This window comes from Strongylocentrotus purpuratus, unplaced genomic scaffold (genome assembly GCF_000002235.5).
Source record: "Strongylocentrotus purpuratus isolate Spur 01 unplaced genomic scaffold, Spur_5.0 spur5_scaffold_3, whole genome shotgun sequence".
Taxonomy (NCBI): domain Eukaryota; kingdom Metazoa; phylum Echinodermata; class Echinoidea; order Camarodonta; family Strongylocentrotidae; genus Strongylocentrotus; species Strongylocentrotus purpuratus.
Window position 1 is genome coordinate 12,308,601 of NW_022145609.1, and position 72,089 is coordinate 12,380,689.

General features: G+C 36.0%; 4 protein-coding genes across 4 annotated transcripts in view; all 4 read right to left on the bottom strand.

Moving 5' to 3' along the window:
* LOC115928489 (U1 small nuclear ribonucleoprotein C-like) overlaps positions 1-5,850 on the bottom strand; it is a 15,666-nt gene extending 9,816 nt beyond the window's left edge. The window contains exon 1 of the mRNA XM_030995726.1: positions 5,645-5,850. Within this exon, the coding sequence (XP_030851586.1) occupies positions 5,645-5,850 (206 nt within the window). The remainder of the gene's footprint in view (positions 1-5,644) is intronic.
* A 15,575-nt stretch (positions 5,851-21,425) lies between these two features.
* On the bottom strand, positions 21,426-46,210 carry LOC105437511 (adhesion G-protein coupled receptor G6-like). Its single transcript, XM_030996569.1, has 15 exons — positions 45,683-46,210; positions 44,886-45,020; positions 43,969-44,223; positions 43,359-43,468; positions 42,681-42,897; positions 41,654-41,770; positions 41,244-41,362; positions 40,044-40,190; positions 33,795-33,977; positions 31,146-31,535; positions 30,503-30,643; positions 27,696-27,820; positions 26,830-27,113; positions 26,275-26,341; positions 21,426-23,852 (listed from the first exon to the last, which is right to left on the bottom strand). The coding sequence occupies exons 1-15, from the start codon at positions 45,969-45,971 to the stop codon at positions 23,264-23,266; spliced, it is 3,168 nt and encodes a 1,055-aa protein (XP_030852429.1). The 5' UTR covers positions 45,972-46,210; the 3' UTR covers positions 21,426-23,263.
* A 349-nt stretch (positions 46,211-46,559) lies between these two features.
* LOC115928490 (E-selectin-like) lies at positions 46,560-48,497 on the bottom strand. Its single transcript, XM_030995727.1, has 2 exons — positions 48,320-48,497; positions 46,560-46,795 (listed from the first exon to the last, which is right to left on the bottom strand). Exons 1-2 carry the CDS (start codon positions 48,378-48,380, stop codon positions 46,560-46,562), a joined length of 297 nt encoding a protein of 98 aa, XP_030851587.1. The 5' UTR covers positions 48,381-48,497.
* A 12,142-nt stretch (positions 48,498-60,639) lies between these two features.
* On the bottom strand, positions 60,640-63,739 carry LOC115928491 (hyalin-like). The gene is made up of 4 exons (XM_030995728.1): positions 63,706-63,739; positions 61,998-62,237; positions 61,433-61,672; positions 60,640-60,908 (listed from the first exon to the last, which is right to left on the bottom strand). Exons 1-4 carry the CDS (start codon positions 63,737-63,739, stop codon positions 60,640-60,642), a joined length of 783 nt encoding a protein of 260 aa, XP_030851588.1.
* Positions 63,740-72,089: the final 8,350 nt, after the last annotated feature.

Consider the following 72,089-nt stretch of genomic DNA (forward strand, 5'->3'; position numbering starts at 1 on the left):
CCCCGTTTGCGTTCCAAAGAAAAATAATATCTCACTCACTCTCACACACACACCTTTAAAATGTCCTCGCTCGATCGCAAATGAATATACAGACATCATGCACACCCAACTGCAAAGTACAATGCTTAAGCAATATAATGTATGATGAATAAAGAGAAACAAATATTGAAATCATCCCTGATAATGAAATCAAGTATATACTAATGTCTAAAAAATTGTTTATTTTCGCTTTGAGATTTTCCATCGTAGGTGCCTTTTTTTTCCAGAAAGTGCCCTTTTTTGTTGGTGCACCCCAACTTTCGAAGTCGCTCGGCCGCCCCTGTTTTGCGAGGGAAAGTTAATTTCCTTCATCTGATGTCAGGTGAAAGGGTTTCACATTCCTTTTGAAGCATGTCCTGTGAGTTGTTGGCATCAAGCCAGTCCCATAATTTCGTTTATGGAGATATACTCGTTCGTGCAGGTTTTCATTTAAATGATAGAAAGTTAGAATGTATACATAGCCTCACGTTTCATTTAATTGTATTTTTTATTAATAAGCTCTTGAAAACTTATCAACATCTCTTCGTAGTCGATAATACCAATGGTTAACCTTTAATGTACAAACAAAAAATGATTACCAGCTAAAGCCATATAGTACTACCTTCAGGCTCTAACGCCATCTCAGGTCAGCTGTATCAGTATGGTCCCGTAACTCGATGGGTTGTTGGTTCCACCGTACTAGTGTAGAGTTCAGTGGGTTACGTACTGTTGGCCAGTTGACTTTGCGATGGCGCCGTGCACTAAACACTACGATAGGGCAGAACGTTCATCAGTTCAGTATCATCTTAAATTAGATTCTAAAGAACTAACTCAACTGAATTAAAATTCCCTTAAAAATCATTACAGAAAATCTGGTTTAGTGAAAAGACTATATATAAGTACGACATGAGCATGATGAGCCAGCTTTACTACTCATTTATGGCAATGTCCCCTGACCAATGACACCAAACAAAGTGGTACACTGTAGTTGATATAAACCAAGCTCCCACCCCCTCTCCTCGTTCACTGCCATTCCATCAATTGATTTTTGTTTTCATATCTGGCGGTCAACTGATTTTCATAAATTTATTGGTACTTACTAATATCTATTTATTTAAATACCCACGAACAGAGAAGCTCACAATTCCACTTTAAGCTTTCTTAGCAGTCAGGCACTGGCGTACCTATGGGGGGGGGAGGGGGGGCAGAGTGCCCCCCTGACGGGCTCCAGGGCAAAAAATGAAAAAGGGGAAAGAAAAGAAAAGAAAGGAAAGGAAAGAAAAAGAAAAAAGGAAAGAAAGAGAAAAAGGGAAAAAAGGAAAAGGAAAGAAAAAAGGAAGAAGAAGAGAAAAGGAAGAAAAAGGAAAAAGAAAAGGAAAGGAAAAAAAAATGGGGAAATTAAAAAAAAAAGACCATGGCCGTACGCACTAGGGGGGGGGGGGCAGTTGACCCCAGCTATTTTGAAACGTACAGTTTTTTCCTGAAAATGTAGTCTAGGCCTACACCAAATCCTTCAGTTCTACTTTTGAAAATGCAAAAAAACCCTCATGACCAGTTCGGTCGCTCGAAACTCTTCGCTGGCGCGAACTGCTTGCTAGCCTATTTTGTATAAATTGTTTTCACTTGCTCGTCCCCCTGAAAAAAAAAAGGATTAGCATTGCCTAGAATACAATTGTGCCTGCCCCGACGGACCCTGACCTGCAACCATGGCAACAATAACACACAATGTATGTACCAAATGTTACTAAAAGAGACTAATTCATTTTTTTCGCTCGCTACACTCCCTCGCGAATAAAATGAATAGACATTGCTTTGGAAACAATTGTGCCCACCCTTGACCTGCAAATATATCATTATAAATGGAAGAGTTTTTTCGCCCTCTCGCCAAAAAGGAATTGAATCGCGTTAAACGCGATTGCGTCCATCCTGACCTGCACCAATAAAAACAAGTGTATTTATTAATTTCTATTCAAAGAGAATTTATTTTTTTTGCTTGCTCGGTATGCTCGCTCGCCAAAATGGAATTGACACCGCTAACGTGCCCGCCCCAACCTGCAACAACCAGTTAATAATTATGTACCGAGCGTTATTCAAAGAAGTTTCGATGTGCTCGTGCTCGCCAAACGGAATTAACGGAATCACCTTTGACATGATTGTGTAAGCCCTGCTCTACAACAACAAAATCTGAAATTTTTAAATCAATTATCATTACAAAAATTTTGCTCGCTCGCTACGCTCGCTCGCCAAAATAGAAATAACTCCGCTTTTAATAATCACGTCCCTGACATGGAACAATGAACCCAAGTTTATGTACCATATTTTCCCTATAAAAGAGAAGTAATTTTTTTTGCTCGTTGCCAAAATAGAAATAACACCGCTTTTAATAATCACGTCCCTGACATAAAACAATGAACCCAAGTTGTATGTACCATATTTTCTCTATAAAAGAGAAGTGATTTTTTTTTCTCGCTCGCTAGCTCGTGGAATTATGTGCCCACCACTAACCTGTTACATTATCATTAAAAAGAGAAATGTAAGGGGTTGCCTGCCCGCCAAATTGGGATTGACATTGCCTAAAACACGATTGTACCCACTCTCGAACTGCAACAATGAAACAAATTTATATAGCAATTCATAGAGAGAAAGATGTATTTTCGCTCGCTAGCTAAATGGGTATAAAATCACCCTAAACACAATATTGTTCCCGCGCCCTGCATGGGACAATTGAACCAAGTTTAAGAGGCAATTATTAAAAAAGAAGTGATTTTTTTCTTGCTCGCTACGCTCGTTTGCAACAAGTTAATGTTCCCACCCCAACTAGCAACAATACCAGTTTATATACCAAACGTTACTTAAAGATTTTTTTTTGCTCGCTCGCTCGCTCGCCAGAACTGAAAATTAGCATCGCCTTTTTTTGTTTGTTTCGGTCGCTTGCCCCCCCCCCCCCCTGACGGAGTACCACAGGTATGCCACTGCAGTCAGGTAAAACAAAATAACCACCACTTTGTACTTCTACCTCCCTCGTAGTGAGGGAATACAGATTTTAAACAAATCAAACATCTCAGTTTTTAAAATTGTTTGCATTGACACCGAGAAGTGTAAATACGTTTAGACCTTTGAACTAAAAAAGTATCATTTATGTCAGAAGGTTTAAAGCCCCACTGTCCTACTTGTACCTACTTGCTTCCTCTATATAGAAAACTTCCCCAATCAGTGCCTGTTGGTCATTCATGATCCTCTATTTCTTATGTTATTTGAGAGCTGAGTTGATGAGATAGCCACCTGTCAGTGACCTCGCTGTGTGGTCTAATCCCTCCTAGCCACACTCGTGTTGATAAGCATTAAGACATATTTGGCCTGCAAAACAGGCCCCTGTTTAATAACAAAGTTCATACCTCTGATTATATTTTATCTATTTATTTAAATACCCACGAACAGAGAAGTTCCCAATTCCACTTTAAGCTTTTTTAGCAGTCAGGTAAAATAAAATAACCACCACTATGTTCTACTACCTCCCTCCTAGTGAGGAAATACAGATTTTAAACAAATCAAACATCTCAGTTTTAAAACTTGTTTGCATTGACACCGAGAAGTGTTAATACGTTTAGACCTTTGAACTGAAAAAGTATCATTTATAATAATTACATATTATGTCAGAAGCTTTGAGACATGTTTGGCCTGCAAAACAGGCCCCCGTTTAATAACAAAGTTCATACCTCTGATTATATTTTTAATTCATAAATTGACATTCATCAAATCAGGCTTGTAATTGCTACATAGTGAACGTATTTAACTTTGAATTCAAATCAATCAAAATTTCTTTCCTTCAAAAAAACACATGTAAATATCATGAAATACATATTCACAATTATATGTAGAAATGGGGCAAAATTCCCTAAAAACATCAGGCTTGTGTTGGGGTTCCCCATAACAAAACAGACATCATTTTTTTTTTCTCTCTTTGCCTCTTAGAGGTGTTTATTCAATATTCAAACAATAACATCATTTTGCTTACAATTCAGCAAATCAATGGAACATCAAAAATACACAAGTTATTTATTCAAATATAACTAAGCAAATTCGCAGGAAATTTCATATTTTGTACTTTCAAATGTTCGTTTATTTCTATTCTGTTAGTCATTGCTCTCTTAAATAAGTAAATCGAACTCAAATCTCTATTATCATACCCATACTTATTACGAAAAATAATCATTTTATAAATCGACCAAAAAGCAATAGTCATTATCAAATCGATTTCGGTTTGCGAATTCATTTTGAGTAATAAAACAATATCTATCTCTATTCTAAGATTGAAAGCACGTGAAAATAAGTCCTTTAAATATGCAAAGAAGGTTTCATTTGCCTTACATGAAATGAAAGCATGAAGCACATCTTCAGTCTTTTTGCATTTTAAACAAAGGTCATCGTATGAGAGACCCCACTTGAACAGATTGTTACGAACTGGTAACATATTATATAAAAGCTTGAAATTAAATTCACGTAGACGAAAATCGTTTATCCCAATCAAATTCCTATTAAAAACAGAGGACCATTTAACGTCCTTCTGCAAGACATCTTCCCAATACAAACAACATTTATTTATTTTAATTTGTTCAAAACTAATCATATTATACCACTGTTTACTACTCAAAAGACTAACAGGCTTAACTGATTTTCCAAATACAAAATGGGGGATAGAGAAATTATGGTCTTTGAAAACCAAAGGTACCCTATGCTTATCATTTATCCAAATTTTTGGAATTGATTTTTGTAACTTTGTATAGTCAAAAATCAAAAATTGTTTACTTCTCCTAGATTTAAGGCGGATAAATAATTCATTTACTGAAACAAAAGTACCATTTTTAAAGATATCATTTAAGTATATAATACCACTTTTATACCAGTCTTCATAAAATAACATTTTCTTTTCAAAAACAATATCTTGATTATACCATAAAATATTTTCGTCGACATGTTTCTGTGTCTGACATTCAGCTGATGTGTATTTGTTTATGAGGTACCATGCATGTAATAATTCTATATAAAATATGGGACATTTATAAGTTTTAAGAGAGTTAAAGTATAATCAGTATAATTGCAATTGAGCAGTAGATGCAGCCCTCCCAAACAGTCAAACCAATGTTTACACATGTCTTTCCAATTTCCTGTTGTATTATCTAAAAAAAACAGACATTATGATACATACAAATTACATAATAATCATTATCTAAACTTTGTGATTGAATTGTGAATCCGTATACTTAAGCAGTCAATAATAGTGACTTGCTGTGGTTAAAAAGTTTTAAGCTGTACAAGTAACGCATATGCAGATAGGGTTACCGGTATCTGGTTAAAATATAAAATTGCTACAACTAGAAAGAAAAAAAGCGTATTATTCCGATTGTAGCCTACTATAGGGGATTTTCTAAAAGAGGAAATTACACAGACCCGCCCACACACACGCACATATTCTAGGCCTGTACAGTTTCATAAGATTACGTTTTATTATGATATTATTACATTCCTTCCTTCTATTTGTTTCGTTTTTGCTTGTTTCTTTCTTTCTCTTTTTTCATTTTAAGAAGGGTTGTTGCTTGTGCTGGTTGCTGGATTATCTATCACGAACGAATATTCTGGAGGGGGTATTTCGGCAGGGGCTGCTTGCCCACCTTGTATCGGACCCTTCTCGGGAAGGGGACCGGCAGGTGGGGTCCATCCAACAGCTCCCATCACGGTTGGTCCTCCCTGAACTTGGGCACCAGAACCCTCATAGTTAACTGTGGGTAGCGTGTAGGTTCCAGGAACAACCGCCGGGGCTGTGGTCTGGGTCATAGGTGGGACAGTTCTTCGAGAGTTCTTATACCTAGAATATATACAATGTTTATAATATTAACATAACATCAGTTGCCATGTTGCTATTCACTTCTAAAAATGTTTAAACTGCCCCCCTTTTTCCTCTTTACAATGAAATGTCTTGGGACTAACAAAAGCTTATCGTGATTTTTGTTTGATGCCTTTAAACTTTTTTTCTTCTTCATCTTTTTAAAGTTATAACTTAGAGTACGAAAAGGATGCATTTGTCCTTAATGAAGGGCGGATCTTTAAATTAGAATTACCATCGAAGATGTATCTAGTTTTTATCTTCATGAATGGATGAAGAAAAAAAGAGATCTAATAAATAATTAATTCATAATTAATCAATCAATCAATAAATGACTAAGTAACATAGTTAATGAATGAATGAATAAACATATAGCTTATTAAACATATACGACGAATGAATTAATAAATAAATATCAAATAAATAAATAGATAAGTAAAACAAAACTAATTCAGTCCTTTATTATCTGTATCAGATGAACGTATTTATTCTAAATATAAGAATAGTAAATTTGATAAACAACTCACGTCCTAAAACACACTGCTCCAAATAAAACGATGGCGATAATGACACCGCAAGAAACGCCAATCACAGCGCCCTGAGATAGTCCTATGAATATAGAATGGCATTAATGTAAACAAAATTTTAAAAAGATAACATTACGTATGATTTCATTCTTTTTCTAACATCTTATATACTAGTCTGTCATTTACTACTTTTTTGTCAACTAATTTATTTCTTTGTCTACTATTTGTGCATGGGGAGGTTTCCAAGATATGCCTATTCAACATGTACTGAACTAAACTGACATTTTAGCGGAATGCGGAGCATAGCACGAGCTATTAACGTGAGCTTTATAACTAACTGATATATAAGTATAAAACTCAAGTTAGAAGCTCGTGCCATGCGACTGTGGTTTCATAAACAGTTTAAATAAAAAACAAATTTAAATACCCCTGAATTGCAAAAATCATAGAATTTCAGTATAATTAAAAATATGAACTGAACTGAAATTTTAGCGGAATGCGGAGCACGGCACGACCTGTTAACGTGAGCTTTTTTTTAACTAACTGATATATAAGTATAAAACTCTAATATGAAGCTCGTGCCCTGCGACTGTGGTGCCATCAACAGTCTAAATATTATTCTTTTAAATAACCCTGACTTGCATTTTCCTCGAATTAAATTTGTAAACGCTGTTTGAAATGTTTGAAGTAGTTTGAAGTTTGAAGTTTATTTGTTCCACTTTAACATCTAAAGTTTCAAAGTATATAGATATGACAGGCATTGTCAAACACTACCTACAACTAGTACGATGATTTCAAAATATGCACATTCATGACAAGTTGAGAGAATTCTGAAACATGCAAACAAGTCTGCAATCACAAACAGATTTCACTTTTACAAGGTGTAATATATAGAGAGCATATCTTCGTTACTATTAGCTTTAGGAAGAGATGATAAGAGAGGGAGAAAGGCGGCGGTGAGAGGGGTTCGGGAGGGAGATTTAGTCTCAGTCAATCCCGGGTTTATTTTCCGAGCTAGTTTATGATGAGCGTATCGGTCTGGTATAGACGCAATTTCGAGCTTCGGGAAAATATCCCGAGTCTGAAAATGGTTATTTGGCAAACGAGCTGATGAGGTCAGGCCTTATTCTGCAGTTCATGTGGCAATCAGCAAGGTTAGGGCAATTTCCCGCTATTTTGATGATCTCCAACCATGTGCCAATTTTATGGACTTCATAATCAACTTTTCAAAATAGCTTCCAATTCAATACTGTTTAGTTCACAATGACATCACAAGACCTGAAATAAACTATATATTTAACAAGTTTATCGCGGGTTAAATCTTATTTGGGGGGGGGGGGGTAGCAGTGTGGTGTAATCATAGATTTATATTACCTTGATTAGGAGGGGTGGTACAGTCGATTGATGATGTTGTATACCAAGTGCCAGTGTATCCATTGCACACATATGTTATTCTATCATAGCCATTATCACAAACCTCATCCAGAGTTTCGTCGTTATAGTAAATGGAGCTGGGGTTCTCGAAATGGGTTTCGGAACTCGCAGCATCAGGTAGAGTACACGTTATAACTGTAATAGCAAAAAAGGCAGATGATAACAATAACCATTTGCAGAACATAACCCCCCCTCTCTCTCTCTCTCTCTCTCTCTCTCTATATATATATATATATACACACACACATACGTTTAATACGACCAAAGCTGTTGTACATGTTATTTCCTTACACAATATAATTAAATGTATATAAAGTGTAGTGTGCATGTTGTGGTGGGTAGGTGCGTGTATGTGTGTGTCTTTAGGCGTGGATGTGGGTTTTTTCCTGTCGATATGCTTCATAATTTATATAAATATTTTTGCCAATGATTTACTCTACGTTGTCAAACAACCTTGGAACATTTCTTTTATCATTAGTTTAAAAAGCAAGCGAAAACGAGCTGCTATTTGACAGTGGAATGAATGTTGTATAACCCTTTGGAATAAAAAGTGGAATAACTGTGATGTTATCACTCAAATTATTTATCTTTTGTATTTAATTACAATGTCTGTATGTTGAACGTGTTACCAATGTTAAGGAATTATTAGGGAATACCCATGAGCGGTTCTACAAGTACAAAAGTGTGTGTGTGTGTGTGTGTGTGTGTGTGGGGGGGGGGGGTTCTTGCACCCATTTTGTACACATAATCTCCCTTGAGCTCTTTCCCCCCACCCCAAAAATATGCAATATACATGTACGTGTCGGTACATAAATTATATACTATTAAACTTAATAAAGTTACTCAAATCATAAATTATCAATGAAAACCTTATTCACATCGGCAATACCGACACCAGACCGACAACAGTTGAAACAAAAAATACACTTGATACTCCTAATGGCACAGAATCAGTCGGCCTGGAGTCGGCGAGGTGTCGGTTGGGCGGCGGTGGGATTGTATTCGATTATCAGTAAAGAAAGATTATGTAACAAGAGAGACTTATAGATTATTTTGCACTTTAAATGTTAATCTTTATAATTATCAACCCGCTGACTTCGAGTCAGTGGATTTATAAAATACCTTACCATCAATGCACGCTGACCCCGTATATCCAGGTAGACAGATGCATGACGGAGTCTGGTATGCGATTAGTTCACATGTACTGTGACCTTGGCACTCGCTGGGATTAGGGCAGGTAAGATCTAGAATAATAATATCATATGGGAAATGTTAATCGCCTTGTTGCAATCACTATAAACCAGGGGGTGTTTCACAAAGATCCTATGTTGAACTTATCTCTAGGTTGGACAATTGTGGAAAGCGTTAGCATCTATGAATTTTGTTGTTAAAAAAGTTACTTAAAAGGCATAAAATGTTGATACAATTCATTCATATTTTCTATTATAAAGGAGATTTCATGCTCTTGATGTGGAACTTATTTATAAAAGTATAAAATATTTTATTTTTCACTTTTTAATATATTTTATTTTAAGGCTACAACTGGCACTCCATAATATTTAAGTCCAACTTAGAGTTAAGTTCGACTTGGAATCTTTGTGTAACACCCCCAGGAGTTTTGCCTGCATGCTACGATCGCGAACTTAACGAGTGTTACAGATTCTTTCAAAATGTAATGCGCCGAAATCACTGAATCTAAATTGACATAAAACTAATTTTTTGCAAAGTGCGAATCAAAGCGTTTTTGCCCTGGAAAATGGCCGCCCTAGGCTATTCGTGAAACATTCAGGGTTTTTGCAGTTGCCAGGTCTAATATACGCATACTGTGAACTGTCAGATTGTTGTCCCCCACACTTTTGGTTTTTTAATATCTCGGATCACAAAATCTATTATCCTTTATGAAAATTAAATTGGTTTTATATTTTTGATATCTTAGATTTTTAATAGTCGTCTACTTTTCATTTTACATTTCTATACTTGTCAAATTTTAGGTCGGAACTATTTTGTTCACAACCCTGTAAAATTAAAGAATAATTAATACAATCGAATTGTTTTTAATCTTGTTGTTGCATTTATAGCATGCAACGACTTGCAGAGTCGAGTTAATTATTGACCAACTTCAAGACCATAAATTTTACATCAAAGGTAATGATTGATCATATCCTGACATGCTAAACGCTTTTATGTGAAATGACTTTTTTCCCACTGATTCTTTTTTACGGATTAGAACCTTGGTATATTTCACACATTATATCTCAATTTTAGAGCAAGTAATAAAACTTTCTGATCTTTGTAACACATATAAAACATATCGTTAAATTAATTGATGATATTTGTAATATGAGTAAACATTATAAACTTATCAGCGAACTCTGAACCGAATCTGAAACTCATCGTCCAATATAACAGATCATGGTCCAATTAGACATGAAGTATGAACATACGATAATAACTGTTTGTATGTTTTTCTTTATAATAGTTTCAAATATTTGTTTGCAGATTTATAAACTTCTAGAATCTGTGTAATACAGCAGGTTTGCGCTCATTTTATTCCCTGAGTAAAGTTCTGAAATGGTTTTCAGCTGCTCTTTTTTCAACACACATGCAGCAGAAAGAAAGAAAATAGGTTTGAAAAATATATTGATTACTCATCTCTAACATATTATGACCTGGGCTGAGCAAAAATTCAACAAACATAAACACGAAATCAAGGAACTGAAAGAGAAAATGTTTTAGGGTTCGTGAAAATATCTGCTGCCCATCAGTACAATTTCGATGTATAATTTTCAACAACAAAAGTTTAGACAATAGACATCTAATTCTAAATAACATCAATGAGTGCTCACGAATGTCAATATTTATAAGACTATCATTATCATCATCATCATCAGCCGAGATAAGGTTCACTTTTCGAAACCACTCGCTCTTTTCCACCATGACCTTTGGAACGTCTTTTAACTCATTTAGATTATAAACAAACTTTTCCTTTATATCGATAACATATCAGAAACTAGAACATATCGATAAAATAGTAACCTTTGGCGAAATTGAAAGACACGGGTCAAAGGTTGTTTTATTAAATCGAGGAAAAAATGAATGTATTAAAAACAAATGATACTGCAACTTGATTCAATCTCCTGAAAAACTTTATACATGTACACTGTCGCTCATATAGTTAGAACATGTTTGTTTTACCCCATTTTATGGAATTATTTTAAAAATAATTTAAAAATAATAGATTTAGAGGGCACTAATATTGCAAATCGACACGGTTTTGATCCTGGGGCCTCACAATTACGAGGCCATTGCTTTGTCACTGAACCATAACTGTACGCAGCGGGGGCTAGGGTAGAGGGCAGTTTCCATAAATAAAAATAAAAAACACAGAAAATGCAATAAATTTTCAATAATTTATTGCATTTTACCCCGGTCCCCAACATAAACAAATCCTCTGGACGACCATGCATTATAGCTCAAGGCATGGGCACACAGAGGATTTTGTTTATGTTGGACCCGGGGTAAAATGCAAAAGATTATTGAAAATTTATTAAATTATTTTAAAAATAATGTCATAAATTGGGGTAAAACAAAAATATTCCAAATTTATGAGCGACAGTGTAAAGCAATGTGACGACCTTTTAAGGCACTGGCAGTGACGTGACATTGCCTTAAAAGGGCGGTCCACGTTCTCGTGCAGAATCTAAAAGGCCCTACTTTCAACGGAGAAGGACTAATTAGGCACCTAAGAGAAAATACGTACCGGCATAGATTTTGACATGAACGGGAAGCGCATGGACGCTTACGGTGCGTATATCTTCTTCGCCAAGGTCAGCTTCGTATAAGTTAGCGGTCGCGAAGTCTGTAAAGTATATGGAGTCGAAGTAGAGAGATATTCCAAAGACAAATATATCTCCGGTTTCTGCGTATACATGCACCTGACGGTCAGAGTATGTGCCCAGGTCAATCGATTCGATGATGTCATAGTAGCCTTCAGTCCAGTAGAGGCGTTGTTCTGTAATAAAGTTAAACAGTTTAGTCATAAAATAATTATTGTGATAATGGTAATATTAACAAAAACAACAGCAATACAAATAATAGTAGTAATATTATAATGATAAATATAACAGTAATCATGATATTTTTTCCTTCCACGTGTGTATTGTATTTACAAACAAGTCGATCATAAATATTGTACAAAATAATAACAAGTATTGTCAAACACTATATGTATATAATTGCTAAAACAATTATCATAACCATCAAGGCCCAAAACTTATGGAAATTAGATATGCACAGTAAAATATTGATCATTTTGCCAACACTTTCTTAACATTTTCTAAAACGAAACCATGTCTTTATTAATAGCTAACATTTTCTTCATTCCATAGTACCAATTTGCAGCTGATAAAATCTTGTCAAAGGAACGTAGTTGATAAAATCTTGTCAAATGAACGTATTTTTTTGTGTGGTTATTAAGCAGACAATATTACTCGTCTTACAACCATCATAAAACAGTTGTGTGCATTATTATCATTGCGACCAAAGTCCAATCAATTTATTTTGATTTGTAAGTATAATCCTTTCCCCTGTATTACGAAATACCCAGTACTCAAACTTTACCCACATTTCATTTGACTAGTAGCAAACGCAAGGAACGCGTATGATATTTTCTTCATTGCCTTACAAAAAGTTCATTTAAGTTATTACACAAAATCTATACAAATTATCTTTCACATAAAGTATGCTAAATAAGATCTTGTCGATTTTGGTATATAGTGAAACATTAACAAAAACACACAAAATGGCGCAGGTAAGGTCACGCATGAGCAATTAAGGAGAACTAGGAGTTCAGTGACCTTGATGGAATGCTACAGACTATGCCTACGAAGTTTGAAAAGAACCGGGATAGACGAAGGGACTTAGATAGGGCCTACAAGCTCTGCGTGCAAAAATAAATGGGATTTGGGTGACAGTGGAACATGTCATAACGCGTGCTGTGGCCAAAAGGTTCTTCCGTTTACTGGAAAATGAAAAGTCTTTACTTAGATGGAGATTTAAACAGATAGACCAAAGATGATGAAATATTTATATGACTAACCATCGGTCTTCGAAGAATATCCCGTTTCCCAATGTTAACAGATTATTATTTCACAAAGGCCAAGCTATATTTAGTATTTTATAAAGGTTGGATGGAAATCGCTTTTTAGCTTTCATCCTTTATGGTATTTTGTTTACGCCCTAACTAATACCTCTCTGAAGGTTATCCGAAAATAAAACGAAACCAGAACACAAAATCTGAAAGATACCACCTACATTTTTGGAAGGAAAACATGCATCCTGCCCTAAACCAGTATTGTAATATTCGAAATTATTTGTTTTCAGATATCATATCGGACGTTAGTTTCCCAGGAAATACAGTAAGATTCGTTAATCTATCAATTAGTCATTCATGAGAAACTTACCCTCCCTGTCCAATGCTAAGCCGTTAGGTTGCTTCAGCTCAGTAGAGACGATTTCACGACGATTTAAACCATATTTGCTTGCCATTTCAATTTTGGAGCTAGTATATGTCCCATCCCCGTGCTCAGTCCAATACAGCATCCTATTAAAGTGACATATAGAAAGCAAAGACTTCACACATTAACATGATTTTGTGATGGTTCATGATATAAATATGTTTTCTTTTAATTATATGACAATATGCTGCGCGGTAATATCTTACTTTATGCTGCCCGGTAGCATTTTCATATTCATTTTGGGAAATTTTCACTTCGTGCTGAGTATTAGCAATATTCATGAAAGAGGAAGACGAAGCAAACCAATCGGAACAAGGAATGCAACGATAATCAAAGACTTGAAGTTTACAGATAATATGGTATGGTACAGTATTAATTTTCTAAACTATCACAATGGAAAAACAATACAAAATGAAATATATATTTAGAAAGGAAGAAGGAGGCGAAATTCCCTGACAGCATGAGGCTCGTGGCAGGGTCACCATAACAATACAAAAATACATTTATTTATCCAAAAAATGATAACAATCATCGGCTATATTAAACATCTAAAGAAGAAAGAAAAATATAAGGCATAAGTAAATATCAAACAAACCGCATTGAAAAGAAGGGGAAAACATCTTTATGTGCTTCGAGGTCTAGTTTACACGATTTTTTTTTTTTTTTTTTATAGTTTACATCACAAGTAAATGTAGGGGGTGAAGGGCATGGGCATCGAACCTGTAAAACTGACATTGTATTGGGATGAGCTTACTTTCTTTTCTGAGACAGAGTGATACTCCATGGTAGATAGAGACCAGTGTTGATGAGATTTCTCCTGTCTGACCCATCGAGATTAGCGCTTTCAATCGTTTCCAGAAGGGTATCTGTCCAAATCATCCGATCTTCCTCCAAATCCAAGACTATCCCTTCAGGATCTAGAAAATTTCATACATTTTTGTCACATACATTTTGTCATCTGCCCACAAGAAGGGCAATGCATAATATTTTCTCTTACGGCCATCTTGCGGCCAACTGGCGATTTGAACCACAAATGACAACATTTTGAAAATTACACAGGGAGCTGTGTATCTGTTGTTTTCTTCCTTCTTTACCACATTTTCAGATCATTGTCTTTTGAATGGTGATTTAGGAATGAAAGACAATTCTTGCCAATTTGAAGACGAGAAGAAGACAAATCAGATCACCTCACCTCATTAATTTAAATGGAACACGAGCGAACAGACTATCAAAACTAAATACGGGTGCAATTTCATTACCCCTAATAAAGCCCAAAGGAAACGTTCTGATTATGTCATATGTCATTGCTATGTTTCAATATTTTAATTGGTGACGCAAGAGGCTAATGATTTCGTATAAGTTTGTTATTAACCCTTAATGACTACGAATTGATAAATTGATGACTTACATCCCACTCCTTGAAAATCGTCAACCACTGTTTCCTGCAATGAACCATCAAGTTTAGCCCTACTGATGGTCCTTTTACCCTCATCAGTCCAGTAGACCATGTCATTCCTGTAATCGTAATCCACTCCGACAGGGTCATCGACTCCAGTCACAGGCAGCTGACTAAAAGACGACGAGAAGAAGCCCGGACCGCTATTGTCCCCCACAAAAATGGCGCTGTCTTCAATATCCGTGAGAAAGATCTTATCCGCTAAAAAGAAGATGAGACGGATGCTAAAAGTTATACCCTAATGCCCGACGCAAGGGATTCGTCATTTTTATTGTGTCTTCCCTACGCTATTGAAGTTAACTGGCGCATGTGTCCGTTAAATGACACACTGTGCTCTTTGTTCAGATTGCATTCACTTTTTCTACAACATTACTCAATAAGTCATTGACGCATACGTACGTCAGCAAAATGACGCATTGTGTGTAACGGGTGTCATACCTTAAATAGGGACTTTTAGATTTACACTTCGAGAACGTGGACCTCTACGTGTGGCATCCTTTAAATGTAGTGTGACGTCCTTTTAAAGCACTGGCAGTACCAGGCAGTGCCTTAAAAGGATGTCACACGTAGAGGTCCCCGTTCTCGTCGTCTAAAAGCTAAAAGTCCCTAATAAAAAAAATCAGGGCGTTGACATGGCTGGCTTCGTTGGAACCCCAGTGAAATCATTACCCATTCAGTCAATGAGTTGGTTAGTCGAGACTACAATATCACCTTAGATTCCATAGTGCTATTGATAAGGAGACCGTTGCCAACTGCTTTGTCGGGCAAGCACAAAATAACAGGATGTCGGCCATGTTGTGACCAACTGGAATCAAGTTAGCCACACCTTGTTTATAGATGGCTCTAGAAAAACCCTAACAGTCTTTTGGACGGTTCAGTGTTGTTCTTTATCTTGTCTATGTAATATTCTATATAGAAATAAATATATATTTAAACCTCAATCGTGTAGGCCTTCTGAGTGAATATGGCAACAGTTATCTCGAACATTATTTGATACAGTCACACAGAGGTGTGATAATCTAACTTCGATGTTTGTGACAGCCGCTGGATAAATATTCTTTAATTTCCTTCAATATATCATTTCATTAATTATCATTGATCTCTTCTACGTGTTCTAGTCGAATTCCATAAATCATTGGGCTATTCCATACAAGTACAGTACTCGAATCATCTCCTTGGAACACGATCAAAAAGACTTTCAAAAATTCAACTCAAAGCAATTTCAATAGCCTTGTCTAACGATCAAAAACATTAACAGCGAAGTATTTCGTAGTCCGGGCGTGATTTTTTTCTTCCTCTCTATGATATATAAAGGGGATTGCCCTTGAGTTGACTTTTCGAAAGTAGTTGCAATCGCATTTATATTTTCCAGAATACAATGTAAATTATTGAACTATCCCATGCAATTACAATACTTGGGCACTGGCAGTGCCAGGCAGTGCCTTAAAAGGATGTCACACGTAGAGGTCCACGTTCTCGTCGTCTAAATATAAAAGTCCCTAATAACAAATTAGGGCACTGACATGGCTGGCTTCGTTGCAACCCTAGTGAAATCATTACCCATTCAGTCAATGAGTTGGTTTGTCGAGACTGGAATATCACCTTAGATTCCACAGTGCTATTGATAAGGAGACCGTTGCCAACTGCTTTGCCGGGCAAGCACAAAATAACAGAATTTCCGCCATGTTGTGACCAACTGGAATCAAGTTAGCCACACCTTGTTTATAGATGGCTCTAGAAAAACCCTAACAATCTTTTGGACGGTTTAGTGTTGTTCTTCATCTTGTCTATGTAATATTCTATATTTAAACCTCAATCGTGTAGGCCTTCTGAGTAAATATGGCAACAGTTATCTCGAATATTATTTGATACAGTCACACAGAGGTGTGATAATCTAACTTCGATCTTTGTGACAGCCGCTGGATAAATATTCTTTAATTTCCTTCAATATATAATTTCATTAATTATCATTGATCTCTTCTACGTGTTCTAGTCGAATTCCATAAATCATTGGGCTATCCCATACAAGTACAGTACTCGAATCATCTCCTTGGAACACGATCAAAAAGACTTTCAAAAATTAAACTCAAAGCAATTTCAATAGCCTTGTCTAACGATCAAAAACATTAACAGCGAAGTATTACGTAGTCCGGGCGTGATTTTTTTCTTCCTCTCTATGATATATAAAGGGGATTGCCCTTGAGTTGACTTTTCGAAAGTAGTTGCAATCGCATTTATATTTTCCAGAATACAATGTAAATTATTGAACTATCCCATGCAATTACAATACTTGGATCAGATAGACGATTCGTATACGTCCTTTAAAATAAAAAATATATATGCCTACACATACTTACAAATAGCATAAACTCATCTCAAATCAAATCAAGCCATTTATTTAATTGGCAACGAAAGACTTACCGCGTGCCGTCATCAAACTGAACAGTATAATAAGAAGATTCTTTGTCGCTGACCCAACCATCCTGAATCTTGTGCAAATCCAGTAGGATCTTGAAGATAAATGAAGACAAACCTATTGCTTGGAAAGAAACCATTTTTAATTTTTTTTTTTGAAGAACCTGTTGCTTTATTTCATCTGGTATCGATTTTTTGTAAGACTGTTTTTGTTTTTATTTCTGTTGGTTATCAAGACCCACTTGGTACTGTAGTTGTAACAACGTGCCTGGTATGAATCGAATTCAAGATTTACAAATATCGTTTTTCTATGAAGGAAAAGAGATGGTGTCACTGTTACACAATAACAATTCACTTCGTCCTCTACCTGCTACCTGTTCATGTATTGGAAAATACATGGCCATAAACACTGCTCTCTGTCAAAGTTAATTCCTTAATTCAATCTGGTCTCAATAAACTTTACACTGACCATAACCCTTTACTTAACCTTGAACCACAAAGCAGGCCTTTCAGCAAACGTGGAATATACATGTATGAATTTCTTTATTGTCATTTAACTCATCAAACATGCAGCTAAGTGCTTACAATTTACAAATTACAAATACATTAGTAAGAAATTGTATAAACTCTAAGGATGTGTATGTTCATAAGGGCATACCATTAATGTCTAGTGTAATACTGCATGCCAAAGGATGGAACATGAATGCCATAGATAACATTTTTGACAAAATAGATGACCCATGAGTTTTCATTACAAAAAAGATTTCGATGAGTGAAAGAAATTATAATTTTAATCTATAAATCCTTCCAAAATTGATTGCTGCGTATACCTTACCTGTTAAGAATCACTAATGTTGTCGTCGAAAGCAAGTTGTAAGAATATTACAATCGAACCACAAACATTATTTATTACATAAAACCAAAATATTTTTCATTTTTCCCCGTTCCCTTTTTATTGAATTACAGTCATTTAAAACATTATTTATTCACCAAAACTTGGTGTCGTATATTCGCTATAAAAAAGACCTACCTATAGTATTAATCGATGTATTAAGAATAGTCACAGTAGGGATGACAATGATCCGAAAGAGTCCACACCATCTAATATTTACTCGAATTAAAGTCACCGGAGAAGATACTTTTCCTTCTCTTTCGTGAGGATTTCGTGCTAAAACTGTCAGGTAGTGTATTGATCAATTCTAACTTCTGCTTTTGATCCTGAATTTCAATAAATATTTGCAAATCTATATTTATGGTGCATTTATGAAAACATGATCTCGACATAAAGTACCCATTGTCAAACAAACCTTCAAATGATTATTGTGAAATACACACCCAGTGGCGGGTTGGTTAAAGGGGGTGGTAACAAGTCCGAAAATTCTCTGACAAGCAAAATAAACCAAAACATAAAAACAACAAACAAACTAGACCATTCTTCTTTTTTCATATTTCTCTTTTTTCTTCCATTCCCCTTTTTTGTCGAAGAACCCCCTTCCCACTTCTCCCGGTCTGCAGTTGACAATTTATGATAGGGAAATGAAATACTTCTTCAAAAGGAAATTACGAAATAATGGCTGCATTACATCACCCTGGAACAAACCCCGGAGAAACGTCAACAAACGAATAAACGTGTAGTTAACAAAAACCTCATGTTAAGAACCTTGTATATTGTCAACGACAGTAACGGCTAGTGGCGTACGTAAGATATTTCGCTCAGTGGGGGGGGGGGGGGGGGGGGGGGGGGAAGGAGCATGACATTTTTTTTTACCCGACACCCCCCCCCCTTTAGCAAACAAAAAATTGAGGGGGGTTTAACCCCCAAAACACACCCCTGCGTACGCGCCAGGTAACGGTCTTCTTAAAGGTAGCCGATGATTGGAGCACATAATATGTATTAAACAGTTAGAGCCAATTTTAGAAGCAAAGGGAGTCTGGTGACGGGAACATTTTGATGCACGTTTTTAAACCATGACTACTACTTGTGTATTTGAATCATGATATATATATGGACCTATTACACTAACACATCACGTAGTCCCCATAATTAATACAAAGGGTATTTAGTTCAGTTGAATTGCTCGAGAGTTGAAGCACGTTTTCAAACCTTTACTACTTGTGTCTTTGAATCATGATATACGGACCTATTACACTGACATATCACGTAGTCCCCATAGTTCATACAAAGGGTATTTAATTGAGTTGAATGGCTTGAAATTTGAAGCACATTTTCAAACCATGACTACTTGTGTCTTTGAATCATTATATAGGCCTATATGGACATATTACACTAACACATCACGTAGTCCCCATAATTATTAATACAAATGGTATTCAGTTGAGTTGATTGTTCGAAATTCTTTGCTCTCATGTTTTGGATGATTCGTGTATTGTATGTGCCTACAAATATTTATGAACAGCATGAACACAACTCAAATCAAGTCATTCATTCTCTTGGTCTGGTGTGAATTGCTGCATACAATCATCAAGTATTCTACTACCGGGTGTAGTGAGGAAACTACACATTCATCTTGTCTAGAACCATTTTTTTAAATGATAATAGGGACCAATTAACTAACAAATAAACTCCTGAAATGTCAGTTTCGACATTGGTCATTTTGGCATCACAGCTCGTTTGTGGATAACTTGTCTCCGTTTACATAGTATTGATTTGGTTTTATTTTCCGTATTAAAAACATATGTACATATGGATGAACATAAAAAGATACGGATGGATCGTCATGAAAATAAAATAAAAAATTGATCGCACAGTTGCGTGAAAGTGTAACATCAGCTTTATTCATATAAAAGGACGAAAGGATATGCGAAAATTAAAGATCACTTGCTTTTGATACAAAAAGAGCAATATACAGAATGTTATAAAAATATGAAATAAATCCTCATCCAAAAGAGTAAGAGCACATGAAATGCTAGTCTTGTATCACTAATATTAACTTCTGACGATTCGAACGTTACGCGAACGTACCTACTTGCATAACGATACATATAACTACAATTTCTTCGATATTGATCTGATTTTTATCATCTTGAATATCAAACTTACGTAAATGAAACGACGCCAATATCATGTTGTGTACCTTAAACTTAACCCCAAAATCCAATAAAATAAATATTAAAAAGTCCCTGCTATACACTTTCATCTTGGATAGATATAATAATAATAATAATGATGACATCTTTCTCTTTGAAAACCCAAATGTTCTAGTTTCATTAAGAAAAATAACCCATCTTGCCCCAAAGAAAGGGTCCCTAAAATGTTACATTTGTTTTTAGTATTATCATTATCATTATTAGTATAACTATCATTATAATCATTATCATGATTAGCATTCTTATCATCGTTATTATTATTACTATTATTAACATTATTATTATTATTATTGATATAATTATCATCTTATTATCATCTAAAATCAATATACCATTTCCCGATCTGACTTGACTCTCCACTGAGGGAAGAAACAAGACTATCGATTCTACTCTGTTATTCCCCGACGACATGTACCCCCCCCCCCTTCCCCCTCCATCGAGTGCACAAAGTCCTGAACACGTTACGTTTCTGATCGTTACACACGAGTCGTCAATTTGCTGACGTAGGATTACGTCATTAACTGGTTTAGTCTTTAATGCGCCCTATGAGGGCAACAATGCACAAATAAAAGGATTATAAAATCTAACATTGAACTCGTTGGATTACCGGGGTGCGTCTTATTTTTTCGTACCACGGCGAGGCCAGATCACTATGAATATGACTGACAAAGAAAGCGGACAAAATATACAGTTCCTCAGGTAGATAAAGGAACATCCCTTCACTGCTATTATTTAAAAATGTGTAGAACAGGTGTCACATGCATATTCACCTGTTCTACACAGTTTTACATAATAGCAGTGAAGGGATGTTCCTTTGTCTACCTGAGGAACTGTATAGATTGTCCGCTTTCTTTGTCCGTCATGTTCATAGTGGATTGATCTGTCATCAACTCATCGTCAGCTCAATCGGTAACGACAGCGTGTTACTAATATAACTTTGGAGTTGACGTGAGGGTTAGAATCTTATTTAGTTTTTTTGCCGTTATAAATAGTGAGGTAAAGCAATAAATAATCAAAGTCGAATTGTTTGTGACCTCTTTGCAAGCTTTCATAGCTTGTTATGTATGAAAATGAGTTCATACTGGAATCTGGCCTCGTCGTGGTACGAAAAAATAGGACGCTACCGGGGTATTGGCAAATTGCTGACATGAACTTGGTTAGCGCGGGTAAAAATGCTCGTTAAGATATAAAACCGCCACGGGTCTTTTATTATTACTATCGTTATAATTATTATTATTATTATCACTATTATAATTGCCATTTTTATTCATGTTTTATCATTATTATTATCATTATTAATGATGTGTAAAAAGGACTAAAAATAATGAAACCATAAACCTAAACCTGCAACGCACCGCTAACTTGCTTATACACATAGATATAAAGGTTCTCCATTTCATAAAATACAAGAAAATGAGACATAAAATGCTGAACAGGTAAAAGAGCTACGAATAAAAATGAAATTCTAAATATCATCGTCTGTATATTGTGTCAGTGGTAATTAATACAATTACTCTAACAGTTTTCACAAAATTTAATGGACACAATCCTTGCTCGGTAATAGAAGAACTATATTCAGCTGCATTAATAACATAAAGTGAGGAAACAAAAGAAGATATCGCGTTGATCACCTACCATTCAATGAATATTTATCTACATTATCAGAAATCTCATTATTTCATAAATTCCTCAGGTTAAAAAACACGTTAAACACTTTTTTAAACATTATTTTAAAAAGGCTAATCTCTATTTCATAACATAATATAATATTCAGCACTTGTTCACGTATTGCACAGTAAATATGCTTCTTAGTCTTAATAAAAAAAAAATTCTCGAAATACACTCAAATTGTCAATAGCCTCACGTTTAGTTTACCTCCTACTAAGTAGCAATATATCTGATCTATACACAGGGTCAAAATGGATAGGATGGATGAATGGATTTCTCTTTATTACAATTCCGAACCCTCCATTAATGTACTATTTGATTGTGCTAGCCAAACTTAAGTCGATAAATATTCAAGGTTTAGTCGATCGATGTTCAAGTTACCTCGTTTAGAAACTAAAACCATCAATGGCTTTTTAAAAAAAGTGCATATACCCCTTTACTATAACGTCCGACTAAATATGCAAAATTTCAGAAATTCTGCCGATTTCAAATAAATAAATATATATCTTATAGTACTTCATTTGATAAAGAAACTTCGTTCACATACAAAACAATTAGTAACATTAAAACGTCAATGAAAAATCACGCGAAAAAAGTTTGGAAACATTATAAATAACTTATAGGAATGCAAATATGTAATATTTCAGATGAGTTTGAACGTTAAGAAGACCGTCAATGATTAATTGTTTTGTTTAACGTGCTGGTCAAAACATCCACGCACGACACCATAAACAAAGCAGAATCACTTTTGGCAAATGACACTAAAATTCAAATTCATTATCACAACCCATGCTACAACCCACGTGATGACACCTTTACGAATTGATTCGAAATAAGTTTATTGGAAATATAGATAAAAAAAGGGAATTGTTTGATGACTACATTTAAGTGATGTATAAATAAACAGGAAAGTTGATAACCAACGACTCTGCACCATCAATAGCAATTTAACAGACATGAAAAATGCTGAATTTACTATGCAAATATGGTCAAACTCGTATTCATTTTAATGTCCCCAATGACCTTCTATGTATGAAATTATTAACATGTTTGAATTTATTGCATGTTGCTAGTTGAAAAACATGATTGTTTTATAGGTTAAAAGACTGCATGGGTTAATATTTTCAAACCATTACTACTTGTGTCTTTAAATCACCGTTATTATTTCTGTGTAGTTTCGTACAAAACGCAATCTGCCTTTAAAACATTTATCAAGTTTCATTATAGTACTGTTATCAAATCACCACTCGGCCCCGTCGTTTTGGTATGCAGCTCTAGGCAGTCTCTCAGGTTGGGAACGTACTATTGTCTCCGGGCGGAACCCACTGGAATCAGAGTTAGACATCAGCCTTGCATTTCGGTTGCCTCTCTGTCCCCTGAGCCTGGCCGAGCTATTCTTAAACGTCGAATTAGTTTGGCCAGAGCTTGAAGTGAAGCCGCCGGACGCCGCAAAAGACTTCGACAAGCAGCAGCTGAACTGTGAGCGCCATGTCCTGCGAACCTGAGGCTGGCGCATACAGTACAGCATGAAGATGAAGTACCCCTGCAGAGAGTTGAGGATGGTGAAGATTCCTTGGACGACCTCACTGGCCGGTCGGATGATGCTCAGGTAACCTAAAGACCACGTTAGGCCCATCAGGATCAGGATACACACCGCATTCTGGAAACGTCGAAGGCGCTGGCGCTTCTCCGTCTTATCAAGTTGTCTTCCTTTCACGGTTCTGTTCAATCGTATAATGACACGAATGAAGATGATCATGTTGAAGATCATGACGAAAGCAACTGGAATCAGGAGACCACCGATGAGAGGCCAGAATGCAAGGAAGCAACTACAAAAACAACAAAGACGACGTATACATATTCTTATTTCAATTTATTATATAATGAATTATCAATTATATTAATGATGAATCTGTATTAAAGATTGATTTCATTAAATTAATTTACTACGAACCGGACACCAATATTCTTCATGATATACCTTATAACCAGTGCAACAGTCCGTTATTATATTGAATTTAATCGACCTCATTCTATTTGAAATTATTACTACACAACAATGACTACTACTAAATAAAAATATGCGTAAAACATCAATGAAAAATTATGAATATGAAATTGTCATGTATGTCTCTAATAATTCTTACTATTGTTAAATAGCATTGATTGGACTATATGAATGTTGATTTTTTTTTTGTATTTAGCCATTACAGATCAGTCTAGGGACTGCAAAAAAAGAAGATATTAATTTAAATCCTCCAAACATTCAGCTATTTATGAAATGAGTAGGTTAGACTTCAAACAACCTTCACAGTTTGTTTGGGGTAGGAATACATAACACATTTAACGTGTCACATATATGGAGCCATGTTAACAGGATAGCAATTAACATCATATGCTTAAACAAATTGCGTTCAGTGTATTTAGTGAGGGTATTAACAGAAAATAATAAATCTATTGTACTCTATAGCGGGAAGTCATTTCAAATTGCCAAAGTTATACCAATATATAGAAAAGATGATCCGTCAATAGTGTCAAACTATCGTCCAGTATCGATTTTTGCGATTTTCTCGAAGATTTTAGAAAGGCTGGTGTATATTAAGAGACTGTACGATTTTCAACTACAAAATAATTTATTTAACGAAAATCAATTTGGCTTCAGGAAATTTCATTCCGCCGATCTTGCTTTAGCACAGTTGTACGACAGTGTCAAGTGCCTTGGCTAATCGTAATCATGTATTAGGAGCATTTATGGATCTTAGCAAGGCATTTGACACACTTGTAAACTTCGTAACTATAGTGTATGAGGATTACCTCTTCAATGGTTAAATGATTATTTACACCCCATAAAGCAATATGTATAGTGTAAATATGTCGAATCTAATTTATTACCAATCTCATGTGTGTCCCGCAGGGATCTGTTCTTGGTCTTGTGTTATTCTTAACTTATGTGTATGTATTTTAAACACACCTAACTTGTTGCAATACATCCTATTTGCCGATGATACTACTGTAGTTTATTCTGATTCTAACTCTCCTTCCCTTATTGATACCATGAATAATGAATAACCAAGATTATCTGCATGGTTTGAGTGCAACAAATTATCATTAAATTTGAAAAAGACAAACTTTATTCATTTCCAGAATGTAAAATCTGAGGGACCTGCTATGGAAATTCATAATGTGGATTGTGTGGTTATTTAAAAGACTAAAAGTGTTAAATTTTAATCGAGTTGTTATCAAGGACTCTCTGAAGTGGAATGATCATGTTAAATATATTGCAGCAAGAATACCACGTAATGTAGGCATATTCTTTAAACTTCGTCCCTATGTTCCTTCGAATATCTTATTAACGCTGTACAATACCATGATATTACCTTTTATTTCATATTGTAATTTAATATGGACAAACATTAAGTGGAATACGGATATTACTTATTTGTTAAAAGTTGTTTTCTCAAATGCTGGTTACCCTGACAGTTAATGATATCAAATTTCTACAAACTGCCATTTTCATTTTTCGCCTCTAAAAATATGTCCCTGTGACATTTTCTATTCTGTTTCAACTGAATAAAGATATATATATATTCATTCTACGAAACAATCTGCCTATTGCCATTTGTGCAATCCAAATACTGTTCTAGCCCTTAAATCTATTTGCCACACTGGCCCAGATATATGGAATTCCCTTCCCATTGATACCCGCACTGCGCTTTCACTGCTCTCTTTAAAAAAAAAAAATCGGTCAAAGCTTTTCTTCTTTCTAAGTACATGTATGTTGCATAACAGATATTTCCATTCTGTGTTACCATAATGAATATGTATTATCATGTAAACCAGTTATTGTTGTCATATCATTGTTATTTACTTGGTAATAACCGAGTTCGTAAACTGACCTACACAATCCCTTTTTTAAATGCAACAAAAACCTTTCATGTATTAAGACTTTTTTACTCAGTAGTTAAGTAACATGTGCCTATTTTGTATATCTCAGCATTTAAATAGAAGTAGCCGCATACCAATTTTTCCTCCTTCCATCCCTCATTATATATATATATATATATATATATATATATATATATATATATATAAATATATATATCTCCCTCTCTCTCTCTCCTGAAGCAAGTCATTTTTCTGTCACTTTTTGTCATTAAATTAAAATGAGAGCAATAAGGAGCGGGAACGTTTGTTTCATATTGTTCCTGATTGATTGATAGGTTACATTCTTGGATTCAATATAAAACTTACAAATCTGTCTGCGCGTAGTGCTCCCTCGCTGATCCTCCAGTGATTCCAACAATCACCAAAGGGACTCCTAAATGCAAGAAAAAAAAGGAATGGTTACTTTATTATTATCATTATCATTGTCATTATCATGATGAGGATCGATGGTGATCATCGTCAACATCAATTCTTAAAGGAACAAACGAAGGATAATCTAGACTTGAAGTCGTAGTTAATACTATGTTTTATACAACACATATTGCTCATATTGAAAGCCATTATCAACAGCTTGTTAAATTAAGTTTTAAAACAAACTCTACTTGCTGAGCACGATCCCAAAGATTTTCGAGGAAAATTTTCAATATCCTATTGAATATCCTTTAGAAATTTGTTCAGTTCAGTATGTAATAAGTCATTGTAATGTACACACTTTTCAACAGGTGATGGACAAAGCTATTGGAAGTTCTTGAGCTTGATTTTGGTTTGGAAGCCTTTGCGATCATGTTGGTAACACATTTTGGCAAAATGGCATTTAATCTATCAAGTAAAAAAGCAAATAATTATTGGACGGTGGCTTACCCCATGCAAACAGTGAAGCCTTCCGCATAAAGCGCGGTAGATACGTGTTGAGAACTCGAACGAAGAGAATATGCATGTTGTAGCCCTCGACTCCCATCCAGAATAGAGATGACAGGGTAAAATAGTGGAGGAAGCCAGCTAAGATACAGCAAGGCAGGGGAGGAATTTCTTCCTTACCTCGTTCTGTGTCAACAGATATCATGACCAGGAAGACGATGTATAGACAGAGCAGGGAACTGGAAAGGGACAGCAGGATCTGGTTGGGTTTGCGATCACGAAGTTTCCTAGAACAGAGGACAAAACCTTATTTATTATATATATTATAACACATTTTACATGGTTAATGCTGTCGCTGGGTGTCGCACAAAATACTGACTCTTGGAACCGCAGGTGATGTGTCGTTTTGGCAATTATCGACAACGTACCCTTTAAAAGATTCCATGGTATTTCCTATGCTCAAGTGATTTTAATTTTCGGACCGTGTTATTTTCTATGTACCGGTATGTACAAAATCGTGAATCATAATAGATTTTTCTAGCATACACAGCTGCTCTTCTAAAAAATGTGATATGGTAACATTTTTCAATGATCAAAATTACGTTTACGGGCAAGCCTAATGTACGTTTTCCCTACGTTTACCGAGCATCTCTGGGATATTTGTAAGACTGGTGACGGTATTAAATTGTCTGCTCAACTAGAGCTTTTCTGAGACCAAATACCACTTGGTAAGTTGTGCAAAAAATTTATATATGAAATGGAATACATTCGAATTCGAATCAATCAATCAACGTGTTGGACATCACAAGATCAGATACCTTATACTGGCCCATATGCATAATATCCCTGAATATAGAAATGTTACTCACTTATTAAAAGCATATGTGAGGATTGTGATGACAAGGCCCCATATTGACATACAGCAACCAACATAGCTTATGATCTCCAGAATAAAATCTGCCTGTGGTGACAATCCTTCTCCTCCATAGATATCCTGTAAAATGTAATGATATATATATGTTCAAACAGGACGTCAGCCAATTCTGACTACTAAAAGTCATCTTAGTCTTCATGCCTCGATCAGATATGACGCGGTGATCTGCGGCGTTTTTTTCTTCTTTTTCTGGATGACCTATTGAAGTGCAATTAATACACTTTACATTTATGTAGCTAATAACACAAGGCTCAGTGAATACGCGTTGGACCGTTGTCGCGTCCAGTTGTAATTCATTTCTTTCTCTCTCTCTCTAAGTGCCATATCTCATGCTGTTCCACAACCCTCGGCTCCTAGCTTTCTGTATAAGTACCACTCCCAGTTCTTTCACTCCTCTCTCTTCCAGCAATTTCTGCAGACTGTCCATCTTAAGTATCTTCCTTCTTCCCCTACTCGTTGTTCCCACAATTTTCCCTGTCAAAGCGAGATTATCTAGGCCTTCTTTACGTCTAATGTGACCCATGAACTTCAACTGCCTAATCAACATCTCACGTATCATTTTCCTTTGCACTCCAGCTCGTGTATAAGAACTTCCTCATTACTAACTTTGGCAGTCAAGGGGATTTTCATCATTCTTTTTAAAAACCACGTTTTGCAACTTTCCAAACTCTTTTTAGTATCAGAGGCTAAAGTCCATGTTTCACTACCATACATAAGTACTGGGTAGATGTAACAATTCAATACTCTTATTCTAAATCCTCATACTCATTGTTCGATTTGTCAGAATTTTGCCTAACTTTGAGAATGCAGATTTAGCGAGAGCTATCCTTCTCTTGATCTCTGTCTCACATCTGGCATCCTCGGTAATCATGCTGCCGAGGTAGTTAAATGAGGAGACTTGTTTAATAATCTGTTCCTTCAGTTTCAAGTTACATTTTGGACTGCTCTTCTTGGATACCACCAGGCACTTTGTCTTGGTATAGTTGATCTCTAGTCCCATTCTCTCACTTTCTTTTACAACTACATCCAGGAGTCTCTGGAGATCTTTCTCTGATTCCGAAAATAAAACAGTGTCATCAGCATATCTAATATTTGTGATTGAATGGCCACCCACTTGTATCCCATTTTCATCTTCCAATTATGTTAGAATGATTTCACTATACATATTGAACAGGTCTGGTGACATAACACAACCCTGTCAGACTCCCCGTCTGATGTTAATATATTCACTACACTCTCCTTCTACCCTGATGCATGAAAACTGATTCAATATAGACTTTGTAACAGTCTTAGATCTTTCCTATATATATATATATATATATATCAAAGCTTTTTCAGCTCTTCAAAAAGTTCTGAAAGTTTAATTTTATCAAAAGCCTTTGAATAATCAATAAAACACATGGACACATCCTTTTGCATTTCGACTGCTCTCTCCGTAATATTTCTAACCACAATTATAGCATTTCTTGTGCCCGCATCCTTTACAAAAACAAATTGTTCCCTTCCGACCATGGGAGTTATTCTACTTATTGCTCTCAAAAGCAAAATCCTCAAAACAATCTTAGTGATATGGCAAATAAGGCTGATTGTCCTATATTGCTCACAATCCACGGCTCCCGGTTTCTTTGGGAGAGTAATGAAAATGGATCTGCCCAATTAATCTGGAAATGTTCCGTCATCATATATTTTGTTGATAATTTCTGTTAATCTATCAACACCATATTCCTCTAATGCTTCAAACAGTTCAATGACCACACTATCTAGTCCAGCTGCTTTGTTCTTCTTCATCTTTGACATTTTAAAGAATTTTCTCCCCTTTGACTTCATCTGAAAAACTCGGCATTGCTTCCCTACTATCTTAAAAAGTTCGCCAATGTATTGTGTCCACCTACTCATTTTGTCCTTTGTTTCAAACAGGATTGACCCATCTTTTCCTTTGATACAGCCAGGGTTTGAACAACCAGACTCTTTGCCTGAAATTTCATTTATTCTTTGGTAAACATTACTATTCTTATCGAATTGATTTTCAATTTCTGCACATTGTTCGTTTAGCCAGCTCTCTTTTGCCTCATTACACTTTTGCCTAATTTGTTTGTCCAATTCATTTCACGTAATAAAAAAACGCCTCATATCTGAAGGAGATTTTTTTGTCAACCATGTGAAGACCAAGTACATGTACCGAGTAGCCAGGGTTTTTGGAGCTGACCATCAAGGAACGAAGCAAGATGAACCTGGCATGTGCATCGATGCTATCTAAAGGGTTATGCAAGCAAATTTCCCAATGTTTACAGTCTTATATTCCATACATACTGGGTCTTTTGGAACTTGGGTGGCGTCTAAGGTGCTTCAAACATGAAATTATTCTGAGGCATATTGTCTGTCGTATCCTGATGTAGACAACAACTTTGTGTGCTTTGAAACCACATGGATATATCCAGAACATGGGAACGGGGGAGGGGCATGCCTTACGTAAGTTCAGCTTTTCTAGTTTCCTCATACATGATTCTATACAAATTAAATGAGGTTTGTTTAATATGGTATTCAATGCAAATAACTAGCAACTAACATACAATTTTACACAATTCGCAAACAAATTTAGTAGAAATAACACTTTGATATCATGAATATTGAAGACAATGAGGATTTCAAGTTTTCCTGTGCCATTGCTGTAACTTTTGCACAGAGGCTACACACAGATCCCATGCAAAAGTACGTTACGTGACAGACAAAGGTGATACAAACCATGAGAATGCCGAAGTTGGTAAGGTGATCGCACTCGCAAGTAATTCTGTCTATGCTGTCATTACTTGTTTTGATGCATCCTCGCGTGGACCATTGGTTATCATCAAAGTCATAAGATACACACGTGGCATTTGTCCCATTCTTGAAATGAAAACAAAATATGGCAATTATCAGGGCTTGAAAATAAAATATATAAACATCTCAAATAAAAAAGAAGACCATTTCTGCCACTCGAAAATATCTGGTTCAAGAGTAACGTGTACATTGCATATTAATACTGTCTCATCCAATATGCAAACTTCAACCACATTACTCTACAATTGCTCTGAATAGATATGTCAATTAACATCATCCTCTGATCCTCATCTGTGTGTTCATATCCAATCTTTTTGTATATTCGCGAAATTCATCAGATGAAAGAGGTTGATTTACATTGAATCACTGCCACATTTCCCAGCATTGTGCCCCCGCATTTGTTTCTCCACTTGTTTTGTAATGTTATTCAAATTAACAGCAACATTTTAGTTGAGCCATTGCCATGTTACAAATAATAATAGTGGGTACTTTTATAGCGCTCAAGTTTGTCACATTTTACGCTCATGGCACTTCAATTAACACTGATAAAGCATTATGATGCACTCACCGGATTGGTAGGAGTAAATGCAATCATCACGGGTTCCTCCAAGTTTTCGATTTCTTCGTTATTGAGCGACGCCGCTATGATCCTGGAATTCAACTCTCGCTTGAATCCCGTCTCGTTTGCCTTCAGATTCAACTCCGTTAGTTCACTGTCCCTGAAGAGGGCCGTATTCAAATGTGTGGTGATGACCAACCGGCCCGTCAGCTCGGAGAACCTGTCCGCTAAGACTGATGGAATGAAGAGGGTCGCCTGAGCTTCAAGCACATCTGGCTCTGTTGTAAGATCGCCTCCTGCCACCTGAAAATCCTCGTCTGAAATGCTTCCTCCATCGGCCGTAGCTGACATGAAAACGGTTATACCCTGGCTGAGTCCATCCACTGTCACATCAAGTACCTGATACACACAAAAATAGATATGATATTTGACAATAATTATAAAAAGTATTCATATCCACCACGCTAGGTGCTCAAGACGCTGACATATTACTCCGCCTATAGCTAAGGAACGGATTTCGTGCTCACAGCATTCAATGAATTCCTTCCTACCGATAACCCTTTAAAAACCTTGGATGAGAATGGCAACTGTGGATAAATGTATTACCAAAGAACACCAAGTGAAGACCAACAAGGCCTGCGGGTGGGACAAAATAGCTGCTGAAACTCTAAAGGCTGCTGGGCAACCAATGAGACAACTCCTGCTCAAAATAATAAATGCAGCATGGTCGGAAGGTGAAACCCCGGAAGACTGGAGCAAGGGTCTTATCACCCCAGTGTTTAAGAAAGGAGACAAGCTGGATCCATCCAACTACAGAGCTATAACTCTACTCTCAATACCCGGGAAAGTTTTCTGTAGAATGGTCCTCATGAGAATCCAAGGAACCATCGAGAATCATCTGACGGAGGAACAATGTGGATTCAGAAGTCTTAGGGGCACCACAGATGCTGTGTTTGTCGTCAGACAGATCATCGAAAAGGCCAGAGAAAGAAGGATACCAATCTACCTGAACTTTGTTGACTTTAAAGCAGCATTTGATACCATATGGCGAGAAGCTCTCTGGAAATGTCTGCGTTCCATTGGAGTGGACAAGCCCTTAGTTGACCTCATAGAGAGCATGTACAAACAAACCAAATGCTCTGTTATGGTGAATGGAAAGACAACTGAATGGTTTGATGTCATAACTGGGGTAAGACAAGGCTGCCTCCTCTCTCCAAGTCTCTTCAACCTATTCCTGGAATATGTGATGAAGGACATCCAACAACTAGAAAGTGGAATACAGATGGGTGACATGCGTATCAACAACATCAGATATGCAGATGACACCACCCTGATGGAACTCATATTTGAAAACCTCCAAATCTCAACAAATGAACTGGAGAAGGCTTGTAGAAGATGGGGTATGAAAATCAATGCAACAAAATGCAAAGTCATGACAGAGGATCATCAAGATATTTCACTTAACAACACCAACATTGAGAAAGTGGAAAAATTTGTCTTTCTCGGCAGCACAGTTCCATCCATAGAAGAGGACGTGAAGAGACGTACACGACTGGCTGCTTGGGCATTCGGAAGACTGAAAAGTGCCATCTGGTCCAACCAAGATATTTCTAGGAGTCTCAAAGTCAGGATCTACAGAGCACTTATCCTCCCTATTGCCACATATGGAGCAGAATCCTGGACTCTCCGAAAATCTGATAGAAATAAGCTTGAAGTATTTGAAATGAGGTGTCTCCGGACCATCCTTGGAGTTCACCTAATGGACAAGATTAGGAACGAAGAGATCAGGCAGAGACTGAACATCCCAAGCACCATATGCGAGGAAATAACCAAACGTCGCTTGAAATGGTTTGGCCATGTTTTACGCATGCCGCATCACCGCCTACCATACCAAGCATTCCAAAATGACTTTAATGGACGCAGACCTCGGGGACGCCCTCCAAAGAGATGGAAGGACCAGGTTCAATGCGATGTCGGATTATCCACACAAGAGGCAGAGCAACGAGCCCAGGACAGATCAGACTGGAACATGATTTCTCGTAGGGGAGCAAGGGGACACACCGTCCTATGCACCTAAGTCAAGTCAAGTCAAGTAAGTCAAGTCACCAAGTGTCGCGCCGGGGCTCGAATCCAGGACCTTCACAACTCCAGTCAAGTGTTTAAAAAATTGTTTTACGACACCTCCAGCACACAGTTTTCTATGAATGAGACAAATCCATGTATATATATATATATATATATATTGTGAGCTGGCTAAGAACTCAATTGATTTCTTTAAAAAGGAAGCTTGCCTAATCTATGAAAAATATAGGTAGTTTGAAGGGAAATGACGTAATCATTGTCTTTTACCATTTTAACGAATACTCCGGATGAAGTTTTTAAAAAAAATATTTAAAAAAAACACGTTATGCAGGATGTCCTTATGTCTTCCATAAAGCGAGGGCTTTGTTTTAACGGTAAACGTATTGTCAAAATGATTTGGGTCTACAAAATTAATGTTTTAAGGCAATGAAAAAATAGCATACATGAAGATAATTGCATAAACAGAATGATTTACGTAAAAACCCAAAATAAAAAGTTAAGAATATACAAGTAGAATACGTTATCTTATACGATTTTAATATAGAAATAGTTAACACATGTCTTTTTGTTGCTCACCTCTGCGGCAATATTGGGCTCAACGATCCGAAGAGTTTCATTTAGCACCTCAACTACAGAGAGTTGTTCTTCAAGGGATATAACCACACGGCTTGGAGCACCATTCTCGTCTTCAGCCATTTCTAGTTCTTCTTCTGGTAGATTCGCAATGTTGCTCGCAATATCCACAACAGACTCAGTCACCTGTTTGTCAAGAATTAATTTTGGGTTATTTCCTGCTATTTCAAATGCATAATAACACTAATAAAACTACTCATAATAATAACAACAACAACAATAAAAGCTATGATGCATTTATATTAGGTAGCTTAGACAGATACCGAGATGTGATTGGTCCAGAGCTCGTGACGTAACAGTACTTGCGAGGATCGTAATTGTTTCATTATTTTCCTGGACGGTCACTTTCGATGGTTATATTCACGCTATATAGCTGGTGAAATTAATATATTTTTTAATTAATGCATGTCGCCCTCTAGGCTTGAGGACTGTTTGTCACCAATTACACATATATAATTTACATGGGACTAAAGCAGACAATCGTTTGTGATTGATCAATGATAGAAAGTCTCGATGGGAAACAAATTCGACCCACGAATTTTAAGTTCTACTTTTTACACGTCGCGCGCGACGCAGTACCACATCACAACAACACTTCGAAATGGAGCCCCGATTCGTGTTAATGAGCGATGAGGAAATAGATAATCATGTGCTAAAACAAGCATTGAATATACTCAACTGCTACTGCATGGCAAAGTCTCTTGACTTCGAAAAAGTGGAGAAGGAATACTCCGAGCAAGAATTATGCGATTGCCTTCGATTATTCTACGCAGAGGTGCGGCGAGGAAATGGCGAACTTAACGCAAAGAGATCCATGCTTACAATACGCTATGGCCTCCAGAAACACTTTCTTAAAACAAAGCCAATGGACATCGTAAGCAGTGTTGAAGTTAGACGTGCGAACGGCATGTTTGTTGCAGTCCTTCATAAGCTCAAAGCTGAGGGAAGGGGTACAAGGAGCCTAGTATAAACAAGGAAGACTTTAGCAAAATTACTGTATGTCTTCACGAGCGTTGGACCGTTCTATCAGGGGCGGCCGAGCGACTTTCAAAGTGGGGGGGGGGGGCACCAACAAAAAAGGGCACTTTCTGGAAAAAAGGGCACCTACAGTGGGAAATCTCAAAGCGAAAATATACAATTTTTAGACATTGGTATATACCCCTACATTGTGATTACATTATCAGGGATGATTTCAATATTTGTTTCTCTTCATACATCATACAAGATATCGCTTAAGCATCAAACTTTACAGTTGGGTGTGATGTCTGAATATGCATTTACGAGCGAGCGAAGCGAGCAAGAAAATTGTTAAAGATCTGTGAGGTCGCAGTGCGAAAAATTACATCTTATAAAGAGGAAAAAAGCCAATCGTGATGGGGTTATAAACACATTCTCATAACGGAAGACTGAAAAGACCTTTGTTAAGTAACATAATTATATAATCTTTAAATGCGAGCGAGCGCAGCGAGCGAACTTTGGGGGAAACTGCTCTTAGTCGCTTTAAATAAGGGGCACGTTTAAGGATTACATTAAAAGGGGACAATTATCGAAAGGGATAAGACACTTATTAGAAAAGAAAAGGAAAGGAGCACGTTTTTAAGTACAAAAGATAATTATAAGAGGTGAAAATGAGGCATTTTTTCACTTGAAAAGAGGCACTCACCAGTGATGAAAAGGAGGCGTTTACGAAAATGGGAAATAGGCATTTGTTGACGGAAAAGGGGCACCCATCAGATTTTAATAGGGTCATTTATAAGAGGTGAAAAGGGGATAGGTCCCTTATTAGAAAGGAAAAGGGGCACGTATCATTATTAAAAGGGGAATTATCAGAGTTGCAAAGGAGCACTGACCAGATATGAAAAGGGGCACTTATGAAAATGTAAAAGGGGCACTTATAATAAAGGAAAATGTGCATTTGTTGAATGAAAAGGGTGCACCGTTCAGATGTTTAAAAGGGGCAGTTATGAGAAGGGGAAGGGGAAGTTATGAGAAGGGGAAGGAGCTCTCTCTTTTTAATGAGGGCACTTATCATAAGGAAAAGGGGCACTTATTAGAAAATAAGAGGGGCATATGTTAAAATGAAAGGTGCGCTCATCCGAGTTTAAAAAAGGGGTAGTTATTAAAAGGAGAAGGGGCACTTCTTACAAGGAAAAAAGGGGAAGTTGTCAAAGTAAAAAGAGCACCTCTCAGTTTTGAATAGGGCAATCATCAGAGGTGAAAGGGGCACTTATTAAAAGTGAAAAGGGGCACTTCTCGTACATGAAAAGAGGCACTTACTAGAGATTAAAACGGGCACTTATTCAAGATAATTTCAAGATTCATGAGAATGGAAAATGAACATTTATTGCAAAGGAAATGGGAACATGTCGAAGAAAAAGGGGCACGTGTCAAAAATAAAAAGGGCACTCGTCAGAGGTGAAAAGGGGAAAGGGGCACTTTTACTAAGTAATAGGGGCACTTGTCAAAGTAAAAGGGGCACCTTTCCTATGTAAAAGGAGCACTTTTCCTATGTAAAAAGGGGCATTTTGGGGGTATCTAAAAAAGTGGGGGGGGGCACTGTGCCCCCCTGCCCCCCCCCCCCCCGGAGGGCCGCCTCTGCGTTCTATATTCCTTAAGGTATCCGGAACGCTGTATTTATAAACTTAGATCTAAAGCTAGATGAGTTTGCCATTGCTACAGATTCCAATAACAGGAGGTACGTTTATCTTGCAAAGGACCAGTTGACGAAAAATCACAGAGACAAAGATGATGACACAAGGAGCCAGTGTGGTCGCATGTATAAGACAAAGAATGAAACTTTCTCCGTGAAGACGTTTTGTGATTACATTTCACACTTGAACCCTGACTTTTCCTATTTTTGGCAACAGCCAAAATCAAGAGCTTCTGAAGATATCAATGCTGGATACGGGTCAGTAGAACAAGAACAACAAAGTATGCCGGTATGATCATCAGGTTGTTGGCAAAAACGCTTCGAAGAACAGAAGGAACACCATTAGCATTGAAGCTAACGCGTCTAGAATCTACACGAACCACTGCCTTAGAGCTACAACTATCACTTCATTAGATGAGCACGGTTTTTAAGCGAGGCATATCATGAGTGTCTCTGGACATAAAAGTGAGAGCAGTGTTAAATACTCTCGAGTTGCTGGGGGACACAAAAGGTTAAAGGGCTTGTGCTTGTCAGAGAAATGCCAACAAGTCACAGACCCGGAACTAAAGTAAGGCTCTCTAATCCAAGTTCTAGACCTAGTTCTAGATTTGGTCCTGGACCTGGTTCGACTCAAACATCTGGTCCACCAACAGGACCATCATGTATAATCATCATCATCATCTAACTAACGTTAGATCTACGCCTGACATTTCAGCTCAGCCTCAGCCTCAACTTCATCTCGTAGATCTAGGAGTAGGACCAGAGGCAGAGACTAGCGGTGAGTCCAGAACCCCCAACAAGTCTCACTCATATTCACAGGGGAGCCGACCAAATTTTCACTTCAAAGTCAAACTATGAATTTTGTGTCAAACAAACTTGATTTCGACCAGACAAAGGTTGTACAGTAGACTCTACTATCACTTTCATCAGTGTAGGCCTAGATCTAGGCCTAGACTACTGTGGAGATCATTAACAAGTAGTCAAAAACCGCACCCTAGCACCCTGCAAATATGTTGCGTTCGTATTATGTTGAACAGCTGATTGTGACTTTTGACCCGTTGGAAGTTTTTTAACTTAAAAGGTTATTTGCGTGGCATTATTGGATTAGTTTGGATCTTTTGGAAACAGTGACAAGTTCTGGAAGAATTACATATGAAATTGGGTGAGTAGACAACTTTATTTCGTTTGCCTGAAATCTAACGTTAGATCTATCTATAGATTAGATTATAGTATAATAATATTATGTCATTAGTCTTAATCAAGCGCTGTGCGCTTCGGAAAAATATAACCCCTCGGGGAAAATATAACTCCGGCGGTCCAAAGCATGTTATATTACACACCCTACCGGTCAATATCTGTATAATATAGCGCATCACATTGATACTTGAATGTACTTTAAATAGATCGAGCTCGTACGGATATGATGCGGTAAATTGTGGCGTGTATTTTTCTTCTCGTTATTAGGCCTGTTCAAATAATAAATGTCTGAAGTGCACTTATAAATACGCACTGTGCGCAGGTTAGGTCACATCAGGATAATGAACGAGACTGTAGAGACTAATTGTAGAGTTTTTTGTCCGTCTCACTGTGACTAAATCGAGTGCAGTGCATATCACGAATGAACGAGCTAGAAACAAGCCGTACTATAAGATGGGTCTACCTTATAAGTATTAAGTCGAAAATTTGACGGATGTTATCGCCAAAATGCATTCCCCGTGCATATGGTAAAAATTAATGCACGCACAGGTGATCCAGTTTGACACTTCTCATTGGCTACTTTCTTGAATCCATTTTATAATATACAAATAATACACAGCAGTGAGGGCATTAGTTAAAATTACCCACACAAGGTACCTTTGGAACAGTCTAACACGCTCGAGGTGGTAGCCGAGGGTGTTTGGACTGTTTTGAAGGTACCGGGTGTGGGTAATTTTACTAATGCCCGAACAAAGTGATGTGTAAATTATAAGATTTTGTTTTATTTGTTTTTTATAAAATGATCTTTTAAAACATCATTTTAGTAATGACCGGTCATAAGTAAAATTATGTTTTGGGCAAAATAAATGCCTGGTCACGTGTACGCTCTCAACCAATCATTTGATTAAGATTCGCTTCAACATCTTATAAAACGCGTAAAATGAATAGCAACTGCGCGCAATGAAAGGTCCTACGCGCATATTAACATAGTTCAGTGTATGCTATATGGTACAGACATGTGAAGCGTTTTGCATTTTATCCATCAATTATTAAATGCCGCGGTTCACAGAGTTATGTCTGAACGGCTTTATGGTTAAGTGTTATATACCGCATACGGCATGATCACGCATATTGCATGATTCTAGGCTTTTGATTAGTAAAAGCTGCAGGCATTAAATTCACTTGTGTATGCTGGGCAGTATTAATAGCGAAATATATTGACAGAGCACACAATCTATTCGCGCGTACAGTGCAAGGACGGGCAGTGAATACGGGAAATTTGACATTTTGAAGGGGGTATGCGTATTTTGGGGAAAATGCTCATTTTTCTATTATGTGGCATATAAATACACAATTATTGACTGATGAATATGTGGGTCTCGGATAAAACTTTGGCTCCTTTGTGATCTTAAGACTACACTATGCCCCCTGCAAAGTGCAGTTTCAAAATCACATTGAGCTCTAGTTTTAAACGTGCCCCTCAAAGCAGTTCATACAGTATATGTATTACCCTCTGGATTTCAAGCCCACACAAAAATGTATACCATCCCCATTTCTTAGGAAGTGTACCTACCATTTTTCACCGTTCATATGCATACACATTGAGCATTGACAAAAACAGTTACACTGGCTACCTCGCAGGTACGAATTATCTCCTGGGTGGAGAGTGTCAAATGAATGCAGATTAGTGTCTTGCAAAATGGCGTTAATATTCCTGTTGCCGTCATGATACCGCTGCTACAATTCCGATTTTGAATTTGTTGTGTATTTTTATCCCCCTTAGTTAGTGATTCTGAAGTTTGTATATAGGAAATCCAACTTTTCAAACTCCAAATCTCGCATTTTCCTTCTTTGGAGAATTAAAACACGGGTTTCTTTTAAGTTTCAGGCAAGTAATGATTTTTCAAAAGCTTCAGACACCAAAGCTGTAATTTAAACAACGCTGTAAGCCTACGTAAATACTAGGGGTGCAAACAATTGTAAAGTATGATAACTTGTATTGTCTGACACGTTTATAATATTGTGCAATTGCGAACAAAACTCCGTTCGAGTATCAACAAATTAGCGTTGATAGCTGGGCACACTAGCATTTCCTGTATTAAAAGGGTGTTCGAAAAAAACGTTGTATTTGCCACACCTAAGTTATTTAAGTTGTTGTGCTCCGTAACTTAATCCATTATTTGCATAAGGTGTAGCTGTAATGTCATCAGCCTATTTTGTTAATGTTTTCATGAAACAGCATGAAATTAAGAAAAATTACAACTTTCGTAACAGAGAGTTTAAAAAACAAACATTTAACCAAATTATGTTAGTCATGCACGTGCGATGAATGATCTCCTACCCACCTGCACATCAGTAGAATCTATTTCTGTGATATCTTCGAGGATATCTGCCACAATCTCCAGACCTTCCGTAGAAATGGTTTCAGTCATGGTTGTTATTTCTGCCACTTCTTCAACTATCATTTCTGCATTTTCCGCTGTGACTTCGGCCTGCCAAAATTAGAGGCAATCAACTTATTAACAACAATGATGATAAACAAATTTTTTAATATATCATTTTTTTATAATGAAACTTGCAATGTGCTTCTAAAATTGAGATGAAACTATGTTCAATATTTATTGAATAAAATAAAAATCTGGTTCTGTTTTCTTTTATGTATTAAAAAAAAAAAATCGAAAACTTTTAAATCGCCAGGGAGTTTGTGATGTGATCAGGGTTTCTTCTTATGAGTGATCGTTACAAGGCGCCTTAACGTGTATCGTAGACTTGAAATATGTTTCAGATCGCTAAAGATTCGTCCTGCTCCAGCTTTGCTGGTACAACATGAATCTTGGAGCATTGAAACAAATTACTTTGATTACTGTATCAAAAGAAAATAGAAAGTTTGAGTTTATTTTATTTATACACGGTAAAAGCCCGAAACAGTTCGCAGACTGGTTTCAATCAGGGCCGTGTCGATAAAAACAACATAATCATGACATATAAAAAAAAGTAATATAACACTGACAAATTCAGAACATTTAGCACATTCATTATTCAGAGGATATTAGTTCGGTCCGGTTAATCGCTACAGCTGTAAAAACAAGAGGCGCCAATTCCATGTACATTTCATGCGAAGCTTTACCCCTTCGATGTCGAAGAATACCTGGCTGATTTTTCCTTACTACTAATAATAGTGATAGTGAAGTATTGTACAGTATAGCGCTCAAGGCTGATATACTGCTACTCCCGGTGCTCCATCATTACTACCCTGACTTTAGCACAGCTGCCATTACAGTGCTCGAGCATTTCAAGGAATTAATTCCTACCGGGTTTCGTGGGTGGAGTGTGCCAAATGTAGGTTGATGTCTTGTCAAAGGACATAAGTTCTACGACAGGGATTCGAACCCCAAAGCTTGTGGTTCACAGTACAGATACTTATCCACTGAACCATAACGCCTCCACCTTTTGATATTGCACGAACAATATCTTTCTCTATCACCTTATTCTGGCAACGAATCATAGCTATGTTGCATTCCTGTCAGGAATAGACCGTAACGAACCTCTTGTATGATCGTGAGAAGTTCATCAGCAGTCAGGTTTCTTCCACAGTTCATCTGGGGTAGCCAAACACAAGCGCTAATAGTGTCACCATCACAAATGGCTTCTATACGATGGTCATCTGCGGAAAGATAAAAGGTTCATTTTTATGATCCATGTTTTAGCGATAGCGATTTGTGTTATTTACAGAAATCATCACAGTTTTCCTGCAAGAGAGTTTTACTGGACTTTTTTGTTTCCGTTCCAAAGTAGACTTTTTTTTCTTCATTTTCACATTTTCAAAACCTTTTACAATAATTGATAGAACCTTTTATGATAAATGGACTAAAAATCTAGGATAATTTTCTTGGCCATGCTTTCACAAGCAAACAAATACAAGAACATGAACCATCAGTTGATGAAAATGACTTACGATTTACGGTATAATCAGGGCATTTTGTATCGGTTGAGTTAGCTATGCTGTTGATGACTCCACTTTCAAACATGGCCACATAGCCATAGGCTGTCACAGTCCCGGCTGGACAGGTCACTGTCAAGATGATCAGAATAGATATTGATTTTAGGTGGAATATGTATATACTTTACAATGATTTCTTTGGTAATTTTTTGTTCTTTGTAAATAATATGCAGTCGTTTTTAATGTCAGTCTGGGCAATATCGTCTTTTTTGTGCACGGACTTGCTGAAAAAGACAGCCTGCGGCCGAATGCATGTTTTTGTTAACCATATTGAAATAAATAAAACACAATTCTTTCAGTGACAATACGCTACTCAGAACAAAAAGGGCATTAATCATACATACCTGCAATAAATAATACAAAAACGCCCGTTTGGTTATTAGTGGCTATCATAATGGATCATCTATGCTGTAGTTACCTGTAATGTTTACGTCTTATTTCCATTCGTTATGTATGATTCATTTACGAAAGTAGTAGAATTGAAAGCAATGGTGACTGGGCAGCACAAAAAGCTATAAAGGAGGTTATCATCAATGGAGCGTTTTTAGTTTTCGTGTAATGAAACATTGTTAGATTCGTAGAAATTGTATCTAATAAGTTTATATCAGATGCTATAAGATATAAGCAGCTCTAAATGTGAACTCTAGCAACTACATTAAATGCTATAAAGACAGAGCAAAAATCAATTTCATATAAACACAGAAGGAAAATAGCTTGAAATTACAGAAAACGCATGTACATCGAACCCGATCGCAACTACTTTCGAGAAATCAACTTATGGCAATTTCAACAGCCTTTTTTTGAAGAAAAGAGCCTGTCCTTCAGCTTTGAAAATGCGCGAAAATTACAATGATGTATTACCCAACCCAACTGCGTTTTCTGACGGATATACAATAGGTTATCTAAATTGCCCTTGAGTTGACCTTTTAAGGTAGTAGCGATCAGGTTATCAGCAAACATTTACTGTAATGATAAAGCTCACCTGCACTAAAGGATTGAACAGAAGCTGGGTCCAGGAAGTTGGGGTTCCCCTCAGCAAGGCTTGTTAGTGTAGAACTGACGATTGACAGTTGTTCACCATCGGGTATTGAACCATTGTATACATAGACACCGAATTCTGTAATCACGCTTCCTGGTGAGAAGGAGTTCACTCCAACTGCAACGGTAGCTTCAAAATTATTCTGGAGAGGTGTCAGGATCTGAAAGCAACACAGAGTATCATTTGAGTGCCAGCCAACCTAATCTATGCAACGTGCATTAGATAATAAAGGAATTGAATTCAAATTTGTTTCCTTGTGGGAATATTTGTATAATGTTCTTGACATCATAGACGAATTCACTAAACAGTGAGTAAGAGGTGAATAGCTAAATAGTAGAGATGTATTTGGAAACAAAGCTGTGTACATGTAAAATGAAACGTGTACTGTAAGGGCATAATGCACGGCTTTAAAATGTGTATTGCATATGAATTAATTAATTAATAAATGGTGATTTCTTTTAAGATAAATGACATATAAATATTCGTAGATGATTAAAATACAATTCAGAATATCTATGATCAAAATTAATTTTAAGACATTTTAGACTAAAGAAAATGATTTAGAATGAAAGGGAGCAGTGAATTAGTCAGCAGATCAGATAATCTAATAATCATACTCACAAAATTTATTAATTCCTTTGAGAGCTGCTGAAAGTATGATGAAGTTCTTTCCGAAAGACTGTCGTTGAAAATCTTGTTGAATGACGCCATTACTACATAGTTATCAACACCTGGAATTGAAACAAAAGTCATAACGAATAACAAAGAAAGCAATAGAAACCTTTTCATAATTTACTATTATATAATTTAGGAAACAGATTAAACTAAACATAGATGACTTAATAGAGTATCACATACACGATCGACACATGGGGAATCTAGAACAGTGCACTGGCTTTAATATAAGAGATTAATATAATTACATTACCCCCCTCAATCCTGACTAAGAACAAAATATTATTTCTTATTGATGTAAGGAAATAATGGTATTGTGAGTAATTATTCATTATAATGTATAGGCGCCTTGAAGAATAACCACAACTGGCCTCACACAGGTGTATGTTGAAGGTCATCGTTAAAGGATATGACAGGACATGAAACATCCAAGAGTCCACAGCGTGAACAAACGGATGTTATTATGAGAAATATATGAGTAGGAGATAGGAGAGTTAAAGATCGTACTAGGTTCTTCAAACATATGCTACTATTCGCTAACAAACTCCAAACTAACCATTGACTGTCAACAAAGCTTGTTTTGTGGATAAAGTTTTGCCGTCCTCCCCGACAGCAGTGCAATAATAGTATCCCTGGTCCTCGGCCAGAGCTGGATTTATAACTAACGGGGACCTGTTCTCACTTCTCAAGATGGGGACGTTGTCTTTGTACCACCTGTAACTTCGCGCGTTCTGGAAGGAACAGGAGAAGGTGACCCGCTCCTCTACATCTGCCATCTGAGACAACGGGTTGGTGAAAACCGCAAGGGGTTCTGCAAATGTGATATAATCATTATATAGTAAACAATACTATATTTCTTATGCATCATAATATATTCCATGATAGGTTGATAGGATTCTAGAGAAGTATTTTTTATTTGAAAGTATCGAAAGTATTTGATATAAAGATTTTAAAAGTATTTGCATGAATCATAGAGTATTCCACTATGACGGGTAGATAGGGTTAACGAGAAGTATTGTTTATTCGAAAGTATTTCATGTAAATAAAGACAAACTGTATTTTGTATGTATCATGAAATATTTCGTAATGACGAGTAGATGTGGTTTAAGAAAAATCATGTGTATTCAAAAGTATGCGATATAAATTTATGAGGTGTGCATGGTCTTGATTCACTGAACCATTTCGACAATTTGTCAAGACTAAATCCGGTATCATATTAATTGAAACATGTATATTTTATCGCAATCATAGTATAATTTGGAAGCATATTATTTCTACTTTATGAAGAGCAATACAATTTTGGTTTATAAAGATCATAGTTTTCTCACAATTCCCCTTTGCTTTGAGGTATGGTTTTTCTGGGGGGACGCACTGTATATCAAAGGCATACACATGCGCTCACGAACCCACACACGTTCGCACACACCAACATATACACCCACACATATACGTACACACCCACACCTATCTTACCTTGCTCCCTAATCTGAGTGTTACAATTAACATCAGTGTACGATTCTGTACACGTGCAAACATACGATGCTCCATCGTCGCTAGTCGTACAAGTGCCTCCATTTAGACAAGGTGACAGGGCACAAGGTTCAATGGCTGTGGGTGAAGTTAAACCGTGACATTTAAAGATAAAGCTGAGCTATTTTAGACATGTGATCGCTTGTGAAAGATTCGGAAAAGGTTGTATAATATAGCATACGGTGACAGCACACCAGTGTAGATTGTGAGTTTCTGGAATCATTAAAATGATAAGAAATTTACAGTCTCTGTGGAGATCACATGCACTTCATATAGAAATAGGTACGGCTCATATGGGAATACACAACACAATCTAGACTAACTCTGTCAGCTCTCCCTTGTTATCTTTTCAATAATATAAAGAAGTTTGTTACAGGGGACATTTCTACTGCGAAATTGATTTAAGCTGACATACAAATAACTGAGATACTTTCACCATTTCTTTTTTTTTTTTTTTTTTCTTCTTATTTTTTGGTTTGGCAGTGGGGGGAGGGGGGGGGGCTCAATAAAGACATATTATATGTGAATGGGAAATTACGATATAAGGCGTCAAGGTGCATATTTGAATATTGATACCACCTTATTAATCAATTTATTTTCAATATAAAAACTGACTACATTTTTTCTTCCTAAAACAGAAATATTTCTTATTTGTCACTCTTGAAAGCTCATTCATGACAGTGGTGTGGTCCAAAATATTTATGGCACAACAAGTACAGTACTTTGTGTAAGTACTATACCTTCGCAAGAGGTCCCGGTGCCGGTGAATCCCTCCATACATGTGCAAAAGTAGCTGCCACTTAAATCGGTGCACCATGCGTTACTGTCACACACTTGGGGTGACCCGGCACATTCGTTGATGTTGACACAGGTGAATGGAGTCCTGTCATCCGTTACGGTTGTGTATCCAGCGTTACACACACAGTCGAAGCTATTGATACCCCCGGTACAGGTCGAGACCCTTGGGCAGGGTGTGAACCTTTGACATATGTCAATGACTGGACGTGTAAAGAGAGATATGACACACATTAATGCTAATTTAGCTTACGGATGTAATGTAGAATTTTACCGAGGTTAGCCTCATTATTGTTGTAACAGTGCCCTCATTCGACCTGGGTCGAGAGGGACAAATGTGTTAAAACGCTAGTCTGCAAACTGACACTAATTTGACACTAAAACACGATTCAATGGAGCCTCGACCAGAACCTAGCTCTGTCAATCTCTGGCTGTGTCAGGTAAGGTTAGCTATTAAAATTATTGGAATAACTTGTATGATTCACATATGTTCAGCGTCTCGATCTAACAAGTCAACAAATTGTAATTATTTCGCTGAAAAGACTATTGTGTAACACATTGGGTGCTTTCATATACGAAACGATCATCTTAAGAATATACGAAGTCCATATAACTATACTCTGTTCCCTGAAGATTTCCGACACATAGTTCAAGCAATAGCATAGAGATGTTTGCATAATTTGATACCTTCCATATTCTTATTCAAAATGGAATTATCTACAAACATATACATTGCACATATACACAGGATTTTTCTTTTAACATTTAGAACTATCACACTCAGTCCTGGATTATGTTACAAGAACTAAAAGATGTTTAAAGTTATTCGTGTGAATCTTCTAATAATAATTGCCAGATTGACATGCCTTCACAAGTTGGTAGATCAGCGGACAACGCCCCGCTAGCCTGACACTTGACAGACGAGTTACCGATGAGGTCATATCCGGGCTGACATTCATACGTGCACGATGTGTTGTAGTCTCTCCTCATCTCTGTACCGCATTGTGAGTTGTCAGTGGTGAGATTTGCCGGAAAAGCTGGGATGTTACACGTAACAACTGCCGAGACAATTAAGATATGAAAAACACAATGATACATACGTTCAATTTGCCCAGCTACAATACATAGGAAACGATCGCAAAGTTTTTTCCAGAAATCAACCCAAGAACAATTCCAATTCCCGCTTGTATTCGTGTAGAAATTATGTTTCAATTGCATAACATTGAAATATGATATATGCTTGACTATAGATGCGAAGGTCGTGGGTTCTATCCCCGTCAAGGCACTTATGTCATTACACAAGATATTTTATCTGTATTGCTCCCCGCAATCCATGTGTTTGCAGACCCCGAAGACACTTCACGTAAACAGACTTCTGGTAGTGGACAGACTACAACTGAAAAGAAGAAGCAGAACAGTACATTTTATATTCGTGAAACTCACATGAATGAATGAATATTATGTCCCATGGGAACTCAGTGTTATATGCTCTGGCTCCTAAGGAGCCAGAGCATATAACACTGAGTTCCTATGGGGAGTATATTTATTCAGATGGTCATATCTCAACCAATACTTAACATATTCAATTGGTTTTCGACATTTGGACATTATTTTTGATGTTATTTCGGAATATGAAGAAAAAAATGAGAAATTCTTAAAATAGATTGTTATGACGTCACAGCTTCGGTAATCTATAAACAATTATATACCTCACTTAAGTAATCCAGCAATCCGATTGGTCGAAATTGCATTCATAAACTTTAACTGTTCCCGAAAATTCCCAGTAACCATGGTTAAAACAGTTCTAAAATCACAATAACCATGGTTACCGGGAAAATAGTTCAGTCTCCATGGTTACCCCATAAGTTTACATGTTAAAAAATGGTCTAAGCGATCGAGGATACCGTACGTGTGCGAAGAATTGGTCGGTAATTTCAATACAATTGAATCTCGATCGATCTTACCGACAATCTTATCTTGCATTGTTGACATGAAGATGAAAATAAACTTCCAAAAAAAAAAAAAAAAAAACATCTGCCGATAGATCTTGATCTAAGTTCGTGCCAGTGCATTGCAAAAGTAAAAGAAGGGCCCGTTTAATGGAGAAGCGGCGAAGCATCGACCACGCGAAGCCATTTTCAATCCATTTTAATGTATATATTAGAGAAAACTGGTATAAAAGGTGACTGAGCGCGCTGGCCGAGCGGTTTAAGGCGCTGATTTTAGATACATTACCCTTTTGTACGCAAGAGATCGAATCCCATCTTCGACATAAGTTATTTTTTTTTTCTTTTTTTTTTCGGCATATAAAAGTATTAATGACTGCTTTAATATTCGAGAAATAGTTGTTTTTATACGCTCTCGGGAAGGTTACAATTGGGCTATTGCCCTCGGCACGCCTCGGGTAATAGCACAATTCTAACCTTCCCTTGAGCGTATAAAAACAACTATTTCTCTCAAAGCAGTCATTAATACTATACTATTCCTCTCACAGCAGTCATAATATCTATACTATAACATGATAACTTTACATTGTAAAAACTTATGTAAGAATAACAGTAAAGATAAATCAATCTTCTTACTTTCACATGTTGGAACGTCATCAGAGAAGGTTCCGTTGGCTAGGCAGGCTAGAGATGACATCCCAATAAGGTCGTAGCCAAGGTTGCAGGAAAAATCACATGTTGTATTGTATGCAACATTCTGCCCCTCCGTGCATGAAGATGAAATGTTGGCTGGCAGCTGTGGTAAGTTACAGGTCTCAACTGCACATGAATGTTGATATCAATAATGACAGGTAGACTTATTTGAACAACTACAGGTTAAAATTTACTGAAAAAAGCGAATAAGCAATTTTAAAGTACGATTTTACACACATTAATTGTAGAGAATCGGTTGGTTAAAGAGAGAGCATTCACAGAACCTGAAACAGGTTTTATTCTCAAAATCAAAGCAATATTCATAGCCTATCCGATATGCGTCGGGCTTTACAAGTAGCCTATACTAATCGCGTTATGGAGACTGACATCGGCGCGGGCGTTAGCCCGAGCGCCAATCATCACTGGTGCATGCGAAAAGTTTTATTTCTGTTATGTACCTTGTTTCGTTCGTAGAAAATCTACGAACCCCCTGTAAAGCTCTTTCATGAACGAAATAGGCCAATGAGCGATGAGGAACCTCGAGATGATATTTGATTGGTTGAATCAAAGTGATCGATCAATAAATAAGGCTAGTCTTAAGAATCTTGCATCAGAATACGCTCGTCACACATAAGATACACATAAATGAATAATGATGAGTTCACCAGTGATGATAGGCGCTCGTGCTGACGCCCGCGCCGATGTCAGTCTCCATAACGCGATTAGTATATTTGCCGAAGCCTGACGCATATCGGATAGGCTATCATATTCATTGCAATAGACACGCCCAACCTAATTTGTGTTATGCACATAGTCTTCATTGGCAAAGTAATATACAAATTTGAATCGTCAACAAAAAGTAACCTCATTTGAAAAATTGATGGAAAGTTTTAACCTTCACATGAAGGCAGAAAATCAGAGAATTAGAGACGTGTTTTCCAGACATGATACTGATTGATATCGTACCAGATTGTATCCCATATCCCATGAATATGAACAGCTTTCTGTGAAATTGATGGATAGTCTTCCATTGCATTATGACATCATGACAGATAGACGTCGTGGAAGTTAATACATCTTTCAAAACAAATTGAATATCCCATAATCGAAAACCCGGTCGTGAAAGAGCTTTTAGACATAAATAATAATCATATTCACACCTGTTACTGTTACAACGAGAAGACAATTGTCAGTGTTTCCTGCAGCATCTGAAGATGAACAGTTCACAGTGGTGTCCCCTATCAAAAATATATCTTGGGATGAATGGGAGCAATTCACATCTAGATCGAAATCCACATTATCAGTTACAGTTGAACTCAGCAGAACAGTAGATGATGAATTGAGTCCCTCATCCGTAGTAGAAGTTATATTTGGGCAGTTCAAAATAGGTGCTTCATCATCTGCAAGATAACAGAAATTTTGACAAATTACATCAATAAATATTTTACGAGAAAACAATCATGTTAGTCAACTTCCAGGTGACAAAATCATGTAAAGGAACAGACTTCCGGTCGATTAAAAATTGTAAGATACATTTCATTTCATGAACAGAAATTTGTTTATATGATACAGCATGTTAAATTGAGCAAAAACACTTACAACTATTAATTTGTAGATCACATCCTTCAAAAGAAATCTTCTTTCAACATTCTTAATCTTAAACCCGCTCGGTGAAAGAACTTTTAGACATAAAGAATAACCATATTCACACCTGTTACTGTGACAACGAGAAGACAATACTCAGTGTTTCCTGCAGCATCTGAAGATGAACAGTTCACAGTGGTGTCCCCTATCAAAAATATATCTTGGGATGAATGGGAGCAATTCACATCTAGATCGAAATCCACATTATCAGTTACAGTTGAACTCAGCAGAACAGTAGATGATGAATTGAGTCCCTCATCCGTAGTAGAAGATATATTTGGGCAGTCCAAAATAGGTGCTTCATCATCTGCCAGATAACAGAAATTTTGACAAATTACATCAATAAATATTTTACGAGAAAAGAATCATGTTAGTCAACTTTCAGGTAACAAAATCATGTGAAGGAACAAACTTCCGGTCGATTAAAAATTGTAAGATACATTTCATTTCATGAACAGAAATTTGTTTATATGATACAGCATGTTAAATTGAGCAAAAACTCTAACAACTATTAATTTGTAGATCACATCTTTCAAAAGAAATCTTTCAACATTCTTAATCTTAAACCCGCTCGGTGAAAGAACTTTTAGACATAAAGAATAATCATATTCACACCTGTTACTGTGACAACGAGAAGACAATACTCAGTGTTTCCTGCAGCATCTGAAGATGAACAGTTCACAGTGGTGTCCCCTATTAGGAATATATCTTCAGATGAATGAGAGCAAATAACATCTAGATCAAAATCCACATTATCAGTTGCAGTTGAACTCAGCAGAACAGTTGATGACGAATTGAGTCCCTCATCCGTAGTAGAAGATATATTTGGGCAGTTCAAAATAGGTGCTTCATCATCTGCAGGATAACAGAAATCTGGTCAAATTACATCAATAAATATTTTACGAGAATGAAATCCTGTTTCTCAACTTTCAGGTGAATAAATCATGTAAAGGAACGATCCGGTCGATTAAAATGGTACGATAAATTTTATTTAATGAACAGGATTTTGTTCATATCAAACAACATGTTTAATTGAGCAAAAACCCTTTACATTCTTAAAATGTAAATCACATGATTCAAAAGGAATCATCTTTTAACGAATATTAAATATCCCATAATCAAAAACCCGATCGTTAAAAGAACTTTAAGACACAAAGAATAATCATATTCACACCTGTTACTGTGACAACGAGAAGACAAGTGTCAGTGTTTCCTGCAGCATCTGAAGATAAACAGTTTACAGTGGTGTCCCCTATCAAAAATATATCTTGGGATGAATGGGAGCAATTCACATCTAGGGAGGGATCTACATTATCAGTTGCTGTTGAACTCAGCAGAACAGTAGATGATGAATTGAGTCCCTCATCCGTAGTAGAAGATATATTTGGGCAGTTCAAAATAGGTGCTTCATCATCTGCAAGATAACAGAAATTTTGTCAAATTACATCAATAAATATTTTACGAGAAAAGAATCATGTTAGTCAACTTCCAGGTAACGAAATCATGTAAAGGAACAGACTTCCGGTCGATTACAAATTGTAATATACATTTCATTTCATGAACAGAAATTTGTTTATATGATACAGCATGTTAAATTGAGAAAAATTTCTTACAACTATTAATTTGTAGATCACATCCTTCAAAAGAAATCATCTTTCAACATTCTTAATCTTAAACCCGCTCGGTGAAAGAACTTTTAGACATACAGAATAATCATATTCACACCTGTTACTGTGACAACGAGAAGACAATACTCAGTGTTTCCTGCAGCATCTGAAGATGAACAGTTCACAGTAGTGTCCCCTATCAGGAATGTATCTTCAGATGAAAGAGAGCAATTCACATCTAGATCAAAATCCACATTATCAGTGGCAGTTGAACTCAGCAGAACAGTTGATGACGAATTAAGTCCCCCATCCGTAGTAGAAGATATATTTGGGCAGTTCAGAATAGGGGCTTCATCATCTGCAGGATAACAGAAATTTGGTCAAATTACATCAATAAATATTTTACGAGAATGAAATCCTGTTTCTCAACTTTCAGGTAAATAAATCATGTAAAGGAACGATCCGGTCGATTAAAAATGGTACGATGAATTTTATTTAATGAATACGATTTTGTTCATATCAAACAACATGTTTAATTGAGCAAAAACCCTTTACATTCTTAAAATGTAAATCACATGATTAAAAAGGAATCATCTTTTAACGAATATTAAATATCCCATAATCCAAAAGCCGATCGTTAAAAGAACTTTAAGACACAAAGAATAATCATATTCACACCTGTTACTATGACAACGAGAAGACAAGTATCAGTGTTTCCTGCAGCATCCGAAGATGAACATTTTACAGTGGTGTCCCCTATCAAAATATATCTTGGGATGAATGGGAGCAATTCACATCTAGATCGAAATCCACATTATCAGTTACAGTTGAACTCAGCAGAACAGTAGATGATGAATTGAGTCCCTCATCCGTAGTAGAAGATATATTTGGGCAGTTCAAAATAGGTGCTTCATCATCTGCAAGATAACAGAAATTTTGTCAAATTACATCAATAAATATTTTACGAGAAAAGAATCATGTTAGTCAACTTCCAGGTGACGAAATCATGTAAAGGAACAGACTTCCGGTCGATTAAAAATTGTAAGATACATTTCATTTCATGAACAGAAATTTGTTTATATGATACAGCATGTTAAATTGAGCAAAAACTCTTACAAATATTAATTTGTAGAACACATCATTCAAAAGAAATCATCTTTCAACATTCTTAATCTTAAACCCGCTCGGTGAAAAAACTTTTAGACATAAAGAATAATCATATTCACACCTGTTACTGTGACAACGAGAAGACAATACTCAGTGTTTCCTGCAGCATCTGAAGATGAACAGTTCACAGTGGTGTCCCCTATCAGGAATGTATCTTCAGATGAAAGAGAGCAATTCACATCTAGATCAAAATCCACATTATCAGTGGCAGTTGAACTCAGCAGAACAGTTGATGACGAATTGAGTCCCCCATCCGTAGTAGAAGATATATTTGGGCAGTTCAGAATAGGGGCTTCATTATCTGCAAGATAACATAAATTTTGTCAAATTACATCAATATATATTTTACAAGAATGAAATAATGTTTGTCAACTTCCAGGGGATGAAATCATGGAAAAAACAGACGTCCAGTCGATTAAGGCGAGGCGTCAAAAATAAATATACCAGCCAGCGGCAGCTAACTGCACTTGTGCGTCCTGGCTTTTTTTTTTTTAATTAGCTCAGCTGGCTACCGCTGGCGGTAGGAAATGGCATTCAAAATCATGCGCCGGCTGCCGCCTTTCGAATGGAAACCGAGCCTCAGATCCCAGCCTGGCGCAAGCTGGCTGGGCTAATAAAAGAAAAATAATTGCCCCAGCCAGGCTTCGGCCATAATTGCAGCCTCGATGCGCCAATACGTGAGGCGGCAGCCTGCTGGTATCGATATTTTTGACGCCTCGCCTAAATAAATGTAAGATACATTTCATTTAATGAACAGGATGTTGTTCATATGATGCAACATGTTTGATTTAAATGTTTGAATAATGTTTAATTTAGTAAAGACTCTTAAAATTATTAACTTGTAGAACACATCACTCAAAAGGAAACACCTTTTCAACAAAGATTACATATCCCATAATCCAAAACTCGACCGGGAAAAAGAAATTTTAGACATAAAAGATTAACAAATTCACACCTGTTACTGTGACTACTAAAAGACAAGTTACAGTGTTTCCTGCAGCATCTGAAGATGAACAGTTCACAGTGGTGTCCCCTGTCAAGAATATATCTTGGGATGAATGGGAGCAATTCACATCTAGGGAGGGATCCACATTATCAGTTGCTGTTGAACTCAACAGAACAGTAGATGATGAATTGAGTCCCTCATCCGTAGTAGAAGATATATTTGGGCAGTTCAGAATAGGTGCTTCATCATCTGTAAGATAATAGAAATTTGGTCAAATTACATCAATTAATATTTTACGAGAATGAAATCCTGTTTCTCAACTTTCAGGTGAATAAATCATGTAAAGGAACAGACTTCCGGTCGATTAAAAATTGTAAAATAAAATTGATTTAATGAATACGATTTTTTTCATATCAAACAACATGTTTAATTGAGCAAAAACCCTTTACATTCTTAATATGTAAATCACATGATTAAAAAGGAATCATCTTTTACCGAATATTAAATATCCCATAATCCAAAACCCGCATATCAATTCCTTTCATAGCAAAAGCGCTCCTCACAATTTCTGTAAATTTGGCGGTTTAACGCTACGCGTACCGCCTTGACCGGACTGTGCGGTAATTGTGCAGTTCTGTGTGTAGAGAGGTCGGGCCGTATTCATTATTTCTTGGGGGTGCATAAATTGCTCTAATTATACGTATGCGTGTAATGCGCAAGTTTATTGTGACGGCACTAAGCCCTTCCCACTCATTGTTCCCATATTTTTATAATGGTACTGACCCAATGAAATGGCCGATGCTGCTTCATATTTAATTTTTTTAGATTTCTCAATCTCAGATATAGTCTATACATTTTTTTTTGTACAGTAAATGATCCCAAATCTCAATGGTATATAAAGTGATAATGTCATGAAGAGCATCACATATTTACATACTTTACTAAAATTAGCTTAATTTCATTGCTAGAATCAAACTCCTCGAAGAAAAGATCTAAAACAAAGACAAAGTCAAGAACACCAATTCGCTCTTTCTCCGTCCACATCTACAGTAGATTTAATATACATACTACGTTGTGCTGCTGCGCTGGTCGGTATTAGTCTGAACTTTTTAACAAGTTAGTACTACTCCATTTATTATATTTTCCAATACTTTCAGGCAAAGTAAATGATAGGTCAAAATTAAAAAAATATTAATTTTTATGTAAACATATATTTGTAATATTTTCACTTACCAAAAAAGGGTAAAAATGCCCGGTCAAAAGGTTGCAGTAAAGACTCTCGAGTTCAGAAAAGTAAGATGTATAATGTAGTGCAGTGCGCTCGTACGCGCTGCGCTGCGTGGGTACATGTACTGTATTTATGCATGTTCAGTTATATGTGTATGCATAGCATTACGTATATGTATGCATACACGGCTAGCTGGCACAAAACCCTGGGTCGGGCTTCTACAATGGGACAGGAAGAATGATTTGACATGAAAATTGACGGGGCTTAAAATGAACCAATCAAAATGAGCTTTATATGTATGAAAAGCTTACGTATCATATGTCATTGTCTGGGATTGAGGATTTACAAATTTAACGCAAAACGCGTTGCTTCAAAGTAGAAGATTGGTATATTGAAAGGCAATCGAGCACAGTGCGACCGATCGATGGACATTATGTATGAGAAAGTAAAAAAAGTTAAATGGATTGTAAAGTTTAACGTCAAAATGACGGAGGTTTTTTTTTCAAGTAAGGGCATGGTTTTACATGGAATGTAAAGGAAATGTTTCCTTCTTCTCATACCTCGATTGAGGATGTTATACTCAATTTCGATTTTTTTTTTTTTTTTTTTATGGTAAAGAAAAGTGTAATAAGATGTCGAGAATTTTACAATATGTCATGTAATATAAAATGCGCGCGGGTCGGTTGATCTCCCAAAAGGAGCGCGAAGGAATTGATATGATCGTTAAAAGAACTTTAAACACAAAGAATAATCATATTCACACCTGTTACTGTGACTACGAGAAGACAAGTTTCCGTGTTTCCTGCAGCATCTGAAGATGAACAGTTCACAGTGGTGTCCCCTATCAGGAATATACCTTGGGATGAATGGGAGCAATTCACATCTAGGGAGGGATCCACATTATCAGTTGCTGTTGAACTCAGCAGAACAGTAGATGATGAATTGAGTCCCTCATCCGTAGTAGAAGATATATTTGGGCAGTTCAGAATTGGTGCTTCATCATCTGCAAGATAATAGGAATTTGGTCAAATTAAATCAATTAATATTTTACGAGAATGAAATCCTGTTTCTCAACTTTCAGGTGAATAAATCATGTAAAGGAACAGACTTCCGGTCGATTAAAAATTGTAAAATAAAATTGATTTAATGAATACGATTTTTTTCATATCAAACAACATGTTTAATTGAGCAAAAACCCTTTACATTCTTAATATGTAAATCACATGATTAAAAAGGAATCATCTTTTACCGAATATTAAATATCCCATAATCCAAAACCCGCATATCAATTCCTTTCATAGCAAAAGCGCTCCTCACAATTTCTGTAAATTTGGCGGTTTAACGCTACGCGTACCGCCTTGACCGGACTGTGCGGTAATTGTGCAGTTCTGTGTGTAGAGAGGTCGGGCCGTATTCATTATTTCTTGGGGGTGCATAAATTGCTCTAATTATACGTATGCGTGTAATGCGCAAGTTTATTGTGACGGCACTAAGCCCTTCCCACTCATTGTTCCCATATTTTTATAATGGTACTGACCCAATGAAATGGCCGATGCTGCTTCATATTTAATTTTTTTAGATTTCTCAATCTCAGATATAGTCTATACATTTTTTTTTGTACAGTAAATGATCCCAAATCTCAATGGTATATAAAGTGATAATGTCATGAAGAGCATCACATATTTACATACTTTACTAAAATTAGCTTAATTTCATTGCTAGAATCAAACTCCTCGAAGAAAAGATCTAAAACAAAGACAAAGTCAAGAACACCAATTCGCTCTTTCTCCGTCCACATCTACAGTAGATTTAATATACATACTACGTTGTGCTGCTGCGCTGGTCGGTATTAGTCTGAACTTTTTAACAAGTTAGTACTACTCCATTTATTATATTTTCCAATACTTTCAGGCAAAGTAAATGATAGGTCAAAATTAAAAAAATATTAATTTTTATGTAAACATATATTTGTAATATTTTCACTTACCAAAAAAGGGTAAAAATGCCCGGTCAAAAGGTTGCAGTAAAGACTCTCGAGTTCAGAAAAGTAAGATGTATAATGTAGTGCAGTGCGCTCGTACGCGCTGCGCTGCGTGGGTACATGTACTGTATTTATGCATGTTCAGTTATATGTGTATGCATAGCATTACGTATATGTATGCATACACGGCTAGCTGGCACAAAACCCTGGGTCGGGCTTCTACAATGGGACAGGAAGAATGATTTGACATGAAAATTGACGGGGCTTAAAATGAACCAATCAAAATGAGCTTTATATGTATGAAAAGCTTACGTATCATATGTCATTGTCTGGGATTGAGGATTTACAAATTTAACGCAAAACGCGTTGCTTCAAAGTAGAAGATTGGTATATTGAAAGGCAATCGAGCACAGTGCGACCGATCAATGGACATTATGTATGAGAAAGTAAAAAAAGTTAAATGGATTGTAAAGTTTAACGTCAAAATGACGGAGGTTTTTTTTTCAAGTAAGGGCATGGTTTTACATGGAATGTAAAGGAAATGTTTCCTTCTTCTCATACCTCGATTGAGGATGTTATACTCAATTTCGATTTTTTTTTTTTTTTTTATGGTAAAGAAAAGTGTAATAAGATGTCGAGAATTTTACAATATGTCATGTAATATAAAATGCGCGCGGGTCGGTTGATCTCCCAAAAGGAGCGCGAAGGAATTGATATGATCGTTAAAAGAACTTTAAACACAAAGAATAATCATATTCACACCTGTTACTGTGACTACGAGAAGACAAGTTTCCGTGTTTCCTGCAGCATCTGAAGATGAACAGTTCACAGTGGTGTCCCCTATCAGGAATATACCTTGGGATGAATGGGAGCAATTCACATCTAGGGAGGGATCCACATTATCAGTTGCTGTTGAACTCAGCAGAACAGTAGATGATGAATTGAGTCCCTCATCCGTAGTAGAAGATATATTTGGGCAGTTCAGAATTGGTGCTTCATCATCTGCAAGATAATAGGAATTTGGTCAAATTAAATCAATAAATATTTTACGAGAATGAAATCCTGTTTCTCAACTTTCAGGTGAATAAATCATGTAAAGGAATAGACTTCCGGTCGATTAAAAATTGTAAAATAAATTTTATTTAATGAACAGGATTTTGTTCATATCAAACAACATGTTTAATTGAGCAAAAACCCTTTACATTCTTAAAATGTAAATCACATGATTAAAAAGGAATCATCTTTTAACGAATATTAAATATCCCATAATCCAAAACCCGATCGTTAAAAGAACTTTAAGACACAAAGAATAATCATATTCACACCTGATACTGTGACAACGAGAAGACAATACTCAGTGTTCCCTGCAGCATCTAAAGATGAACAGTTCACAGTGGTGTCCCCTATCAAGAATATATCTTGGGATGAACGGGAGCAATTCACATCTAGATCAAAATCCACATTATCAGTTGCAGTCGAACTCAGCAGAACAGTTGATGACGAATAGAGTCCCTCATCCGTAGTAGAAGATATATTTGGGCAGTTCAGAATAGGTGCTTCATCATCTGCAAGATAACATAATTTTTTTCAAATTACATCAATACATATTTTACAAGAATGGAATCATGTTTGACTACTTACAGCGGCTAAAAATCATGGAAAAAAAAGGAGACGTCCAGTCGACTAAATAATAATAATAATAATGATATGAATATTTATATAGAGCCGGTATCCGCCAGGCGGTGACGCTCATGGCGCTGTGCATATTATAATCACAAACATATCACTTTCGTAACTAAAATAAAGTAAACTATGACAAAACAAATTATTACGCTACATTGAACTGTTTAGAAAGAGATGGGTTCTTAGAGCAATTTTAAAGTCATAGATAAATGAATAAATGTAAGATACATTTCATTTCATGAACAGAATTTTGTTCAAATGATACAGCACATTAAATTGAGCTAAAACTCTTACAATTATTAATTTGTAGAACACATCATTCAAAAAAAATCATCTTTCAACATTCTAAATCTTGAACCCGCTCGTTAAAAGAACTTTTAGACATAAAGAATAACAAATTCACACCTGTTACTGTGACAACGAGAAGACAAGTGTCAGTGTTTCCTGCAGCATCTGAAGATAAACAGTTCACAGTGGTGTCCCCGATCAGGAATGCATCTTCAGATGAATGAGAGCAATTCACATCTAGAACAAAATCCACATTATCAGTTGCAGTTGAACTCAGCAGAACAGTAGATGAAAAATTGAGTCCCTCATCCGTAGTAGAAGCTATATTTGGGCAGTTCAGAATAGGGGCTTCATCATCTGCAAGATAATAGAAATTCGGTCAAATTACATCAATACATATTTAACGAGAATGGAATCATGTATGTCAACTTCCAGGTGATGAAAGTCATGTAAAGGAACAGACTTCCGGTCGATTAAAAATTGTACGATGAATATTATTTAATGAACGGGATGTTGTTCTTATAACACAACATGTTTAATTGAGCAAAAACCCTTTACATTCTTAATAAGAAGATCACATGATTCAGAAGGAATCATCTTTTAACAAATATTACACATCCCATAATCTAAAACCCGATCGGTGAAAGACCTTTTAGAAATAAAGAATAATCATATTCACACCTGATACTGTGACAACGAGAAGACAAGTGTCAGTGTTTCCTGCAGCATCTGAAGATGAACAGTTCACAGTGGTGTCCCCGATCAGGAATGTATCTTCAGATGAAAGAGAGCAATTCACATCTAGATCAAAATCCACATTATCAGTTGCAGTTAAACTTAGCAGAACAGTAGATGACGAATTGAGTCCCTCATCCGTAGTAGAAGATATATTTGGGCAGTTCAGAATAGGGGCTTCATCATCTGCAAGATAATAGAAATTCGGTCAAATTACATCAATACATATTTTACGAGAATGGAATCAAGTATGTCAACTTCCAGGTGATGAAAGTCATGTAAAGGAACGGACTTCCGGTCGATTAAAAATTGTACGATGAATTTTATTGAATGAACAGGATGTTGTTCATATAAAACAACATGTTTAATTGAGCAAAAACCCTTTACATTCTTAAAGGTTATACAAAGTTTTGGTATGGGGTCATGAATTTGGTCCAAATGAACATATTGGAAGCATATGCGATCCTACAATATTCAGTGATCGTTGTCGCGGTTGAAATCGAGTCTAAAGTTATGAAATTGTAAATAATACACTCTTTATGTTGTATAGCTCCCTCTCAAGGTCAATATATTAATTAAGCTATAAAACAATGTTTCTTGACTAAATTCGACCAATTAGCTATTCTCCTTTGGTAATTATATGCCACATCTACATATTCTGAGATTTCCATGGTCGCAGCTACCTCTGTACGGCTGTAGGCGCTATTTGAAATTTATCACAATTTACCGGGAGCACCGGTAAATTTTCATATTCAATTTTTCTCGAAAGCAGAAGCGTTTTAGGGGCTAATTTTTCTAGTGCTTATAAAACATGTACAGGGGCATTCAAATATATCAAAATTGTTAAGAATCACTATCCACCCAATTTTCAAAATTTCACGAAACTTTGTATTACCTTTAATAAGAAGATCACATGATTCAGAAGGAATCATCTTTTAACAAATATATATCCCATAATCCAAAATCCGATCGGTGAAAGACCTTTTAGACATAAAGAATACTCATATTCACACCTGTTACTGTGACAACTAGAAGACAAGTTTCAGTGTTTCCTGCAGCATTTAAAGATGAACAGTTTACAGTGGTGTCCCCGATCAGGAATATATCTTCAGATGAATGAGAGCAATTCACATCTAGATCAGAATCCACATTATCAGTTGCAGTTGAACTCAGTAGAACAGTAGATGACGAATTGAGTCCCTCATCCGTAGTAGAAGATATATTTAGGCAGTTCAGAATAGGTGCTTCATCATCTGCAAGATAACAGAAATTTTGTCAAATTACATCAATACATATTTTACAAGAATGGAATCATGTTTGACTACTTACAGCGGATAAAATCAAGGTAAAAGAGGAGACGTCCAGTCGACTAAATAATAATAATAATAATATGAATATGAATATTTATATAGTGCAGGTATCCGCCAGGCGGTCACGCTCATGGCGCTGTGCATATTATAATCACAAACATATCACTTTCTTAACTAAAATAAAGTAAACTAAGACAACACAAATTATTTCGCTACATTGAACTGTTTACAAAGAGATGGATTCTTAGAGCAATTTTGAAGTCATGGATAAATGAATAAATGTAAGATACATTTCTTTTCATGAACAGATTTTTGTTCATATGATACAGCATGTTAAATTGAGCTAAATCTCTTACAATTATTAATTTGTAGAACACATCATTCAAAAGAAATCATCTTTTAACATTCTAAATCTTAAACCCGTTCGTTAAAAAAACTATTAAACATAAAGAATAACAAATTCACACCTGTTACTGTGACAACGAGAAGACAAGTGTCAGTGTTTCCTGCAGCATCTGAAGATGAACAGTTCACAGTGGTGTCCCCGATCAGGAATATATATTCAGATGAATGAGAGCAAATCACATCTAGATGAAAATCCACATTATCAGTTGCAGTTGAGCTCAACAAAACAGTAGATGAAGAATTGAGTCCCTCATCCGTAGTAGAAGATATATTTGGGCAGTTCAGAATAGGGGCTTCATCATCTGCCAGATAATAGAAATTCGGTCAAATTACATCAATACATATTTTACGTGAATGGAATCATGTATGTCAACTTCCAGGTGATGAAAATAATGTAAAGGAACAGACTTCCGGTCGATTAAAAATTGTAAGATGAATTTTATTTAATGAACAGGATGTTGTTCATATAAAACAACATGTTTAATTGAGCAAAAAACCATTTACATTTTTTTTAAAAAGATCACAAGATTCAGAATGAATCATCTTTTAACAAATATTACATATCCCATAATCCAAAACCCAATCGGTGAAAGAACTTTTAGACATCAAGAATAATCATATTCACACCTGATACTGTGACAACTAGAAGGCAAGTTTCAGTGTTTCCTGCAGCATCTGAAGATGAACAGTTCACAGTGGTGTCCCCGATCAGGAATATATATTCAGATGAATGAGAGCAAATCACATCTAGATGAAAATCCACATTATCAGTTGCAGTTGAGCTCAACAAAACAGTAGATGAAGAATTGAGTCCCTCATCCGTAGTAGAAGATATATTTGGGCAGTTCAGAATAGGGGCTTCATCATCTGCCAGATAATAGAAATTCGGTCAAATTACATCAATACATATTTTACGAGAATGGAATCATGTATGTCAACTTCCAGGTGATGAAAATAATGTAAAGGAACAGACTTCCGGTCGATTAAAAAAATTGTAAGATGAATTTTATTTAATGAACAGGATGTTGTTCATATAACACAACATGTTTAATTGAGCAAAAACCCTTTACATTCTTAATAAGAAGATCACATGATTCAGAAGGAATCATCTTTTAACAAATATTACATATCCCATAATCTAAAACCCGATCGGTGAAAGACCTTTTAGAAATAAAGAATAATCATATTCACACCTGATACTGTGACAACGAGAAGACAAGTGTCAGTGTTTCCTGCAGCATCTGAAGATGAACAGTTTACAGTGGTGTCCCCGATCAGGAATGTATCTTCAGATGAAAGAGAGCAATTCACATCTAGATCAAAATCCACATTATCAGTTGCAGTTAAACTTAGCAGAACAGTAGATGACGAATTGAGTCCCTCATCCGTAGTAGAAGATATTTTTGGGCAGTTCAGAATAGGTGCTTCATTATCTGCAAGATAACAGAAATTTTGTCAAATTACATCAATACATATTTTACAAGAATGGAATCATGTTTGACTACTTACAGCGGATAAAATCATGGACAATAAGGAGACGTCCAGTCGAATTAATATTAATAATAATATGAATATGAATATTTATGTAGAGCCGGTATCCGCCAGGCGGTGACTCCCTTGGCGCTGTGCATATTATAATCACAAACATATCACTTTCGTAACTAGAGTAAAGTAAACTAAGACAACACAAATTATTAGGCTACGTTGAACAGTTTAGAAAGAGATGGGTTCTTAGAGCAATTTTGAAGTCATGGATAAATGAGTAAATGTAAGATACATTTCATTTCATGAACAGATTTTGGTTCATATGATACAGCATGTTAAATTGAGCTAAAACTCTTACAATTATTAATTTGTAGAACACATCATTCAAAAGAAATCATCTTTCAACATTCTAAATCTTAAACCCGCTCGTTAAAAAAACTTTTAGACATAAAGAATAACAAATTCACACCTGTTACTGTGACAACGAGAAGACAAGTGTCAGTGTTTCCTGCAGAATCTGAAGATGAACAGTTCACAGTGGTGTCCCCGATCAGGAATATATATTCAGATGAATGAGAGCAAATCACATCTAGATCAAAATCCACATTATCAGTTGCAGGTGAGCTCAACAGAACAGTAGATGAAGAATTGAGTCCCTCATCCGTAGTAGAGGATATATTTGGGCAGTTCAGAATAGGGGCTTCATCATCTGCCAGATAATAGAAATTCGGTCAAATTACATCAATACATATTTTACGAGAATGGAATCATGTATGTCAACTTCCAGGTGATGAAAATAATGTAAAGGAATAGACTTTCGGTCGATTAAAAATTGTACGAGAAATTTTACCAAATGAACAGAGTGTTGTTAATAAAAACAACATGTTCAATTGAGCCAAAACCCTTTAAATTCTTAATAAAAAGATCACATGATTAAGAAGGAATCATCTTTTAACAAATATTACATATCCCATAATCTAAAACCCGATCGGTGAAAGAACTTTTAGACATCAAGAATAATCATATTCAGACCTGATACTGTGACAACTAGAAGGCAAGTTTCAGTGTTTCCTGCAGCATCTGAAGATGAACAGTTCACAGTGGTGTCCCCGATCAGGAATGCATCTTCAGATGAATGAGAGCAATTCACATCTAGAACAAAATCCACATTATCAGTTGCAGTTGAACTCAGCAGAACAGTAGATGAAGAATTGAGTCCCTCATCCGTAGTAGAAGATATATTTGGGCAGTTCAGAATAGGTGCTTCGTCATCTGCAAGATAACAGAAAGTTTGTCAAATTACATCAATACATATTTTACAAGAATGGAATCATGTTTGACTACTTACAGCGGATAAAATCATGGACAATAAGGAGACGTCCAGTCGACTAAATAATAATAATAATAATAATATGAATATTTATATAGAGCCAATATCCGCCAGGCGGTAATGCTCATGGCGCTGTGCATATTATAATCACAAACATAACTTTCTTAACTAAAATAAAGTAAACAAAAAGACAACACAAATTATTACGCTACGTTGAACTGTTTAGAAAGAGATGGGTTCTTAGAGCAATTTTGAAGTCATAGATAAATGAATAAATGTAAGATACATTTCATTTCATGAACAGATTTTTGTTCATATGATACAGCATGTTAAATTGAGCTAAAACTCTTACAATTATTAATTTGTAGAACACATCATTCAAAAGAAATCATCTTTAAACATTTTAAATCTTAAACCCGCTCGTTAAAAGAACTTTTAGACATGAAGAATAACAAATTCACACCTGTTACTGTGACAACGAGAAGACAAGTGTCAGTGTTTCCTGCAGCATCTGAAGATGAACAGTTCACATTGGTGTCCCCGATCAGGAATATATATTCAGATGAATGAGAGCAAATCACATCTAGATCAAAATCCACATTATCAGTTGCAGTTGAGCTCAACAGAACAGTAGATGAAGAATTGAGTCCCTCATCCGTTGTAGAAGATATATTTGGGCAGTTCAGAATAGGGGCTTCATCATCTGCCAGATAATAGAAATTCGGTCAAATTACATCAATACATATTTTACGAGAATGGAATCATGTATGTCAATTTCCAGGTGATGAAAATAATGTAAAGGAACAGACTTCCGGTCGATTAAAAATTGTAAGATGAATTTTATTTAATGAACAGGATGTTGTTCATATAAAACAACATGTTTAATTGAGCAAAAAACCATTTACATTTTTTTTTAAAAAGATCACAAGATTCAGAATGAATCATCTTTTAACAAATATTACATATCCCATAATCCAAAACCCGATCGGTGAAAGAACTTTTAGACATCAAGAATAATCATATTCACACCTGATACTGTGACAACTAGAAGGCAAGTTTCAGTGTTTCCTGCAGCATCTGAAGATGAACAGTTTACAGTGGTGTCCCCGATCAGGAATGTATCTTCAGATGAATGAGAGCAATTCACATCTAGATCAAAATCCACATCATCAGTTGCAGTTGAACTCAGCAGAACAGTAGATGACGAATTGAGTCCCTCATCCGTAGTAGAAGATATATTTGGGCAGTTCAGAATAGGTGCTTCGTCATCTGCAAGATAACAGAAAGTTTGTCAAATTACATCAATACATATTTTACAAGAATGGAATCATGTTTGACTACTTACAGCGGATAAAAACATGGACAATAAGGAGACGTCCAGTCGACTAAATAATAATAATAATAATAATAATATGAATATTTATATAGAGCCGGTATCCGCCAGGCGGTGACACTCATGGCGCTGTGCATATTGCAATCACAAACATTTACTTTCTTAACTAAAATAAAGTAAACTAAGACAACACAAATTATTACGCTACGTTGAACTGTTTAGAAAGAGATGGGTTCTTAGAGCAATTTTGAAGTCATGGATCAATGAATAAATGGAAGACACATTTCATTTGATGAACAGATTTTTGTTCATATGATATACCAAACATAACAAACATATCACTTTCTTAACTAAATTAAAGTAAACTAAGACAACATAAATTATTACGCTACGTTGAAATGTTAAGAAAGAGATGGGTTCTTAGAGCAATTTTGAAGTCATGGATAAATGAATAAATGTAAGATACATTTCATATCATGAATAAAATTTTGTTTATATGATACAGCATGTTAAATTGTGCTAAAACTCTTACAATTATTAGTTTGTAGAACGCATCATTCAAAAGAATACATCTTTAAACATTCTAAATCTTAAACCCGCTCGTTAAAAGAACTTTTAGACATAAAGAATAACAAATTCACACCTGTTACTCTGACAACGAGAAGACAAGTGTCAGTGTTTCCTGCAGCATCTGAAGATGAACAGTTCACAGTGTTGTCCCCGATCAGGAATATATCTTCAGATGAATGAGAGCAAATCACATCTAGATCAAAATCCACATTATCAGTTGCAGTTGATCTCAGCAGAACAGTAGATGACGAATTGAGTCCCTTATCCGTAGTAGAGGATATATTTGGGCAGTTCAGAATAGGGGCTTCATCATCTGCCAGATAATAGAAATTCGGTCAAATTACATCAATACATATTTTACGAGAATGGAATCATGTATGTCAACTTCCAGGTGATGAAAATAATGTAAAGGAATAGACTTTCGGTCGATTAAAAATTGTACGAGAAATTTTACCAAATGAACAGAGTGTTGTTAATAAAAACAACATGTTCAATTGAGCAAAAACCCTTTAAATTCTTAATAAAAAGATCACATGATTCAGAAGGAATCATCTTTTAACAAATATTACATATCCCATAATCTAAAACCCGATCAGTGAAAGAACTTTTAGACATCAAGAATAATCATATTCAGACCTGATACGCTGACAACTAGAAGGCAAGTTTCAGTGTTTCCTGCAGCATCTGAAGATGAACAGTTCACAGTGGTGTCCCCGATCAGGAATGTATCTTCAGATGAATGAGAGCAATTCACATCTAGAACAAAATCCACATTATCAGTTGCAGTTGAACTCAGCAGAACAGTAGATGACGAATTGAGTCCCTCATCCGTAGTAGAAGATATATTTGGGCAGTTCAGAATAGGTGCTTCGTCATCTGCAAGATAACAGAAAGTTTGTCAAATTACATCAATACATATTTTACAAGAATGGAATCATGTTTGACTACTTACAGCGGATAAAAACATGGACAATAAGGAGACGTCCAGTCGACTAAATAATAATAATAATAATAATAATATGAATATTTATATAGAGCCGGTATCCACCAGGCGGTGACACTCATGGCGCTGTGCATATTGCAATCACAAACATTTACTTTCTTAACTAAAATAAAGTAAACTAAGACAACACAAATTATTACGCTACGTTGAACTGTTTAGAAAGAGATGGGTTCTTAGAGCAATTTTGAAGTCATGGATCAATGAATAAATGGAAGACACATTTCATTTGATGAACAGATTTTTGTTCATATGATATACCAAACATAACAAACATATCACTTTCTTAACTAAATTAAAGTAAACTAAGACAACATAAATTATTACGCTACGTTGAAATGTTAAGAAAGAGATGGGTTCTTAGAGCAATTTTGAAGTCATGGATAAATGAATAAATGTAAGATACATTTCATATCATGAATAAAATTTTGTTTATATGATACAGCATGTTAAATTGTGCTAAAACTCTTACAATTATTAGTTTGTAGAACGCATCATTCAAAAGAATACATCTTTAAACATTCTAAATCTTAAACCCGCTCGTTAAAAGAACTTTTAGACATAAAGAATAACAAATTCACACCTGTTACTCTGACAACGAGAAGACAAGTGTCAGTGTTTCCTGCAGCATCTGAAGATGAACAGTTCACAGTGTTGTCCCCGATCAGGAATATATCTTCAGATGAATGAGAGCAAATCACATCTAGATCAAAATCCACATTATCAGTTGCAGTTGATCTCAGCAGAACAGTAGATGACGAATTGAGTCCCTTATCCGTAGTAGAGGATATATTTGGGCAGTTCAGAATAGGGGCTTCATCATCTGCCAGATAATAGAAATTCGGTCAAATTACATCAATACATATTTTACGAGAATGGAATCATGTATGTCAACTTCCAGGTGATGAAAATAATGTAAAGGAATAGACTTTCGGTCGATTAAAAATTGTACGAGAAATTTTACCAAATGAACAGAGTGTTGTTAATAAAAACAACATGTTCAATTGAGCAAAAACCCTTTAAATTCTTAATAAAAAGATCACATGATTCAGAAGGAATCATCTTTTAACAAATATTACATATCCCATAATCTAAAACCCGATCAGTGAAAGAACTTTTAGACATCAAGAATAATCATATTCAGACCTGATACGCTGACAACTAGAAGGCAAGTTTCAGTGTTTCCTGCAGCATCTGAAGATGAACAGTTCACAGTGGTGTCCCCGATCAGGAATGTATCTTCAGATGAATGAGAGCAATTCACATCTAGAACAAAATCCACATTATCAGTTGCAGTTGAACTCAGCAGAACAGTAGATGAAGAATTGAGTCCCTCATCCGTAGTAGAAGATATATTTGGGCAGTTCAGAATAGGTGCTTCGTCATCTGCAAGATAACAGAAAGTTTGTCAAATTACATCAATACATATTTTACAAGAATGGAATCATGTTTGACTACTTACAGCGGATGAAATCATGGAAAAAAAGGAGACGTCCAGTCGACTAAAAAATAATAATAATAATAATAATACGAATATTTATATAGAGCCGGTATTTGCCAGGCTCTGACGCTCATGGCGCTGTGCATATTATAATCACAAACATATCACTTTCGTAACTGAAATAAAGTAAACTATGACAAAACAAATTATTACGCTATATTGAACTGTTTAGAAAGAGATGGGTTCTTAGAGCAATTTTGAAGTCATGGATAAATGAATAAATGTAAGATACATTTCATTTCATGAACAAAATTTTGTTTATATGATACAGCATGTTAAATTGAGCTAAAACTCTCACAATTATTAATTTGTAGAACACATCATTCAAAAAAATACATCTTTGAATATTTTAAATCTTAAACCCCCTCGTTGAAAGAACTTTTAGACATAAAGAATAACAAATTCACACCTGTTACTCTGACAACGAGAAGACAAGTGTCAGTGTTTCCTGCAGCATCTGAAGATGAACAGATCACAGTGGTGTCCCCGATCAGGAATGTATCTTCAGATGAATGAGAGCAATTCACATCTAGATCAAAATCCACATTATCAGTTGCAGTTGAACTCAGCAGAACAGTAGATGAAGAATTGAGTCCCTCATCCGTAGTAGAAGATATATTTGGGCATTTCAGAATAGGTGCTTCGTCATCTGCAAGATAACAAAAAGTTTGTCAAATTACATCAATACATATTTTACAAAAATGGAATCATGTTTGACTACTTACAGCGGATAAAATCATGGACAATAAGGAGACGTCCAGTCGACTAAATAATAATAATAATAATAATATTAATATTTATATAGAGCCGGTATCCGCCAGGCGGTGATGCTCATTGCGCTGTGCATATTATAATCACAAACATATCACTTTCGTAACTGAAATAAAGTAAACTATGACAAAACAAATTATTACGCTATATTGAACTGTTTAGAAAGAGATGGGTTCTTAGAGCAATTTTGAAGTCATGGATAAATGAATAAATGTAAGATACATTTCATTTCATGAACAAAATTTTGTTTATATGATACAGCATGTTAAATTGAGCTAAAACTCTCACAATTATTAATTTGTAGAACACATCATTCAAAAGAATACTTCTTTGAACATTTTAAATCTTAAACCCCCTCGTTGAAAGAACTTTTAGACATAAAGAATAACAAATTCACACCTGTTACTCTGACAACGAGAAGACAAGTGTCAGTGTTTCTTGCAGCATCTGAAGATGAACAGTTCACAGTGGTGTCCCCGATCAGGAATGAATCTTCAGATGAATGAGAGCAATTCACATCTAGATCAAAATCCACATTATCAGTTGCAGTTGAACTCAGCAGAACAGTAGATGAAGAATTGAGTCCCTCATCCGTAGTAGAAGATATATTTGGGCAGTTCAGAATAGGTGCTTCGTCATCTGCAAGATAACAGAAAGTTTGTCAAATTACATCAATACATATTTTACAAGAATGGAATCATGTTTGACTACTTACAGCGGATAAAATCATGGACAATAAGGAGACGTCCAGTCGACTAAATAATAATAATAATAATATGAATATGAATATTTATATAGAGCCGGTATCCGCCAGGCTGTGATGCTCATGGCGCTGTGCATATTATAATCACAAACATTACTTTCTTAACTAAAATAAAGTAAACAAAAAGACAACACAAATTATTACGCTACGTTGAACTGTTTAAAAAGAGATGGGTTCTTAGAGCAATTTTGAAGTCATGGATAAATGAATAAATGTAAGATACATTTCATTTCATGAACAGATTTTTGTTCATATGATACAGCATGTTAAATTGAGCTAAAACTCTTACAATTATTAATTTGTAGAACACATCATTCAAAAGAAATCATCTTTTAACATTCTAAAACTTAAACCCGTTCGTTAAAAAAACTTTAAGACATAAAGAATAACAAATTCACACCTGTTACTGTGACAACGAGAAGACAAGTGTCAGTGTTTCCTGCAGCATCTGAAGATGAACAGTTCACAGTGTTGTCCCCGATCAGGAATATATCTTCAGATGAATGAGAGCAAATCACATCTAAATTAGAATCCACATGATCAGTTGCAGTTGAGCTCAACAGAACAGTAGATGAAGAATTGAGTCCCTCATCCGTAGTAGAAGATATATTTGGGCAGTTCAGAATAGGTGTTTCATCATCTGCAAGATAATAGAAATTCGGTCAAATAACATCACTACATATTTAACGAGAATGGAATCATGTATGTCAACTTCCAGGTGATGAAAATAATGTAAAGGAACAGACTTCCGGTCGATTAAAAAAAAAGATGAATTTTATTTAATGAACAGGATGTTGTTCATATAAAACAACATGTTTAATTGAGCAAAAATCCATTTACATTTTTGATAAAAAGATCACAAGATTCAGAATGAATCATCTTTTAACAAATATTACATATCCCATAATCCAAAAACCCGATCAGTGGAAGAACGTTTAGACATCAAGAATAATCATATTCACACCTGATACTGTGACAACTAGAAGGCAAGTTTCAGTGTTTCCTGCAGCATCTGAAGATGAACAGTTCACAGTGGTGTCCCCGATCAGGAATGTATCTTCAGATGAAAGAGAGCAATTCACATCTAGATCAAAATCCACATTATCAGTTGCAGTTGAACTCAGCAGAACAGTAGATGAAGAATTGAGTCCCTCATCCGTAGTAGAAGATATATTTGGGCAGGTCAGAATAGGTGCTTCATCATCTGCAAGATAACAGAAATTCTGTCAAATAACATCAATACATATTTTACAAGAATGGAATCATGTTTGACTACCTAAAGCGGATAAAATCATGGAAAAAAAGGAGACGTCCAGTCGACTAAATATTAATATGAATATAAATATGAATATTTATATAGAGCCGGTATCCGCCTGGCGGTGACGCTCATGGCGCTGTGCATATTATAATCACAAACATATCACTTTCTTAACTAAAATAAAGTACACTAAGACAACACAAATTATTACGCTACGTTGAACTGTTTAGAAAGAGATGGGTTCTTAGAGCAATTTTGAAGTCATGGATAAATGAATAAATGTAAGACACATTTCATTTGATGAACAGATTTTTGTTCATATGATATACCAAACATAACAAACATATCACTTTCTTAACTAAATTAAAGTAAACTAAGACAACACAAATTATTACGCTACGTTAAAATGTTAAGAAAGAGATGGGTTCTTAAAGCAATTTTGAAGTCATGGATAAATGAATAAATGTAAGATACATTTCATTTCATGAACAGATTTTTGTTCATATGATACAGCATGTTAAATTGTGCTAAAACTCTTACAATTATTAGTTTGTAGAACACATCATTCACAAGAATACATCTTTAAACATTCTAAATCTTAAACCCGCTCGTTAAAAGAACTTTTAGACATGAAGAATAACAAATTCACACCTGTTACTGTGACAACGAGAAGACAAGTGTCAGTGTTTCCTGCAGCATCTGAAGATG

Excerpts from the sequence above, each read along its gene's own strand:
- LOC105437511 (XM_030996569.1), bottom strand. The coding sequence starts at position 45,971 with ATGTGTGTCATATCTCTCTTTACACGTCCAGTCATTGACATATGTCAA. Across the intron at positions 26,342-26,829 it reads GGCTTCACTGTTTGCATGGG|GAGTCCCTTTGGTGATTGTT; the intron begins GTAAGCCACCGT and ends TCTTGCATTTAG. Across the intron at positions 23,853-26,274 it reads CACTACGCGCAGACAGATTT|TTGCTTCCTTGCATTCTGGC; the intron begins GTAAGTTTTATA and ends TTGTTTTTGTAG.
- LOC115928490 (XM_030995727.1), bottom strand. The coding sequence starts at position 48,380 with ATGTCATCTCTAGCCTGCCTAGCCAACGGAACCTTCTCTGATGACGTT. Across the intron at positions 46,796-48,319 it reads TGACGTTCCAACATGTGAAA|TTGTTACGTGTAACATCCCA; the intron begins GTAAGAAGATTG and ends TTGTCTCGGCAG.
- LOC115928491 (XM_030995728.1), bottom strand. The coding sequence starts at position 63,739 with ATGTTGTTTTTATTAACAACACTCTGTTCATTTG. Across the intron at positions 62,238-63,705 it reads AACAACACTCTGTTCATTTG|ATGATGAAGCCCCTATTCTG; the intron begins GTAAAATTTCTC and ends ATTATCTGGCAG. Across the intron at positions 60,909-61,432 it reads TCTCGTTGTCACAGTAACAG|ATGATGAAGCACCTATTCTG; the intron begins GTGTGAATTTGT and ends GTTATCTTGCAG.